General features: G+C 38.0%; 3 protein-coding genes and 1 pseudogene across 4 annotated transcripts; 3 read left to right on the top strand and 1 right to left on the bottom strand.

Moving 5' to 3' along the window:
• The first annotated feature begins 13,309 nt into the window (after positions 1–13,309).
• LOC132637112 (labd-13Z-ene-9,15,16-triol synthase, chloroplastic-like) lies at positions 13,310–21,817 on the top strand (annotated as a pseudogene).
• Positions 21,818–22,697: 880 nt separating this feature from the next.
• Positions 22,698–28,287, bottom strand: LOC132635052 (amine oxidase [copper-containing] gamma 2-like). The gene is made up of 5 exons (XM_060351269.1): positions 27,577–28,287; positions 26,222–26,901; positions 25,150–25,263; positions 23,548–24,098; positions 22,698–23,112 (listed from the first exon to the last, which is right to left on the bottom strand). The coding sequence occupies exons 1-5, from the start codon at positions 28,181–28,183 to the stop codon at positions 22,902–22,904; spliced, it is 2,163 nt and encodes a 720-aa protein (XP_060207252.1). The 5' UTR covers positions 28,184–28,287; the 3' UTR covers positions 22,698–22,901.
• A 26,142-nt stretch (positions 28,288–54,429) lies between these two features.
• LOC132635051 (uncharacterized) lies at positions 54,430–56,971 on the top strand. The gene is made up of 10 exons (XM_060351268.1): positions 54,430–54,537; positions 54,627–54,965; positions 55,077–55,226; positions 55,317–55,382; positions 55,589–55,744; positions 55,871–55,924; positions 56,179–56,205; positions 56,303–56,338; positions 56,452–56,643; positions 56,731–56,971. The coding sequence occupies exons 2-10, from the start codon at positions 54,644–54,646 to the stop codon at positions 56,832–56,834; spliced, it is 1,107 nt and encodes a 368-aa protein (XP_060207251.1). The 5' UTR covers positions 54,430–54,537; positions 54,627–54,643; the 3' UTR covers positions 56,835–56,971.
• On the top strand, positions 56,839–61,975 carry LOC132635050 (uncharacterized). Of its 2 annotated transcripts, XM_060351267.1 has the most exons (5): positions 56,839–56,977; positions 57,074–57,983; positions 58,111–59,328; positions 59,698–60,186; positions 60,844–61,975. In XM_060351267.1, the coding sequence occupies exons 2-5, from the start codon at positions 57,128–57,130 to the stop codon at positions 61,362–61,364; spliced, it is 3,084 nt and encodes a 1,027-aa protein (XP_060207250.1). In that variant the 5' UTR covers positions 56,839–56,977; positions 57,074–57,127; the 3' UTR covers positions 61,365–61,975. The 2 variants fall into 2 exon arrangements, with proteins under 2 accessions (XP_060207250.1, XP_060207249.1); XM_060351266.1 differs by having other exon boundaries at positions 59,698–61,971.
• The last annotated feature ends 10,114 nt before the right edge of the window (positions 61,976–72,089 follow it).

Raw genomic sequence — 72,089 nt, 5'->3', positions numbered from 1 at the left:
TGTATGAATAATTTTTACCACCCACTCCAACCCTCCACTACCCACCCCCACCACCCACCATCCACCATCAACCCTACCCCCTCACCACCACTACCCCCTTACCCCCACCTACCCACCCACCCAACCCTCCACTACCGACCCCAATCCTACGCTACCCCCCACTCACTACCACCACCAACACCACCTCAACCCTATCTCCCACAACCACCACCTAGCACCCCACCCAACAAACCCACTCACCACCACTACAACTATCACACCCTGAACCATGGCCTGGGCGCAACACGACACTCGGCCTTGCTTGCATGTGTCCGAGCGAACCTCATGGCTTGCTTGTCAACACGGGCATCAAAATAACATAATCTATATGATGCAATTTAAATGAATCATGAAAACGTAATTGCGAACTAAAGTCTTGAAGTAATCTCATAGCATGAAAAATCATGAAAAACGTAATATTCTGCAATCATAAAATCACAACTGACTCCGTGAACTAACATCTGACTATGAAACCTCTAAAACATGTCTGAAGACTACTAACTACCAGGACATGGCCTTGGACTACCATAAACTGAATACTAGTGCAGACTTCCATGTTGAACCCCGAGAGAAGTGGGGCTCACCAATAAGCTGATAACTGAGGTGATCCTATTGTGCAAGTGTATGCTCCTGAAAACCGGTATCTGCGCCGTGAAGTGCAGGTCACCGGGCAAAAAGAGACGTTAGTACATGGTGAATAGTACTAGTATGTAAAACCTGCTGAAATGAAGGACATGGCACAATATAGGTATAGGACATGAACTGAAACTGAATATAACCTGAACATGAGCATGAAACGTGAGTAAAGTCTGAAAACCATAAATCAATGGAAATATATGTATATATATAACTGTTTGTAACGTGGGGAGTTGATGAGTCGTGAAATTACGCGATATTCGATGCTAATTCCTTAAGTTTTTGTGACTCTTTAAGCACTTTTGTTGTTACTTTTTGTGTTTTTATGTTGTTTTGTAGGAAAAGATGTTCGGAGAGCATAAAAGAGCAAAATGGATCAAAATGGACCAAAATGGAACAAAATAGAGCAAAACAAGCCAAGATAGCTGAAGTGAACCAGAGCACCACCTGCGAATCGCAGGTACTGCATGCGAGTCGCAGGTGGTGCAGCATCTGTTGACAGAGAATGGCCAAATAAAATAAGACAATGATGCAACACATGCGACACCACATGCGACTCGCATGTGGAACCCGCGAGTCGCATCCTGTGTCGCAGATGATGCACCTCGATTGATTTATGAGATATTGGTGCTCTATCCAGTTTTATGTCATTTAGAAGTGATCGGAAGAAACCAAGTGAAAAGAAAGTCAAAAGGAGGCCAAACTGGACATTTTTGCAAAACTGTCAAAACTGGACAGTTTTGCAAAAACGGGATAGATTTGCAAAACTGAAACTTTGGGGTTTATTTTGTCATTGTTTTGACTTGGAAAAATCTGGGCATAAAAGAGAGGCTTAGGGCAACAAAACATTTTCATCTTTTGCCATTTTGCAAGCTTGGAGGCTAGGGTTCATCTACACCACACTTTGGGGTTGAAGATTTGAAGATTTGGTTGAGCATTTCTTAAACCTTTAATTCATTTCTTCAATCTCTTGCTTTGTATTGTATATCTAAGTGTGTAGTGTTTATTTTCTTCACTTGAATCTTGTTTATGGAAATATTCTAGGATTAAAGTGTTGGATGAAACTCTTGTTATGCTTATGTATTGAATGATTTTTATTCCTAATGAAATGGGTTATTGTTTCTTTAATTAATCTCGTTCTTGAATGTTTCCAAAGGGATTAGCTAACCCTAGGACTCACCCATTTACTTTGATTGAGCTCGGAAGAGGAAATCTAGGTTGAGAAAGATTAATTAACAAGAATTTGGGTCATTAAACCCATCTAATAACTTGAGCTCGGAAGAGGATAGTTACTTGAGATTCAATTGGTTGTGCTTGATATCACACTCTAAGGCTTGAAAAAGCTTAGAGTGAAATTCATTGATTTGGTTGGAAGACTTTCAATGAGATTTTAGAAACCATTATCTATTAACATAAACCCGCTCTTAGTTGTAATATCATAAAATATATTGGATCGTTACTTGACTGTAATCTCCTATTATCCATATTTGTGGCCATTGATCATTTTACTTGCTTTCTAGGTTAGTTTACATTTCCGCATTAGTTATAATATTCTCCAAAAACCAAAATATTATCCATCGTTTGGCTTTAGCTTAGTTGGTGAAGTTCCTTACTTTCTTAATCGCCTAGCATATTGTTCCCTGTGGGATCGACCCCGACTCATAGTTGGGTAAAATATATTGCATACGACCGTGTACACTTTCTCTTTGAGGAGTGGATTTAGACGTTATCAAAAATGGCGCCGTTGCCGGGGAACAATTTGGCGTATTTAGGTTAGTTTGGGATCTTAAGCTTGCTTGCTTTGGTCCAAACTTGTGAATATTTTTGTTGTTGTTTCATTGTTTTATTTGATTCTTATATATAAAATAAAAATAAAAATAAAATATGACATCATTCCATGAAAATGGGTCGGATGGAAGTTGTTCATACTTTGATGACCCTTGTCCCTATTGTGGAGGACCCCACTCTTGGCAAAATTGTTTAAAGTCTCCCGGGGGAGGATTGTGCGCATAATCTCGAACCCATGAGTGGAGCATATGTGATAGATGTGGTGGTCAAAATGGCCATTGGGCTAATTGTGCTTATGTGTCCTTCCCTTCCCCGAACCCCTACTATGACGATTCTACTTTTTGTTGTGACAATGATAGGGAAATGGAAGTAGAAGAAGTTGAGAATGGACAAAATGGAGAGTTTAAGCTCATGATGGAATGCCTACTTGAAGGAGGAAACGAAAAGCAAAAAGCCTTGGAGGAGTACTTGGAAACTAGTCTCCAAAATGGCTTGATGAATGAATACAAAAATCTTCCGTGGGCATTTGAACAAAATCAAGAAGAATTCTCAAATGCTCAATATGAGGAGAGAATGCCCATGTTGGAGGCCAATCATGAAATGGAGGAATCAAGAATTGAAAATCCTCCAAACGAATCCATTTTCATTAGAGATGCCAAAGAAGAAAAGAAATTAGAGTCAACAGTTGTCTTGAGAAAAATGGTGGAAGTTGACTCTAGTTTGGGGGAAAATGAGAATGTCAAAATCCGAAAAAATTCGCAAATTGGGAGGTTGAAGTCTCACTCCAAGCATTTTTCAACATTGGATTTGTATGGTGATATGGGAATTGAGCCACATACATCCATGTTGGATGGTGAAGAAGTAAGACAAGTGCCTTACATCTTGCAATTCGAAAGAGTAAGAAGGCAAAATGACATTCCTCATTTGAAAGCCAAGAAGTGCAAAATGAAGAAATTAACGTTTGGCTTGCTCATCTACTTACCACCTCCCACCGCTCGTGGTCACAAACTTGAGTCCAAGTTGGGTGCCCAATTCATAAGCTCCAAATGGCGAGAAAAGCGGTAAAGGTAACCGTCGTGCCGCGACGTTAAATCAAGCGCTTGGTGGGAGCTAACCCATCGTTTTAAAAGTTTTAAATCGTTTTTGAAATTTTTTTTTTAGAATAGTTTAGTTTATGCTTTTTGACTAATCTGCAAAGTTTCAGAGTTTTTGGAGTTTTTTTGAGCATGTCGGATATCCGGAAAGCCCCCAAAACCAGTAAAAGTTGCGAAAAAAATGTTTTCTGGTGTCATAACCTGCGATTCGCAGGTCATACTTGTGAATCGCAAGTCGGGTCGCACATGGTGACAGAGAGCAAAAAAAAAAAAAAGTGACATCACCTGCGACTCGCAGGTGGGGTCGCACATTGTGCCAGTAAAAAAAACACTATTTTTATGTTTTGTTTTGATTATGTGCAGCGAGGACACTGCAATGTTTACAGTTGGGGGTGGCACGTGGTAGCACATTATATTTTGAAACTTGCTCAAAATTTTGTTCTTTTGACATGTTGTGGATTAGTTACTCTTATTATTTTATTTTCTTTGAGGAAAAATGTGAAAACTCTTGGCTTGTTTGGTACTAATAGAGTTAGTCTCTTGCATGTGAAATTGAACGAATACCCCTCCAAATTGTTTTGTGAATGTTAAAAAGCAAGGTGCATAGGAAAGAATGATCTTTGTGACAACTTTTTGGCTCATTTGGTGACTCTTTACCTACTAGTTGTGTTTACTTTGGATTATGAGATATTACACTAGTTGATCCATCTAGGCTGGTTCATATGCCATGTGTGGTGAGTGTTCGTTGAATAAATCTTGTGTCCTACCCCATTTTAACCGGGTTAAATTTAGAAGTACGACATATTGGAGATTCCTGTTTTATTATTTTAAGGAGTCGCCACCTAATTATTTTTGGTGAATTAGGACACCTAATAGTTTATTAAAGTTATTTTAAAGTTAACTCTGTTTTAAAAGTCTGCGAAACTTAAGATTCTAGGTAAGGGTTCAATTAGTCTAAAGGGAAGGTATTAGGCACCCTTTAAGACCCATTAACAAATGGTTAACCGACCGGACTTATGATTAGTTAAGCTAAGTGTAAATAAGGTGTTATAGGAAAAAGAAAGTAGCTTTGTAAGTATGACTAAAGTTATGAATAGATATATAAGAATGATATTTAAAATAGAACTTGTAGAAAATAATAAATTGTATAAAAAGAGTACCTTTAATGCTGTTTTTTGAAAATATGACTTATGAATGTGGTTAAGGTTTTTAAACGAAAATAATAGTGTTGTTTAAAATAATACTTGTAGAGGAGTTTCCACAAATGTGAACTTTAGATAAAAATTGTATTGTATGAATATTGCGATGTAGAAAAATCTAAACTTATTTTATAAATAGGATGCAAAAGGAAGTGAGTTTCTTTTTATTAACTTATTTAACTAATTCGGCTAAAGGTATGCATAGTTAAATACGTCTTAAAAATAATGTTTGCAAAGAATACTCGGATTAATATTTACATATTAGTGACGTTTTGCGAATTTAAGATAGTAAAAATGAAAGGCGATTGATTTAACTCAAAAAAATATATAGTCATATTATTTGAAAATCAATTACTCGAATAAATGTTATAGATGCTATAAATAGTTTTAGAAAAAATAGAAGTGAATGTAATTTGTGAAATTAACTACCCATAACTAAACTAAAACCCTTAATGTTACTAAAGTTTATCTTAATTAACAAGCATAAATGTTAGTCATACAATACATGTCAAATGCACACAAAAATAAAAATAGAGGAGTAGATATAATGAGAATGGGCTCAGCCCATTTGGACTGTTGCAATCTGTTTGCAACTGGGCTTCGGCCCAATAACAATTTATGTATGTTGCTGCTGAATTCTGATCCAGTCTATTGGGCTGACTCGATAGAGGTTATGTTGTGTTGGGGCTTTTGACCCAACGTCAAAATGCGGGGAAGATGACGAGTCCCGAATTAGGACTCCATTTTTTCTCCGATGTGTACATGCAAAGAAAGAGATAAAGATTAGTGAAGAGGAAAAATGTATGCAAACAAATGAACTGTAAAAAATAGACAAAGAAACACACGCACTGTTGCGTTTGCAAATCCTTTATAACAAACTCTTAATATAATTTCAGAAAAAGAGAAAAGGAGAAAAACATAGGGCAAACAAACCAATATCTAGACTAGGGAATTCTGGAAGATAAGAAGAAAGTTAAAGCCAAAGAATAGTGCACTCATACAAAGAAACCAGAAACTTATATATATAATGCTAATAAGATACATAAATGCACTGACCTTTACTAACTGAAAGGGTTCTTAAATGGTGTCTTTATATTAGAGTTAAAATATTTACATTCTATATTCATGTAGCATCCCAATTGTGTTATGTAAACAAAGGAAAGAAAAGCATATTAGAAAGGATTATGATTTTAACGAAACGTGAAAGTTAAATAAAGGTTCACACCAAACTAACACGACTCAAAAGTTTATACCAAACAAATGGTTCACTTCACAACAACTATCTCAAAAAGAACATTTAAAATCCCGAGAGCACTACTAGGTAAAGAAAGGTCCTACAGCACAATTTATAAACATTGAGAGTTTCTCAGGCATTTTAATCTAAAAGAGTAGCTATGTCTTTCTGAAAGGGAGAGAACTCTTAACCTTTATGGCTAATACTGATGTGGAATAGAGTCAGAAATGATTTTGGGGCAGATTCCTTACACCGAGAATAACACAGATTTACGAACTAATCTTTCAACTAAACTTCAACAAATTAGCTTATTGAAATGGTATGCTAAACACAAATCAGTTTTGCGGATATGAGTATAAAGGACAAGTTCAGAGATATGACTGATTCGCTCAGAGGAAATCTAACTTCAAAAACAGGAGAATACCATATACAAGTTCAACACTTATTCATTAGCCTAATCTTGTGAATGATCAAGTAAACCGGATTCAAATGGAACCAAAACAGGACAGGACCAGATTACTATCTTGCATATTCAGACAAATGAGTTAAAAGGAAAACTAATCCTTTTTATTTCAAGAGGGATTGGAACTAAGATTGGTGTGCGCAAATTGTAAACAGATCAGCAGGACGAAATTCTAAAGCGAAAAAGAATTAGCGCTTGAATCCGCTGATACAACTGGTCAGATAACCAGAAACAGCCTCAGCATGATATTTCTTTTTATAAGCCTTACAAACAGAACCCTCGGATACGATCAGCGTCAAGGTCTAAGATATATCTATTTTTTTAAAAACATACTAACGAATAGGAAATAGAATTAGGTACAATATGTGGCTACTAACGAACTGAGCACAGAACATAAACTTGAGACCAAATCAAATCAACAAACAACATCGACAAGGGGCATAATCATTTCATCATATCCAATCCAAATAAGTTAATTACATAACAGAATACATCATTCAAGATAAATAGGGCAAAAGAGGGACAGTGCTGACCTGCTTTAATTATATACATGATATGCCTAAGATATACACACCATGGCGTGTATATCAGATGTATATCGAACGTATACGTTCTTTTTACCTTGATAACCCACTGTATATCCTATGTATATTCGACTTTAAATAAGTTCTAAGTCATGTAAATTTCATCTAATCATCCAAACTACAACAGACATCTTTCAAATTTCATCTTAACGATCGTTATTCTATCCTAACAGCATCCAAACATCAAACAAATAACGTAACGACACAGAAACTACATAATCACCAAACATATAGCAGAATAGACTAAAATCTTAACCAAAACAGAAACTAAAGACCATGAGTAATGAATGTATCGAAGTTTACCTTTTTTGTGTGCAATGAACTAGGGTCTTCGGGGTCTCGAATCTATGCTCGAACACGAACTACACTCAAATTCTTTTGAGTTCTAAACTCAACAAATCCGCAGACGAATGTTTTAAAGCCAAAGCAAATCAAAGTGAATTTATTGGAAACCCTTTGTCGCGGCTAAAGTTCACCGGAAAAAAGGAAGAATCAAGTGTAGAATCAAGTGGATGTCCCCAAAAACAACGAATCCTTGTTTCTTCCCCCCCCCCCCCCCCCCCCCCCTCCCCCTTGAAACGTCTTCAGAAAGTCCATTTATAGGGTTTCGATTCGGGTTTAAGAAAGATAGAGAGGAGCGTATGAGAGAGAGGAGCGGGGAACAGGGGGAAGTGGAAGGAGCCGCAGGTGAGGGATGGAGAGAAGGAGAAGATGACAAAGAAGAGGGAAAAGAAAGAGAAAGAGGAGGGAGATGGAATGAAGGGGGCAGTAAAAAGATTGTGTCGTTTGAAATTGGGGAAGAAGGAGCAATTTAGGGAAGATCTGATATGAAGTCAAAAAGGAGGAAACATGTGGAGCCCCAAAAAGAAAAGAAGGAAGAAATTAAAATGGAAAGTTGCGTGTGGAACCCCAAAAAAAGGGGAAAGGAGAAAGAAACCAGATGGAAACTTTGAAAAGGATTTTTGAATTTTTTTATTTTATTTTTTATGGAATAGGGAAAAAAGGTAAATAGAATTATTAAGAATTTGTCCCTTGTAAAATAATATTTTGACAAAATAAAAATTATAGCGCGTCGTTTTAAAATACGAGCTTCAAAATGAGTCCAATATTGATATACTTCCGAGCAATTTTTTATGAGGTGAAAATTGTTGATCCTTTCTCCTCTATTTAATTATTCTTGGGCTTCTAATTTAATAACCAGTACAACATATACTATGCAAAGACAATTAATAATTAATATGTAGAAAAAATAAAGATTTTATAAAGTATTGTCTTGTAATTAATTTAACAATTCCAAACCCGAAAAAATGAAACGATGACGGACACTTAAAATTTGCGATAAAGTAATGCTCGTGATGTTGAAAATAAACGTAGCGAAAATAATAGTAGTGAAAATAAAGTATTTAGCTCGTTAGTAAATTTAGACGCCTGAGTGAATAAACTTAAATAAAGGAGGGACAAAATTGGGTGTCAACATCTTGTGTTTACTTTTATCATCTAGAACTTGCCCGGTTAGTCGTTCAATGCTAATTTTGATTATGTTGGTTGGAGAGATGACCTTGGGCTATCTTTGTGATTTTTGAAAAAAAAGTCTCTTTAGCCTTTCTAACCTACCATTGCATAAATAATATCACTAGTAACCCCATTTGAGCCTACGACCTTTTCTTTTGTTGCCACATTACAAGCCTTTACCCTTTTTGATGAAGAGTCTCTCTTTTGAACCTTTCCCTCTGTGAACATGAAATTGTGAATTTGAGGCCAAAAGCCTAAGTTGGGGGTGTTAGTGTTGGTTGAGAGTGGTGAAGGTTGGTGTTGTGAAAAAGTCAAAAGAAAGGAAGAAAATTTGAAAAATACAAAAAGGTTGCAAACTTTTTGTGCAAAAAAATAAAATAATAATAATAAAAAATTTGAATAATTGGGGAAACTAGTATGCAAAGGAAGGAGTGATGTTTTGAAATGAAGAGGAAAGTGGACAAAAAATATGTGTAGTGTTCAAGGAGAGCATAGTCACTTGTATCCCAAATACTTATCCTACCCTTCCCTAAGCCTACATTACAAGCTTAAAAAGTCCCTATGTGATCTCCAACTGAATGTTCTTGAGTTAGTGATGATTGAAAATAAGGGCTATGAGATTTAAATAATAATAAGCATGTAAGGATCCAAACTGTATAATGAAGGTGTTGCCTCCTTGCTGACAACCCTTATCCTACGGAGGCTACGTAGTTTTAGGCTTTACTGAGCCTTCTCGGTTAACTAAGCAAATCCCAAAAACATGAACATGATATAGTTGGCTAAAAAACCTGTGATTTTTGTGAATAACTTGTAACATGGTTTCATGAAATATCTTGTAACATGGTTTCATGAGATAACTTGTCATAGTCTTGCAAACATGTTCTTGATTCATGAGTAATAACAACAGTTCATAATTATATATATAATTGACTTGAAAACATGCTTGTAACTTGCTAGATAAAAATCATAAAGTTTCATATAAACATAATGAGAACACATAAGGAAGAATTCATGATTCATGGATTAAGCTAGGGTTCCTAATAACCGTAATGGAAGGTTAGGAATACAATAACGAATATAGATACAAAATTCATGTACATAAATACATAAATACGGGCTACCAATATGTTGGGTTTAATGCCCTAGGATTTGAACTTCATGAATATCAAGAAACGGAGCATGGGAAAGAACGTAGAGATTCTCACATGTGGATAGAAGTTCTACATACCTTGGTAAAGTTCCAAACTTGAAACAATTCCCTAGGGTTTAGACCTTGAGCCTTGAGTTTGGGTTTTTCTTAGAAACCCTAGATTAGGAACAATGATTTCTTGCTTAGATTATAAGAGTATATGTTACAATTGATTTGGAAGGGTTTGGATTGACTTACCTTGATGTTTTGGATTGTTGCTAGGGCTTGGAATTGTGAATAATGAAATAAAAGAACAGAAGGCTTGAATTGATACAAAAGTGAGGTGGAAAATTATATGGACACTTATACGGTCCGTATAATATGACCATATTTTATCATGGCGCAAAACAGAATGTCGAGTTGAAATTTCATGAAATATGGATGAATTATATAGTTCGTATAAAATTATATGGATCGTATAACTAGTTCGTATAACATGACCAGTGAGCGGACTGCTCTGCAATCCTTCAGTAAAATGGACATAACTTTTTGTACAGATGTACCCTTGACTCCCATAATATACCGTTGTAAAGATATTTCAAAGGGATACAACTTTCATTCAGGAAGTTTTCCCAAATTCCTAATTAATAAAGGGGTTATGGTCGTTGGAAGTAAGACCTTCTACAAACTCACTTGTAAACATGCCCCTTAGAGTGGCTTCCAACTTCGCTTTGCCCAAAGACGTTTCTTATGACTTGATTAGTTTTCAAAACACTTCCTATAACCCTCATATTGGTTCCATTATATTATCATCTTACGAGTCAAACCTTCGCCCGAAGCTACGAGGTGTTACAACAACCATCTCCATCATTACTAGCAAACATAAGTGTTTCATTTCTTTATCAAATAATATTTTTATTTTATTAAATTTATATTTATTTTATAATATTTAGTTACTATTATATTTGAATTGTATATTTATTATATTTAAATAAATACATTATGCACATTCAGATGTTGAAAACCAAACAGTCTTAATCATTCAGTGTTCAGATCTAAAGACAACATCTTAATCATTCAGATGTGCATTCAGATTCAGACGTCTTAATCTTAATGAAAACAAATGAGGCCTTAGTAAGGCTTTGATAACGTCCAAATCCACTCCTCAAAGAGAAAGTGTACACGGTCGTATGCAATATAATTACCCAACTATGAGTCGGGAGCGATCCCACAGGGAACAATATACTAGGTGATTTAAGCAAGTAAGGAATTATCACTTTCTACGCTAAGCCAAACACTTGATAATATTTTGGTTTTTGAGAAAATTATAACTAATGCGAAAATATAAACTAATCTATAAAGCAAGTAAAATGATCAATGGCTACAAGCATGGATAGAAGGAATTCCCAAGTAACGATCCAATATATTTTATGATTTTACAACTAAGAGCGGGTTTATGTTAATAGATAATGGTTTCTAAAATCTCATTGAAAGTCTTCCAACCAAATCAATGAATTTCACTCTAAGTTTTTCCAAGCCTTAGAGTGTGATATCAAGCACAACCAATTGAATCTCAAGTAACGTTCTTGTTCCTAGCTCAAGTTATTAGATGAGGGTTATGCCCCAAATTCTTGTTAATTAATCTTTCCCAACCTCAATTTTCCTCTTCCGAGCTCAAATCGAAGTAGATGGGTGATTCCTAGGGTTAGCTAATCCCTTAAGAAACATTGAAGAACAAGATTAACTAAAGAAACAAAAACCCACTTCATTAGAAATAAAAATCATTCAATACATAAGCATAACAAGAGGTTTCATCCAACTTTGCAAATGAATAATTTCATAAACAAGATTAAAGTTATGGAATAAAATTCTACACACTTAGATATACAATACAAAGCAAGGAATTGAAGAAATGAAGTAAAGGTTTAAGAAATGCTCAACCAAATCTTCAAATCTTCAACCCCAAAGTGTGGTGTAGGAACCTAAGTCTCCAAAACTTGTAAAAAACTGCCAAAGATGAGTTTTACAAACCCTAACATTCTATTTATAGCATTGCCAAAACGGGAACAAATTGTGGACAAAAATACCATGCGTGCACAACATGCTACTCGCATTTGGTGTAGCATGTTCAACCTGCGAGTCGCATGTTGTGCATAACTATAGCATGTTGTGCAAGCAGCTGTGGTGCAGCACATGCTGCAGCAAGTGCTGCTCGCAGGGACAACATGCTACTCGCATGTGGTGTCGCAGGTGCTGCACCAACTATCTTCAATTGCTTATATCTCTGTCAGCACATGCTGCAGCAAGTATTGCTCGGATGCACAACATGCTACTCGCATGTGCTGCTAGCATGTGCCGCATTTTAGCTATTTTTGCTCCGTTATGCTCTCCGGGCATCTTATCCTACAAAACGACTTAAATACATGAAAAGCAACACCAAAAGTGCTTGAAAAGTCACAAAAGCTTAAGGAATTAGCATCGAATATCCCGTAATTTCACGGCACATCAGGCTTAGCAAAAAGGATAAAAACAGAACTTCCTTCTAATTTTAGACCATATACTTATCCATTTATAAACTTGTCGTGACCGCGGCATAAACATGTTAATGAGCTCACAAGGATAGAAGTAGGTAAACAAGAATTAATTTTAACTCTCGCGAGATTAAAAAAAAGTAAAAGGTCTCAGAGATGCATATGATCCAATTTGACCGCTGTACATTACTAACATGAGAAAATTAAATAATTGAGAATCTCGAGGAACTTGCTGATCTTCTAAATTAGCTAAAGCAGTGATAAATCTGTACAAGAAGTCCATCTATTCCAAATCTCCAATGGGATTTTTTTTTTTTAAATGATGGAAACACCTCTGGATCAATCCAATGCCAAGATCATCAGATTAAATGCTGTAGTATATGATTAGGCTGAATGGGTCAAAATGAGCATTCTGAAAAACTTCCGAATGGAAACAAGAAATACTTAAAAGAAGGAAAATCTTAAAGCTATTTTGTTAGCTTCTGAATGTGAGATATTGAAATTCAAACCGGCTGTCATTTGTTTATCTTGAATTGGTACAAGGCCGTGTTTAAATGGAAATGTCGAAGTTTGCCGTACAGTATATGGTATGGGTTTAGTAGAGTCTAGTAATTTTGACTCAGACCCTATGTATAGTCAGAATTTTGTTAGATATGTACATAATAAACTGCGAACAACAATAGCATAAATTCGTTGTGCGTTTGCTGGCAACTGAGAAATTACTAGAATCCATAAATTTCAAATTCTAAATCCGTTTTTTGGTACTCTTTAAGATATAAATCTTACCTAAAATGTCATCTTTTTGTTTATGTCTTAGTCAAAAGGAAATAATGGAATTTCCTTCTACTTTAGACCTTATACATATCCTCGAAAACACTTATCGTAGCCGCAGCATAAACATGCTATGACCCTAAGCCAGATTGGACTTTTCTAGCCAAAAACATGTCTGTATCCCATCAAACAAGAACATTGATTCAACCACAACTGGATATATATAAAATGCTGAGGGATGAAATTAGAGATAAATATTTTAAGCTAAGTACTTAAATTCATTTTGAGGTCTTACCGTCTTAGAACCGCTAGCTCAAATCCCCCTAAACATGAATGAACCACTGCTAAACGAACTTGGTCTTGCAGCTCTGGCCATTTTAATCTTGTCCCTGACAATACTATGGTACAAATTGACATCAAATATATCACACAACTAAAAATCCCGGTTGCCACCAGGGCCTCGTGGCCTACCAATTGTGGGGTATTTACCATATCTCCGCGCCAATTTGCACCAGCAGCTTACAGAATTGTCACAAAAGTATGGTCCAGTATACAAGTTGTGGCTAGGGAGTAGACTCTGCATTGTGTTGAATTCACCATCTTTAGCCAAACAAGTGGTTTGTGATCAAGACTCCGTTTTTGCAAACCGTGACCCTCCAATTGCAGGATTGGCAGCCACTTATGGTGGACTAGACATTGTATTTTCTCCCTATGGCTCCTACTGGCGCGACATACGTAAATTGTTTGTGAGAGAGATGATGAGCAATAAGAACCTTGAGGCTTGTTATAGTCACAGGTAAAGGTGTCAAATGAGCGAGGAGGGCAAATTAGACGACTCAAACTAGTTAAATTTAACAAATAGACGTGTCATGCATTAACCCGCGAAAAGATTATTTGGGCTGAAATGAGTTGAGTCAATATGGGCTAAATAATGGGTCATAATCGGAGCGGAGCTAAACTTTAGAGTTTATGGGTTCTGGACTTGCCACCAAACCTGTAGTCGTCATATTTATAAGGTTCACAGTTAAATATTGGATTTCCTCCAAATACAAAGTCTAAACAAAAGTTTCTGGGTTCGTTTGAACCCATAACTGATACTCTCCCTCTGATCCAATTATAGTCCAACCAGTCCAACTTTTACCAAATTTTAATTTCTTTGTTTGTGTTCTTCTAATTTGTTGATTACCTAATTTATTTTTTTCATGACTATATACTCCCTCAATCTTAATTTCTCTGGTGGTGATAGAATTTCGAGAGCCAACTCAGTTTTTCTTTGACCGCAGTTTTTTTATATGCTTTTAAAATATTTTGAATTATTAATTGTGACTTATAGTACTTTTTACATACTTATCAAATGTGTAAATTTTATTTTGTGAAAAAAAAAAACTTAAAAACTCTATGACCGAATTTTGATACGTAAATTGAGACGAGGAAGTATAACAAATCAAACAAAAAAGGTATTTTTTAAACTATCTTGATAAAAAATTTCATGGGTCCGAATTGGATTCAAAATGAACTGAGTTAATAAATAGATGGGTGATTACATAATCCAAACTTGAGCAGGTCATATTTTCATGGCTGATTTTGCGACCTCTAATTGCAGGAAACATGCGATCAGAAAAGCAATCAGAAGCGTGCATACGAAGATTAGCAGCCCCAGTGGCATTGGTGAATTGCATTTGTGACTGAAATAAATGTAATCATGAGTATGATCTTTTGCAGCAATTTTGTGAATGAGATGGAGAAGCAAGGAAAAATTGGAGCAGAGTTTAGGGCTTTGGTGACAAAAATTCCTCAACTGATGGGAGAGTCAAATATATCTGATTGTTTTCCTATGCTTGCAAAGTTTGATTTACAAGGAATACAACATGAGATGGAGGTTCTCTTGAAGTCATTTGAAAGTATATTGGAGCCTGTTGTATATGAACGTATGAAGATGATTTCCCAGGGTAAAATACAAGGGAATGGAAAAAAGGATTTCATGCAGATTTTGTTAGAGCTAATGGAGCAAAAGGACACTGGGATATCAGTGGACTTGGTGAAAATAAAGGCCATATTGGTGGTAAGTTATAAGAGTCCCTATATTTAGTTTATTTTATTTTTAGTGTATCATTGCTTGTCTCTTTATTCCTTGAACTAATTAGCGGAGGATTTAATATGTTTACTGAATGCAGAATCGTTGTGATAAAAACAACAAACAACAACAACAACAACCGGTGCCAAATAAATTGGAGTCGGCTACATGAATCTTCAATAATCATTGATCATGTTTCTTCCATTTAAGTTTAACTTATGTTATCATCATACCAAAAAAATAAAAGTAAATAGTAAGTTACATAATAATAACAACAACAACAACAATAATATAAATCTACAATAATGTCAAAATACTCCTAGAAAAGCAATATATTCAAAACCAACTATTCCCTCTGTCCCAATATAAGTGTCTAAGTTTAAGAAGCCACGGCATTTAAAAAGTAAAGGGAGACTTTTGAATCCTGTGATCTTAAATTAAATATGTTTGTAGTCCTTTAAATCTTATGGTTGTAAATTTGCTGTATAGAATGTTGGAATTGAAAAACTTACTAAATATAAAAAGAGACTCTTTTAGGGACGGACCAAAAAGAAAAATAAGACAATTAAATTAGGACGGAAGGAGTACTAAATAGACTAAAACCTATTCTCAATTAGTAGATATCACCCGCCTATATGGTTATTTTTTTTCTATTGTACCCTATCTTTAGATAAGTTTGCATTAATTTCAAGAAATTATAGGTCTCTCGAAATAGCTTCCTTCAATGTGATTTTAGGTCTATCTCATCTTCTTTTATCTTCACTGATCATAGTTCACACCTACACACCGGTGCATCTGTAGGTCGATTCTGGACATGATCATACTATCTCACATGACCTTCTCTCAGTATATCCTCAAAGTGTGTTACTTGCACCTTCTGGCGTATGTAGTAATTTTTAATCTTATCTAATCTTGTATGATAGCACATCCATCTTAGAATCCGTGTACAACACTCATCTTAGGGATATGTTGGAATTAGTGGCCCGACATTCACTACCATATAATATTGTCGTTGTTATAACTATTTTGTAGAACTTACCATTCACTTTGGTATGCTTTCTCCTATTACATAACACCCTGGTCGCACTTCTCTATTTTAACCATCCAATTTTAATTTTATGAGTAACTTTTGGTCTATCATTTCATTCTTTTTAAACAACGAGCCTAGATATATCTAAAATTATATGTATTTTAGCACAACAATCACGTCTAGTCTCACCTAGATTTCGCTCTTATCATGAATTTAACTTACAATGCAGATGTACATGCAGTCTTATTTTTACTTATATCATATCCTTGACTACATTTCCCTTTTCTTTTTGGTCTTTATAGGACATTGTGATTAGTGGGACTGACACTACAATCACAACAGTCGAGTGGGTAATGGTAGAACTTCTGAATAATCCAGATGAAAGAGATTAATTTCGTGATTATTCTCATTGATGGAATTGGTAAATATACCATAGTTACAATGTCCTATTAGGATACAAAATATACTAACCTAAATTTGAAGATTTATAAAATATTCTACGACTACATATTTACATTATCTATCACACCCCCGCAGTCGAAACGGGAGGATTATGAACGCTGAGACTATCCCGAAAATTCTCAAATAAGACCTGTGGCAGTCCTTTAGTGAAAATATCAGCGAGCTGATATCGGGACGGAACATGAAGGACACGGACATGGCCGCGCGCCACCTTTTCACGAACAAAATGTATATCCATCTCAATGTGCTTGGTGCGCTGATGTTGGACCGGATTTCCAGACAGGTAAATGGCACTGACATTATCACAATAAACTAAAGTAGCCTTAGGGATCGGACAATGTAGTTCCAAGAGAAGATTACGTATCCAGCATGATTCAGAAACAACGTTAGCGACCCCCCTATATTCTGCTTCCGCACTCGAGCGGGAAAGAGTAGGTTGGCGCTTAGATGACCAGGATATCAAATTATCTCCCAAAAACACGCAATAACCCGACGTCGAACGTCTGGTGTCTGGACATCCCCCCCAATCAGCATCAGTGTATGAAACCAGATCAGTAACTGACGATGAGTAGAGATGCAAACCATGATCAAGTGTACCCTGAATATACCGAATAATCCGCTTAAGAGCAAGCATATGCGTATCTCGTGGAGCATGCATATGAAGACAAATCTGTTGTACAGCATAAGAAATATCCGGTCTGGTGAAGGTAAGATACTGAAGAGCACCTGCAAGGCTCCGGAAATGAGTGGGATCTTCACACAGATCGCCAGAAGAGGCACTGACCTTCGATTTAGTGTCAACCGGAGTGGAAGAAGGCTTACACGAGGACATTCCTGCACGTTCAATAATGTCCGCCGCATAACTTCGTTGTGATAGAAACATACCACCCTTGTGACGGGTCACCGCAATTCCAAGAAAATAGTTCAAAGGACCTAAGTCCTTCATAGCAAATTCTGAGCCAAGAAGGTCCATAATAGAACAACGGAGAGCATCTGATGAAGCAGTAAGAATAATATCATCCACATATAGTAAAATGTAAGCCAAGTGGTGGCCTTTGCGATAGATGAACAAGGAGTGGTCAGACCTGCTATTAGCAAAACCAATGGAAGAAACAAAGTCAGCAAATCTTTTATACCAAGCTCTCGGTGCCTGTTTAAGCCCATATAAAGACTTGTGCAACAAACACACATAATCGGGACGAGATGGGTCTCTAAAACCCATAGCCTGATGCATATAATTCTTGAGCTCGCCATGAAGAAATGCATTTTTGACATCCAACTGATGAATGGACCAATGCTTAGATAGAGCTAGGCTTAAGACAGTGCGGATCATTGCTGGCTTTACGACCGGATTGAAAGTCTCACCACAATCAATGTCAACCTGTTGTGTTTTGCCATCACCTACAAGACGGGCTTTATGCCTCTCAAAATCACCATTAGACTTTTCTTTATGAGTAAAAATCCACATAGACCGAATAACATTCACATTAGGTGGACGGGGTACCAAATCCCACGTCTTATTTTTAATAAGAGCATCATATTCATCATCCATGGCCAATTTCCAATTCGGGTCACGTAGCGCATCCAACGGTTTACGAGGTATGGGGGACTTGGTAACCGTCGCATGTAGATTAAATGGGTGCTTGGGTTTGAAAATCCCGCGTTGACTAGGAGTGACCATGTGAGTGTGGTTATTGGGCTGGACAGGTGTAGGAATGGACGAAGTTGGCGGGCAGGTGGCAAGCTAGTGGGGGAGAGGGGCAGACTGGTCCGGCGTAGAGGACGTGGGAGGCTGCTGCCCAGGTTGGGAGGTGTCGCCGTGGTGCTGTGTCGCGGGCAGCGATGGAGGGCTGGCGGCTATATGATGGATCAAGTAAGGAGAGAGGCCATCATCAAGTAAGGAGCGATGGAGGACTGGCGGCTATATGCCGGAGTATGGATTTTGGAAAACGGAAATTGAGTCTCATCAAATAAAACGTGACGACAGATAATGATTTTATTTGAAGATAAATCAAAACATTTGTAGCCACGATGGTTTGGTGGATATCCCAAAAAGACACATGGAGTTGACCGAGGGTGCAACTTGTGAATAGTAGTAGACGGAAAAAGGGGATAACATAAACACCCAAAGACTCGGAGATGAGAATAAGATGGTTTCCGTTGGTAAAGGACCTCTAAAGGTGATTTGTGACCCAATAGCTTACTTGGTAAAATATTAAGGAGATACGTCGCCATTTGCAATGCATGATGCCAAAAAGACGGAGGAATGGAAGCATGAGCAAGAAGAGTCCGGATGACATTATTTAGTGAACGAATTTTTCTTTCTGCTTTCCCATTTTGAGAGGATGTATGAGGACACGAAAGACGGAAAGACATCCCATTGGACGCACAAAACTTTCCGAATTGGCTATTAGTATATTCCCTCCCATTATCACATTGAACATTCTTGATAGGACGTTCAAATTGAGTAAGAATATGGGTCCTCAAATCCATGAATTTTGAGTAAACATCAGATTTTCTAGCCAAAGGGAAAGTCCACAAATAGTTGGTAAAATCATCCAAAAATAGAACATAATAACGATGGCCCATAGAACTCAAAATCGGAGAAGTCCACAAATCAGTATGAATAATGTCAAACGGAAACAAAGTTTCGGACATAGAACTAACAAATGGCAACTTAACATGTTTACCAAGAACGCAAGAATGACAAATACTAGATGAACTAGAACTATTACATTCAATGCTTTTATTACGCCTAAGAAAATCCAAAATAAAAGCTCCCGGGTGGCCCAAACGATCATGCCAACGGGCAGAAGACAAGGCAGCAAAAGTCGACAGTGAATTGGTGGAATATTTGAAGGTGGACAATGGATAGAGAGCACCCCTACTATTACACCTCATGTGAGCCATCCCCGTCCGGAAATCCTTCACAGAAAACCCATAAGGATCAAATTCAACACTCACATAGTTATCAGTAGTAAATTTACGAACCGATATCAAATTCTTTATGAGTTTTGGCGCATGAAGGACATTGTTTAACAATAAAGGAGGGTTCGGGGGAGGCAATTTAGCATGACCACAACCTCGAATTGGAATTGAATTACCATTACCAACAACAATGCCAATATTACGATTGCTCAAATTAAAATAAGACGAGAGAGTACCTTTTGTGGATGTTATATGGGACGTGGCGCCGGTATCCATATACCAATTCGGATCGGGTTGGTTCAACGTCATCGTGTGCATGGCCGATTCAATATCCGTCGGAGTCCATTGCGTCGGGGGGCCTGCGGCTGCATATGCCTGCTGCTGTGGTCGCGAACCCAAAATGCCAGGCTGGGCCAGCCGAAGAAGATGGCGGCTGCCATTGCTGCTGTGGCCGAGCCCACTGCATGGTAGGATAAGGGCAAGGGGAAGCCCACTGCGGCATCTAACCCCACTGCCACTGTGAGGAGGGTTGTTGCCACTGCTGCTGGTCACCCGAGGGGCGTCCTCCACGGCGTCGGCTGCCACTGCCGCCGCCCGAACCACGACCACCGCCGTTATTATTCCCGCCGCTAGAGCCGCGATTTTTGTTGTTATTTTTGCCCCGATGATGGTGAGCCCGACCAGAATTATCCAGATGAGAAGAGTCATCAAAATCACATTTGGAATTAGCCACCATAGCCGCGGGCGAGTCATCGTGCATCTCAGCCAACGCCTTTTCCTCAAGGCACAAACTTGACCGAGCTTCGGAGAATGGTGGAAGAGGCTTACTTTGGCGGATGTAGGTACCCAAATTTTTGTATGCCTCGGGGAGTCCAGCCACCAGTTGGAGAACGAGGCGGTTGTCGGTCACCGGAGCCCCCACACTCTTAAGTTGATCGGCCAAGGTCTTGAGACGTTGGCAATACGCCGAAGCGTTTGGAAAATCCCGCATCTTGACATGAGAGAAATCATGTTCCAAAGCAACAACACGGGAGTTTTTGTTGTCTTGAAAAAGATTACGGAGGCGATCCCAGGCCTCCTTTGCCGATAGGTCTTCTTCGATGATCGTATGCAATAAGTCCGTGGAGATGGTTGCATATACCCATTGAAGTACCGTGGCATCCAAAGTGGACCACAACTCCTTTTCGTCGTCGGTGGTAGGAGCCTTCTCCTTTTCGGTTGGCAGAATGTGGGAAAGGACACGGTGAGACCGGGCATGAAGTTTGAATAATTCGGCCCAAGCCAAATAATGATCTGTTTCCATCTCAAGAATGAGTGGGATGTGATTCTTGATGTTGGAGACAGCCAAGGCAGGATGGAACTTGGTGTCTGCCATTGATGGAAGGCAAGAAAATGGACGGAAATCGAAGAAGAAGAAGAAGAAGAAGAAGAAGAAGAAGAAGAAGAAGAAGAAGAAGAAGAAGAAGAAGAAGAAGAAGAAGAAGAAGAAGAAGACGTCAGAAAAATGGGATAGGACGTCGGAGAATTAGGGCAGCGGAAGAGAAGGAAAAGAAACCCTAGTATCTGATACCATGAAAGAGATTAATTCCGTGATTATTCTCATTGATGGAATTGGTAAATATACCATAGTTACAATGTCCTATTAGGATACAAAATATACTAACCTAAATTAGAAGATTTACAAAATATTCTATGACTACATATTTACATTATCTATCACCAGAGATAATGGCAAAGGTTCAACAAGAATTGAAACATGTCATAGGCCTGAATCACATTGTTGAAGAATCCCTTTTACCAAAACTACACTATCTTGATGCAGTCATAAAGGAGACATTACGTTTACACCCTGCATTGCCTCTGCTTCTTCCTAAACGCCCAAGCCAATCTACAATAGTTGGCGGAATACCTGAGGGCACTAAAGTAATCTTGATTGTTTATGCAATTCATAGAGATCCTCAAGAGTGGGAGAGTCCATTGGAATTTCAGCCTAAAAGGTTCTTGAAGGAGTTTGCAAATTTGAACTATAGTGGCAATAATTACAAGTACCTTCCATTTGGATCAGGCAGGAGAATTTGTGTTGGCCTTCCTTTAGCAGAGAAAATGCTTATGTTTATATTGGCTTCATTGCTGCATTCCTTTGATTGGAAACTCCCCCAGGGCAAAAATGTTGACCTTTCAGAGGGATTTGGACTCATCATCAAGAAAAGCAATAGGTTATTTGCCATCCCTACTCCCAAGTTATCAGATTTGGAACTTTATCAGTAGAACAATAAAAGTTGTCGTCGTAGGATCAAATCAGGATTCAGGAGGTCATGGGATCTGGTCCTTCCGCCGAGCCCATGTACATATGTTGAAGTTAGTGAACCGGATTGCACTAAGCTTGTTTTAATTATAAGGCTAAGTATATAGGACCTGTGGTTGTTGTATTAATAAGATCAAATAAAGTACAATATAAGTAATGTAGTTCTACTGATGGTACAGTATATAGAATAATGTTATCAAAGTATGATCGCTAACTTCATATTTATTTCAGCCATTCCGGAATCAGTCATGTCTATTTTGTTGCTTAACTTGTTCTATGATATAAGTTAAATCTGAATTCGTGAGGTCTGTTGAGCCAAAAGCAAATAATTCAAATTATAATTTTTTGTTAGCTTTAATTTTAGTGACATTTTGACCACTATAGTCGAGCTTGGTCTTCCTTACTTTTTATTACCTAAAATTCTATGCAGATAACTTATATGTTGCCATGATTTTTATAATGCATCTTTTTCATCAGCATTCAAGTTAAAGAAGGAGATATCTGAACTTGAAGGAATCTACTCATCTTAAAATTGCAAGTGTGAATAATGGTAGAACCTCGTGAACAAGGCATATTAAAGAATCTTATGTGATCTTTTTTTCCCCTTATGAAATTTCTACTCAGCTTGAAAAGAAAAGAGATTCAAATCGATAAGTTACCATGTTCGATAATTTCGAAAGAGGTTTCTATGACCACCCTCTCACTCATGGCACGTATGCTATATGTGTGCCGACATCCTAATCTAGACATCCACTCCTGACTATTTACCTTGTTTATGATCTTCTTACAGCCATCATGCGTGCTATTCTATAACTAGTTGTGCTTTTCTTCTCTAAAAGAATGGAACTAGTACTATAATTCCGTGTCATCAAAGTCAACCCCGCTATGGATCAACTAATCATACTCAACACATCTTAATTCACGTCACCCAAGGTTAACATTCCATATATAAAATTATGAATTCTTTGGCAATCTTGGGCTTCACTTAGAATAATTACAACAATAAAATCACAACTAGTAGATATTCACAGATTAGAATTCACTTTTTATTCATTAAGATTTAAGACTAAGATAATAGAAATCCAAGTCTAGAGGCTTTCTATTTTGACAAGAGATGATCCATCAAGCAGAAGCAGCAGCTTTGCAAATTGGCAGGTCCTTTGGAGAATTAGGTGGAATCCTCAAAATAGGATTGCTTTCAAAGAAATTCACTGGCTTTATCTCAAAGCTTGATGATACTGTTGGCATGATTGGGAAATCCTCTTGGCATGGAATATGATGGAACCCTAATGTATACCACACCACTATGTCTTTGTTCTCAATTGGCCTGTCTCTGCAAAATACAAAGAAAGGGGATCTTAACATTTTTAACCAGTCCGCTAAAAAAGAAAAATCACCCACCTAGCCGTATCCATTTGTAATTGTTGCTGGTATATAGACAGTGTATATCAAGTATATAACGGGCGTATAACAAAGTATAATCAATGTATAATATTTACACACTGATTATACAGTGATTATATCAAGTATTAGGGTTATTGTTCGCTTTGGGCTCTGTTGGACTGCTGTGTAGTGCAAAAATATAATACCATCTGGTTATGTTACCTACAACAAATGTAATTATTCATAGCAAGTAGAAGATGACCAATAACATGTAAAAAACGAGTAAAGAACCTATTGTAACATGTTAAAATACTCTGATGGTATTAAAATCTTTACACTGACAGTGCATCAAGTTAAATATCTGAGAGGGGATAATATGATTTACCTGTCAGACCAAACAGCAAGAGTATCATCACCTTGACTTTGGTAAACGAACAAGCCAGCAGCCCATTGCTCAGACTCATTATAAGGTGTGACCCAAATTTGGTTATTAGTAAATGCACCTCTCTTCTGTGGAGGATCATCATGGTCAAGTAAACTAGCTGCAGTTCCACCAGGAACCACTTTGTACCCAACAGGGTTCCCAACTCTTGACTTCTTATTAGGATTAATTACATGGAATTCTGAAGGATCATATAGCTTGAGCTTAATCTGTGCATCCTTTTCAGTTTTAGCCACATTTCGAACAGCTTTTAAGTAGCTTCTTCGCGGTGATTCTCCAGGAGAAGTCATCGCCTTCTGGAGATTCACCTTCACGAAAGAATTGTTCGACGGACCATCGATGTCCATGTCGAGATGGAATGTTATGTAATGATCATGGATGACTCCAATTATGTTTTCAGATAAGAGGGTGCCGTAGAGATACTCGTTTTGGTTCACCTGGTTCATGTTCACATATGGAGAGCCTTTCACCATCAATATTCCACTTAGTCCAACCTATATGACAAGTATACAATATGAAAGGAATCTTAATGAGGAAAGAATAAGAATCTTGATGACTTTAAGATTCAATTTGGAATTGACACTGAGATGTGACTAATCACCAAAACCACAAAAAAAAAAAAATACTGCAATATGATAAGTCATTATTTTCGAGTTAGAACAAATTTGATGTGATATGGCATCAACAAGATTCCACCGGTTGATTTCCTGCATTAACTCTTTGCCGGGTCTAGATAACTTTATTTTTGAACATTAAAAAAATAAATTTATTTTTTGTTTAGATTGCAGGAATATAAATAACATATATAGTAGATATTTATATTTTGGTATCGTATATATTATCCCTGCATTAACTCTTTGCCGGATGTACCTTAATTTTTTTTTTGAAAAAAAATATTAATTGGAAGATATATAAATGTAACGTATATAGAAAAATTAATATATTAAATTTTAACAAATGCTTATAGGAGTATAATAATTTGAAAGAAAAAAAAAATTCTTAGTGGATAGATGTCAGACCAAGTAATTACCTCCCTCTTCTGTCCTTGTCATTTTAGCCAAAAAGAAGTTGGTTCAAAATATTTATCACTTTAAAAATCAAGAAGATGCTAATTTTTTTTTTAATTCCACCTTTACTACAACAAGAAGGCATATAACCATTAATTACTCATTTTAAAAATAAAAATAAAAAGATATCAATAATTTAGTTAAATACCTTTGATAATCTAGTCTAGTTTATTCTTATTGCTGTTAAAGTTCTTGGAAGGTAAATAGAAATATTTTAGTTGTTCTAAAAAAAAAATTGTTTTATTGACACGCAGAGAAAGTACGTGTCATCTTTGGTAGGGAGCGCTTTTTTCGAATGAGTTTTACGCGGCGTGAATCCAAATATAATTGGGTTTCAATGCAAGTATTCAGTGACGAATTAAGGATTTTCATTAAGTGAATTCGAAAAATAAAAATATAATGCTTGAGAGTTGAACTTGAAATCTAGATAAATTTTGAACTCCTAAAGCCAAAAGAAAAACAGAGAGTATGTGCTAACCTTAGCTCGGATAAGTCCATCAGTCTGGAACTCCCAATCAACAATGTAATCATAGTTGGCCACTGACGCTGCCATTCTCACCACTAACGTCACCTTCGGTCTCACTTCCCTAATCTGTCCAAATATTCATGCAAAACCAAGCACAAAATGTCAAAGATAACACAATTGGAAACACATGTGAAAGGACACTTGTTCAGTGTGTTGACACATAAAGTATAGATAGACAGATATAAGTAGTTCTAATCAATAGTGTCTGTCCCACCCACTTCTAAGTTATGTCCAATTCTCAAGTAAATGGTTGAACAGGCAACGACGAATTTAACATTTAACATTTAACATATGGGTTAAGGGTAAAAAATACAACTTAAGTATCATTTTTTTTAGCGCTATCAGGTGTGAGAGTTTCCTATCTGAACTATCATTAAAAATGAACAATTGATAGTTGAGGTGTATTTTGAAAACTAATTGGTTATAGTTTAGGTAAAAAAAGCGAACAACTGATAGTTGAGGTGTGTTTTACAAACTAATTGGTGATAGTTTAGGTAGGAAACTCTCACACCTAATAGTTCAGGTAGAAAACTCAAAAAATAATGATACTTGAGGTGTGTTTTTTACCATTATCTCTTAAAATATAGCTAGTAGTGAAAAATTCTAATATGATATAAAATCCCCTATTTTTTGACGTGAAATTTACAGAGTAGCAGAGCGTTAACATACCAAGTGAAGTGTCATAACTCAATGCCAGAAATTTGACCTTCCAATCATTTATATTTTTTTGAACAATTTTATATCGCTACCCGGTATCTAGTGCCCGTTTTGGAGTTGTATTTAATCAGAAAATCCCACTTTGGGAAGTAAAAGTGCTCTGTATCAAAAATACCAAACCTATATATTTAATTTAATTTGTCATGCATGGTTCAATCACTTTAATACGACAGAAAATAGTTTTATGACTTTTCTCTTATAAAAAATGAATAACGTTCAAGTAACCATGTGTGAAATTACCCTTAAAAAAAAATAAGCAACCTGACCATAAATAAATTTAGTAAAAAGAAAAACAGAATTCATTTACCGGCAAACCAGTAATGGGAGATTCAGCATGTCGCCATCCAATATCACCAGCATAACTCTCAAACACACAAATCATATTAGATCTCACATATGGTGTTCCATCAGCTGCCACAAACACACCATCCATATAATATGCATTACGTGGACAATCATTTAACGGGTCAAGTGGCATAGCTTGTAGCCCAAACCCGTATTCACCCGCATCCATATACGTTTTAAAATACCATGCATCAGATGGATCCATATAAGGTACAAATAACTCTGACGTAAAACCTTTATACATAACATTTCTCATTTTCCCCGTATCTGGGTCCTGGATCATGACCCGGGAAATAACCACTCCGGCTCTCGGGTCGGGTTTGAGGTGAAATTCCCAATTTGCCCATTTTACTATATGGTTGTTTTCTATAGTGAAACTTGGACCATTTGGTTGTTCTATAGATATTGGTTTGAGTAAGTTTATTTTTTGTGTGTGTTTTTGATTACTTGAGAAGCGATAGTCTGTGTTGGCGGCCTTTGCTATTGGTATGTTTTTTCCTTCATCTAAAATTTCTATAACTTGCTGGGTGTCTAAATCAAGAAGTACTGTTAGTCCTTCAATGGGTCTCATGTAGAAATTAATAGTGTCCTTCATTGTATAACACTGTACTTTGATTACTCTTCTTTTCTCCTCAACTTTACCTGAATTTAAATAAAGCAAAAACAATGAATAAATTATTTTATACCTATCAAGGACATACTATTAAATATTGCACTACAAAAGTATCTATATTTACAAAATAAAAATGATCAAACTAATTTTTTTTTCTAAAAGAAGGTATCTTCAATTTATTATTCTATTTTTATTTTAATTATTTCATAAAGCGTACCCAATTTCACCAAATGAAAACTTTCCCCATACTTCTTTGTAAAGTATTTAGTTTTACTTTTTCTTAGCCGGTATTATTGCCTAAACTATGTGAAAGGTTCAAATTTACCTCTTGTTTAAAAAAAAAAAAAAAAACTTTATTTGTGAGACACGTGACATCATCAGGTGATAAGCTTCCACCACTTAAAAATAAGGTAAATTGTCCCATTTCACATAGTCAAGGGTAAATTTGACCTCAACTATTGACAGAGGGCAACCTGACGCCAACTATTGACAGAGGACAATTTGACCCTCTATCCTTAAATAAATAAGGTAAACTTTATCTTAATATCACGTTCAAACAAAAATGGAGCACCTAAATTGTAACGAAGACGTTATTTGATAACAGTAATAATTCCGTCATCAAACTTACTAAAACAAATAAAAAAACTTCTTTGTTTTTAAAAATTTCAATGGCATATTTCATTAGAGCGAAAATGGACACTCACCATACCAACCAGTGGCGATAGGCAAACATGCAAGATCAGCCAAATCAACGCCACGTTGGACAATCGTACGGTTAAAATCAGCGTTCGCAAGCGGGGCAGAAGTTGCCGTAACCATATCCTCAATAGTCATAATCGGGTAACCCGAATAATCACCCGTTTCACGTCGGGTCACCTGACCCGTCTCAATATCAACAGTAAGCACGTGCACAACACCGAGTGCACGTGCAACCACCGAAGCCTTACGTGGCGGAAGCTGGTGACCTTTCCGCCACGTCACCACCACCTCCTTCGCCGGTTCTTCAAGCACCATAGAGTGAATAACATAACCTTTTTTATTAAATTGGTCTATCGAATTAACGACTTTTTTCACTTTTTTAATTTCGTCGATTGTTAATGGGTCTAAAGGGTGATTTGGGAAATTGGTGTAGTGTTTTTTGCCTTGGAAAAAAGGCTTTTTATTTGAAGTGCACCATGGGGAATGAGTGGTGCAGTCTAATAGTTCAGCTGTGTAAGAAAGAGGAGATGGTAAGTTTAAAAAGGTGAAAATTAAGAGCAAAACTATGCTCATGAGAAAGAAAAGATATCTAAGGAAGTTTCTTCCTTCCATGGCTATTGATGTTTATTTTTTGTTTATTTCAGTTTCTCTGGTACTGTGGTAGCTATGGTGTTCAAATATATAAACTGAGCTAGGTAGCTAGAGAGGATACTTACGTAGTGTACAAACAGACAAATAGAAAAATTAGAAACAAAAAATAACATAAAAGTGTCATGGTTATTGAATGCGACGTGCAAATTTACGTACTTGATCTTTGAAGCCTGTGGTATAGCTTTTTTTTTTTCTTTCTTTGTGGGTTTCTTTTTGTCTTTGAAATTGTTTACTTCAAATTTGGATAATCAATTGAATTTTATTAGTGAAGTATAGGATATGTAGTTGAACCTTAATATATTTGATAGAGAAAAGAAATATATGAATATGCTACATAGGAGTAACTAATAATCAGTGGTTTGCTATAGATTTTGTATCTAGTAATATATGAATATTGTTTAATCGAGCAAATCTAAAGGATGAACACGATAATCCAGACTAAAATCAGATGTTGGAGAGAGATTTTATATATTTTTGCTATTACAAAATGTTCTTGATATGAGGAAGTCAACCCTTTAAAAGTGGGGGCAATGACCCCTATTTATAGTATTGCCCCATGGGCTTCATACATCAAGTGTTTCTAAAAAATAAAGAAAAACTCTGAAATGGATTAGGTTGGATTAGGTTGATCGTACGGTCTGACACCCGTACGATTGGCAGTTAACCATGGTAGGACGTTATTGACGCGTGGCAATCGCGTAATGGATCTCCCGGACCAACGGCCACGATCAAACGGACTAACGGCCACGATCAAACGAACGAACGACCATAATCAACTCGGCTATGGAAAAATCGGACCAAACGATGTTCTTCCCCTTTCTCGGTTCAAGCACTCCCCTGATCCAGAAAGTAAGTCTTCATACCCGTGTTGATTTCTTTCTTCCCTCGGCCACCGGTCTATCCGGCCTAACATATATCCGACTTTTACCGTATACAGATAGTCCCCACACTTTCCGGACCGATGTTTTATCGGAGTAATGGGAAGTGGATGAATCAAGAAACCGGTGACTCCATTTGTCCGTTGTTATCTTTTCATTTTTGCGGGAACAGTTGCGTCACGTCCCTCTGCCATCGGCTACGTGTCTTATTCCGGATGGTCCGCTCTAACAACCGCCGCAACGCACGTCGCTTCAAGTCATTCCTCATTAATTGTGGGACACGTGGCGCCCCCCGGTTGGCCGGGAACCGTAACCGCCTGGATCCCCACGTCTATAAAACGTCTTCCAACACTTCATTTTTTCATTTTACGATCCCCTCAATCTCTATCTCCAATCCTTTACTTCTTATACCTTCAATTCTCCACTTCATTTCTTACCACTTCAGTTCGTTATTTCTTCTTCATTTCACTTTTCATTCCATATTTCTCGTTGATTCATTATTGACATTACGCGAACGGAAATAGCTTTGCCAACTCCCTTATCTAACCATTTTTTGTTGAGTGTGTTGTTGCTTCTTCCTCTTGTTCTTGACCATTTTTGAATTCTGACTGTTCTCTTCACCTTTTAACTTCCTTTTCGAAATCACCCAATCTTTCTTTTACATACCTTCAAATGTCTGCCAACACCGAAACCACTTCCCATGATATTCCCTCGGTTTCGTCTCAAGGAACCGAGCCAACTTCACCACCTAAGGCAAAAATCACCTCCGAGCCCACTGCCTCGGACATTATACCGGCCAAACCTAATTTCAACAAAGATTTTGAGGTTGAAAAACCTTCTCCGGTATCCGACAGAGGGTTTGATGTGCGACAATATCCCTCATCAATTACTAAGGGAAAACTCGACTTAGTCCGGGCTGATTGCGGGTGGGACACCCGTTCAGTTCAAGTTTTTTCCCCCGGGCCAAGCGAATCAGTCACTGACCATCGGGAAGGTTTCTTATACGTTTATATTTACCCTTTCACTCTCAAGCTCGACCCCCCGGTCGATCCGGTCATCTTATACATGTGCCGGACCTATAACGTAACCTTGGCACAGATTGGTCCGATTCTTTGGAAGGCCGTGGTCTTCCTCCGGCTGTTGGCCAATAATACCGGGAAGGAGTTCACGCTGGCCCACTTGATACGCTTATACTCCCCGAGGTTGTTCCGGGGTGGCGTAATAAAACTCGCAAAGCGTAGCCGGAATTCATTTTTCTCAAAAATGGACGACGATAGAGACAGAGGCTGGTTGGAGCTATATGTCCGGGTGCGGACCTCGGACATTATCCCGGACAACTACATGCCTTTTCCGGAAAGATGGAATAATAATCGTAAGTCTGAAGTCTTTTAATAATTGCTTGTGTGTTTTAGTTCATCCACTTTCTCACTACTATTCTTATTTATGTTAGCTGTGGGCTGGATTCCTCCGGTCGTCCGGGATCTCAACGAATGGGTTACTGCTCTCCTCAGCCAATATGTCCACGACGATCAGACGTGGGGACACCTGTCACGTGGTCGATGGGTCGCCCAGAACCACGGTAATACTCGGCTTATATCTGTATTCATTGCATCTTCTACCCTTCTGTAACATCTTCGATTTTCATGTTTACCTAAGGGCTCGGTGGATCCAAGGCCAGAGTCAGCAGCAGAACCAGCAACGTCGGCACCCGAGTTCGATTCAACGGGTGCCTCTCATATCCTTGTTGCCGCCGCCAAGAGAAAAAGGCCCTCGAACAAAGGGCAGAAATCGAAGAAAAGGGCGAAGAGCGTCGTTAGGACTTTAAGGGACGAAACAGAGCCCGAGCTCTTCGTTCGGAGGATCAGCGAGGCCCCTTCCGTGGCTCCCATTCCGGAGGAGGATATCACCGTGTCACCACTTCCTTCAGCCGGGGAAGGACCTTCGGCTCTGGCATTACACACAGGTGGGGAAGAAATTCATTACCCGACACCTTTAAGATCGATTGAATTCGTTGATATTATAGGTGATGCTTTTTCCGAAGAAACCCCTTTGCAAAGGACAAGAAGATTCGGGGAGGCACCTGCTGCCGGAGCCGGTCAAAGGACTGAGCCGGTCCCCGAGACCGAAGCCCCCACGGATGTTGATCTGCTGCCCCACTATGAGACTGCCGCAACTTCGGAGATACCTGCCTTTGCCGAAGCTGCTGAAGTCACTCCGAGTTCTCCAACTCCGGCCTCAAGACGGGATAAGTTTGATGACATGTTCTCGGACACTCCTCCCGCTACCGGCGAAGCTGCTGAGTTCGGACATCTCCCGATCCCTCGGGCCACGAGGGTGGCTAGTCGGACCACCGAGTCTGGGGCCAGGGATAGCTTGGTGCGCACCTTTCTGACCCCAAGTGTGGAACCGAGGAGGACAAGATCGGCTACGATCACCGTTCCCGAGGATTGCAGCTTTCTTTCTCGCCCGGTGGGTGTGGCAAGCTATCTGAGGCCCCTTGTCTCGGACTCGGATAAGAGAAAGATGAACGGGGTCCCTTGGCAGTGCCTCATTAACGAGGGTATGCACGAGGGCAACCGGGTAAGTTTATCAGCTATCCTTGTATAATTTCACTGAGAATTTTAGCCTCGTTTGTTCAAGTTTTTGACTTCATTTGCAGAGTGTGGTGCTTGTCAATGAAGCCTTTGTCCGTGCTCAGCAAGAGGTGGACGATCTTAAGGGCCAACTGGATGCCCAAGGCCGAGAGACGGAGAAATTTCAGCACCTTCTGCGGGTGAAGGAGGACGAGCTGAACCGAGCAGTTACTCTTTCCAACCTCCAACCCGAGCTCAATGCAACAAAGGCTGAAAAACGTCGATTAAAGGGTGAGCTGGCCGAGATGGTCGAATATAACCAGAGTCTCGAAGCGGACAAGATCGGCCTTAGCTGAGATAACACTCGTCTTTCTTCAAAGCTTGGTGAGCTCGAAACCACCATCTCTCAACTCCGGTAGGAGCTGGACTCTGTCAAGTCCGAGGCTACGAGCATGGCCGAGAGGCATCGGCTGCTCGAATCTGAAAGTACCCGGCATAAAGAGCGTATGAGGGTGTTTGAGGAGAAATGTCCTCGGAGAGGCTCGGGATGTTCTGGCGGCAAAGTTATCCCAGACCGAGGCCGATTTGGAAGAAGCTCTAAAGAGCGTGGAGGCCGCCGAGGCTCATGCTACTATTGCTGCTGAGTATGAAAAGTGGAAGCCTCGGAGGATCACTCTTGAGCAAGCTTTGCAGATCTTCCGGCCCTAATACTCAAGGCTAAAAGAGTTGAGGAAGAGGCTAAAGGTGCCCTCGGGGCTGACTCCGACAACTCCGAGCGGACAGTGTCCGAACCCTCTGGATCCAGCCATACCGGATAGATTAAGGGCTTTACTTAGCCTTTTATTTTTTACCTTTGTAGGAGTCTCCGATGTAAAATCCTTTGTATAAATAGAACATGTATTTTCCTTGATTCTTTACTTTGTTTGAATATTCGTTATGACTTCTGCCCGAATTATCGGTCCATTTTAAGGAGTCGTTATTTATGACTGTGCCTGAATATCGGCTTTTCTCTTCTTCCGGTACATTTTGTCCGGGAATTTTATAGAGTTTTTGCCCGTGGGACTTATCTTATGCTTTGCGAATTCGGACGTCTCCAAATCACGATGGGTATTTTTATGGCTGGTATTTTTCGGCTATTTTTTTTTATATAGGGCCGGTATTTCTCGGACACCTTAACCTCAGCCTTAGCTAAATTTTGATGTAAAAGTCCCCGTTTGTGGGATTAACGACTTTGGCTCGGTTCACTATGACCTTGTTGCCTTTGTCGAATTTCGACCGTAATGCCCGGAATCGGGTATATGAATGAAGTAATACCGAAATACGGCGAAAATCATTGGGGTAAAGTATTTTAACAGGTAGACATCCGAGATATCGTTATCCAAACTTTCGATAATTTTTGCATTGCAAGTATTTATATACATGAGAATGAATTTTCTCCTTCTGTTTTTGCCGTAGCAAATACTAAATGGACACGATTCATTCTGATCGTTTGGTCCTTACATCGAAACCTTCTGCAGAAGGTCCGGTCTTGGCTTTTCCATAGCAAATATTGAGTGGACGCGATTCATTCTGATCGTTTGGTCCTTATATCAAAACCTACTACAGAAGGTCTGGTCTTGGCTTGTCGAGCTTCTCCGTTTTTCGTTGACCGGGGTAAACTTCGATGTGGGCGTAATAGTCCCCTAGTGCTTATCCGAGCTGCAAGGTCGGGTGAGTGCTATTAAGTCCCCATTCGTAGGGTGTGACCCCGAGTTTCCGGGCGTTTGTCCTTTATCTTCGTCGAGTAACACGTTGTACTTGTTGCCTCATTAAAAACCTTGTCGGAAAACCCATTTTGGGACAAAACCGTACTAAGGAAAAGAGTGCAACACGTGTTTTCAGACCTAGATTCTAACTTTATCCGGTACTTGACCTCCTGCAAAAGAAAAAGGTTAAAACAAAAACACGGGGAGTCCATACCTTAGCAGTAGTATCTTTTCAGATGAGCTACATTCCAGTTATTGCGCAACCGTTGCCCGTCCATGGATTCCAACTGGTACGATCCTTTGCCCGTTATCTCGGTTATCTTGTACGGTCCTTCCCAGTTCGGACCCAGTTTTCCTTCGTTGGGATTCTTGGTGCTCAAGGTAACTTTCCGAAGCACCAAGTCCCCAACTTGGAAATGCCAAAAATTGTCTCTCCGATTGTAGTACCTTTCCATTCTCTGTTTCTGGGCTACAATACGGACCAACGCGTTTTTGCGGAGTTCATCCGTGAGGTCGAGTTTTATGGCAATGGCCTCCTCGTTTGACTCCTCGGTGGTATAGCTGAACCGGAGAGTTGGTTCACCAACTTCTACGGGAATAAGGGCTTTGGCCCCGTAGACCAACGAGAAAGGAGTTTCCCCCGTGCTAGATTTCGATGTGGTTCTGTAAGCCCACAATACCTCCGGTAATATTTCCCTCCAGTGATGCTTTGATGCTTCGAGTCTTTTCCTCATATTTTGGATTATTGTTTTGTTCGTGGATTCCGCCTGTCCGTTCGCACACGGGTGATATAGAGTTGATATAATTTTCTTGATCTTCAACCCTTCAAGAAATCACTGACTTTGCCGCCCACGAACTGAGGTCCATTATCACAAGTTATTTCGGCCGGGATGCCGAAACGACAGATGATGTGATCCCATATGAAGTCAATGACCTTCTTCTCTCTGATTTTTTCAAAGGCCTGCGCTTCAACCCATTTGGAGAAATAATCAGTCATAAACAAAATAAAACGGGCTTTACCTGTGCCCATGGTAATGGACCGACAATGTCCATTCCCCACTTCATGAAAGGCCAAGGTGACACCACCGAATGCAGCAACTCCCCGGGCTGATGAATCATCGGAGCATGTCTCTGACACCCGTCACACCTACGGACAAAAATTTTCGAATCCTCCTCCATCCAGTTCCAGTAGTAACCGGCTCTTATAATTTTTCGGACCAAGGCTTCTGAACCGGAGTGGTTGCCGCAAGTCCCCTCGTGGACTTCTCTTAAAACATACTCCGTTTCTCCGGGACCCAAACACTTGGCCAGGGGTCCGAAGAAAGATCGTCGATATAATTGGCCATATACCAAGCAGAAACGCGCAGCTTTTGTCCTTAGCGACCGGGATTCTTTTGGGTCACTCGGGAGCTTTCCATCTCTTAAGTAATCGGCATACTTCTTGCGCCAATCCCAAGTTAAACCCGTTGTGTTTATTTCGGCATACCCATTCTCTATCGTCGTATTCATCAAGCGCACCGTAGTACCGAGGTCAATTTCTCCCCCTTCAAGCGAAGATCCCAAATTGGCCAATGCATCGGCTTTGCTGTTCTGCTCCCTCGGTACATGCTTCATGGTCCATTCTTTAAACCGGTGTAGTATCACTTGGATCTTCTCCAAATACCTTAGCATCCGTTCATCTTTGACCTCGAAGACGCCATTCACCTGGTTAATGACCAAAAGCGAGTCGCACTTTGCTTCAATTATTTCAGCCCCCATACTCCGGGCTAATTCCAAACCTGCAATCATAGCCTCATACTCGGCTTCATTGTTAGTCAATTTAACAGTTCTAATGGATTGTCGAACGGCACCCCCGGCTGGGGTTCTAAGGACGATTCCTAGCCCGGAACCTTTGAGGTTCAAGGCTCCATACGTGTGTAGTGACCAAATACCCGAGGCTTCCCCAGAGGTTAGTGAAAGTTCCTTCTCAACCTCGGGGACCATAGCCGGGGTGAAATCCACCACAAAATCGGCCGAGATCTGGGATTTGATGGCCGTTCTAGGTTTGTATTCAATATCGTATCTGCTAATTTCTACTGCTCATTTAGTTAGTCTACCCGATAATTCCGGTTTATGCATGAGGTTTTTTAAGGGGTAAGCAGTCACTACACATATCAGATGGCACTGAAAGTAAGGCTTGAGTTTTCTAGAAGCACTTACCAATGCCAGTGCCAATTTTTTCAAGTGGGGATAACGGGTCTCCGCATCCCCCAAAGTTCTACTTACATAATAAATAGGGAATTGTGTATCTGATTCTTCTCGGACCAAAACTCCACTTACCGCAACCTCGGAGATAGCAAGGTAGAGAAAAAGTTGCTCGTCCGCTTTTAGTGTGTGCAACAGCGGTGGGCTGGACAAGTATCGCTTTAATTCTTGTAAAGCTCTTTGACACTCTGGTGTCCAAACGAAATCGTTCTTCTTCCTCAGTAAGGAGAAGAAACGATGACTCTTATCTGAGGACCTCGATATGAAGCGACTCAACGCCGCTATCCTTCCGGTGAGCCTCTGCACTCCTTTGACGTTATTCACTACCTCGATGTCCTCGATGGCCTTGATCTTGTCCGGGTTGATTTCAATCCCCCGGTTTGACACCATGAAACCTAAAAATTTGCCGGACCGGACACCGAAAGCGCATTTTTCCGGGTTGAGCTTCATGTTATACTTGCGGAGTACATCGAAGGTTTCGTGCAAATGTTTTAAATGGTCCTCTATTTCAAGGGACTTGACCACAATGTCGTCAATATAAACTTCTATTGTTTTCCCTATTTGTTCTTCGAACATCCCATTAACTAGGCGTTGGTAAGTTGCACCGGCATTTTTTAGTCCAAAAGGCATGGCATTATAACAGTAAGTCCCATATCGGGTAATAAAGGATGTTTTCTCTTGATCCTCCGGGTGCATCCGAATTTGGTTATACCCGGAGTAGGCATCGAGAAAACTTAACATCTCATGCTCGGTCGTCGCATCGATCATTCTATCGATGTGAGGCAACGGAAATGAATCCTTCGGGCATGCTTTGTTTAAATCCTTGTAATCAACACACATTCGAAATTTATTACCTTTCTTTGGCACCACTACTACGTTAGCTAGCCAGTCCTGGTACTTTACCTCCCGGATAGAGCCTATGTTCAAAAGCTTTGTTACCTCGTCTTTTACGAAGACGTGTTTTGCTTCTGCCATGGGCCTTCTCTTCTGCTTTACCGGGGGAAACCTCCCGTCCAAACTAAGCTTGTGAGCTGTTACTTCCGGTGGTATACCTATCATATCTATGTGGGACCATGCAAAGAAATCGGCATTAGCTCGAAGAAATTCAATTAACTTGTTCTTGAGCTCCAAGGTTAACCCCGTGCCCAGGTATACCTTTTTGTCCGGTAAATATTCGAACAAGATGATCTGCTCCAGCTCCTCTATTGTTGACTTGGTTGCATCCGAGTCATCTGGCATGACGAATGATCTGGGTACACCAAAATCATCCTCTTCATACCCCGGATCTAACCCCGACTGCTTTGATTACTATTTGGTGTCCTTTTTCCCGGTTGAATCCTCTTCCTTTTGACCCGATTTTCTGGGCTGAGGTGTCGCTTCCTCGATCGCGAACATCTCCTTTGCAGCGGGTTGTTCACCTCGGTTGGTTTTTATCCCCTCCGGAGTCGGGAATTTTAGCAGTTGATGCAATGTCGACGGCACAACCCTCATGCTATGTATCCAGGGTCTACCCAGTAATGCATTATACTTCATATCTCCTTCGATTAAATAGAACACTGTTTGCTAGATAGTGTCATCGATGTTTACTGGCAATAATATCTCCCCCTTTGTGGTTTCGCTCGCCATGTTGAACCCGCTGAGTACCCGGGCTACCGGTACAACCTGATCGAGCAGCCTTAGCTGTTCGACCACCCTCCACCGGATGATGTTGGCCGAGCTACCTGGGTCAATCAAAATACGTTTAATTTGAGTTTTAAAGATAAGAATAGAGATTACCAATGCATCATTGTGCGGTTGAATGATGCCTTCTGCGTCCTCGTTGCTGAAAGAGATGAAACTCTCGGGTATGTAATCCCGGCCGCACTTTTCACGCACACCAGAGACCTTAGTTCGTTTCATCACCGTCCCTCATGGGGTATCGGTGCCCCCAATTATCATGTTGATTATGTGCTGGGGCTCTACTGGCTCGGCCCTTTTATGGGTCTCCCTTTCCTTGTAGTGACCTTTGGCCCTTTCACTCAGCAATTCTCGGAGATGGCCATTCTTCAATACCGGGCTACCTCCTCTCTTAACTGACGACAATCCTCAGTTCTGTGTCCATGGGTTCCATGATATTCACACATCATGTTCGGGTCCTGCTGGCCCGAATCTGACCTTAGAGGTCTCGGCCATCTTACATCCGAATACGGCCAATGGCCGATACGAGGTCTGTGGTGTTGACGTTGAAGTTGTACTCCGATATCCTCGGTGAATCTTTGTTGCCGGCAGAGCTTCTGACATCACTCCTGAATGAGAGACCTCGACTGTTCGACGGGCGCTCGACCCGTTTATCACCCCGACCGGAGAAATAGCTCGGGCCAACCCTAGATTTCTCCGACCTGAAGCTTGGTTTCTCCGAATGAGAATATGGCCGATACCTTTCCCTCGATGACCTCACCTCCGGTTCGTAATTTTTCCTTGGTCTCTCAAAACTTTTGTTCATGTTTACTGGCCCCGGGGGAAGCTCGAGTTGGTCATGCTCCACCCGAATCTTCGACTCGTATCGGTTATGGACATCTGCCCATGTCACAGCCTCGTATTCTAGCAAGCTTTCCTTTAATTAGAACGAAGCCGTCGAGCTCCGAACATTGAGCCCTTTTGTGAAAGCTTGTGCAGCCTGTAACACCCCGTACCTTTAACCTAAGCTTTGACCATGATCCCAGACTTAGAAAATCCGATAAAGAATGTGGGAATTGGAATTTCCCTGTTCAGTTGTAAGATGGGGGTTTACGCCCGTGAACAGTGACCGTATTTCAGTATATGGGCCGTAATTCAAGTCGTGAACTGGTACCAAGGATTTCTGAGCATTCTGGAATTTGACATTTGGAGGCTACATTGTTAAAAACGGACCGTATTTCAAAATATGGCCCGTTTTTCAAAACGTATTTGGAATTTGGGAACACTTCCTTGATGAAAGTTGTAGACCTTTGAAATATCTTTCCAACGGTATATTATGGGGGTCAAACGGACATCTGTACAAAGAGTTATGACCATTTTACTGAAAAGACGCAGTGCAGTCCGTATTTCAAAATACGGCCGGTATTTCAAAATATGGCCAGTATTTTGCTGGACGTAAAATGCAATTTTCCATAACAGTATATATTTGTCCATATCAGTTCAAATCATTATTTTTCATTCCTTCAAACCCTAGAACGACCTCCTACCCTCTTCCATCATCAAAAACACCAAGGTAAGCCTACTCTAATTATTCCAAGTCAATTCTAATACATATCCTTGTAATCTAAACAAGAAATCATCATTCCTAGGGTTGACTGTATGTAGAGTTACTATCTACCTATGGGAACATCATTGTTCTTCCCCACGCCTCCTAATCCATAAAGTATGAAACTTTACAAAACTAGGGTTTCTATTCTATACTATGCTCATGATAACCCTAGGTCCATGTCCATGATTATATTATGTATGAATTGCTATGATTCTATCATTGTTTTCTTAATAACTCCATATGATTATTGAGAATCAGTCTGTAATCCATGAAAACCCATATCTCGTATTCCATGGGTTCTTGCATGCGTGTTTTTAAATAAAAATGATTATTTCATGAATATCCTACATGTCTACAAGTTTTCATGCAACTATATTATATAATTACTCTCATGCTATGATGCAAGATACATACATACTAAATATAAGTTATCTCATGAAACCATGTTTACAAGTTATTTCATGAAACCATGTTTACAAGTTATTTCGTGAAATCATGATTACAAGACAAGTACAAGTTTATTCACGAAAATCATGGGCTTCTTAGCCAACTATATTATGTTCATGTTTTTGGGAGTTGCACGAATTACCGAGAAGGCTCAGATAGCCTGAAACTACGTAGCCACCATAGGACAAGGATCGCTCCGCCCAGTTAGGACGATACCTTAATTTTACACTGAATGGATCCATCAGGCACGTTACCACCTTATACCCTGGCAAGGTATGAGGGATCTGCTGGTCCGGCGAGGTACCAGACTCCACGTACCCACGTGGTGATATCACATGTCGATTTATGAAATGCTCTCCCTACTTATCATGTTTTATTTATGTTATATATATATGTACTCACGCTCATGCTCATGTTCATGTCCAGGTTTTCAGTTTCAGTTCTTATATGTTATTTCATATCCCATGTTATTTCATTCAGTTGCTTTACATACCAGTACATTCAATGTGCTAACGTCCCCTTTTATTGCCCGGGGGCCTGCATTTCACGATGCAGGTACGTATTTACAGGACGCAGCATCTGCTCAGTAGGATTTGCTCGTATCAGCTCATCGGTGAGCCCCATCTCATTCGGGGTTTAGTCAGTTATATTTATTTTACTAGTCATGCATTTAAAGGTATGCTGGAGGGCCTTGACCCAGCAAGTACGTTTTCCAGTCAAGATTCACGATTAGAGATTTCATAGACTAGCCAGTTTAGTTATGTTAGACATGCAAGGTGTTTAGCCATCTTTGGCTCAACTCATGTTATTTCCGCATTTATGATTTAAACAAGTATTTCATTAAATTATTATGACATCTCATGTTTTATAAAAGCTCATCACGTTCATGCTATATTTCCACTCATGTATGCCTCATGATGATTCAGTAAGCCATGTGGTTCGCTCGGTCATATGCAGTATGGCACCGAGTGCCGTGTTACGCCCAGGCCATGGTTCGGGGCATGACAAAGCTTGGTATCAGAGCCCTAGGTTCAAGTGTATTAGGGAGTCTATGAAATCGTGTCTAGTGGGGTCACTTTTATATGTGTGTGCGCGCCACACATATAAACAGTTGACCACCACGACATTTAAGATTGTCTCACTTTTTTCAACTCTAGATCGTGCAATAGAGTTATGTTATCAGAAATCAATTGAACTCATGCATTGTTTCCCATTCTACCGAATACGCCTTGTCTCAACGGATGGGGGAGATGTAAATCTAAGCATTATCGATATGTTGCTTTCAGATGGAGTCATCAGGAATTATTCTAACTCGTGCCATGAAGCTTAGAGCAGTAAGTGACATTTTTTTCTATCGAATTCTGGACGTATCGAATGCGTAAGCAATGAGAAGGAAATTTAAGACCAATACTCGCCAAATGGGCCCGGTGTGTTTAACAGACGGTAATACCATTTTTTGACAAGTTTCGGTATGGTAGTACATGTAGGCTATTTACCTTACATAGTAAGTTTATTTGGGTTGTTTGACCATGGAGCTATAGTATAAGGATGATAGTTCAGATTTAAGACCCTACAGAGTAACATGTTATGATATTAGCTGCAGCAATCATAAATTGTCCACGGTAGTTTTAAACAGGAAATAGCCTAAGAGCCAACCACCTGTAATACTAGAAAGTCTCGACTTTTTCAAAGGTATATATATATATATATATTTGCCATATGAACTATGTATATGACTAAGAAGGGATTGAGTGCGATAAGAAAAACCACGAGCAGACGATATTGAATTTTTAGGGATAGTTTTAAATTATTTAAGCTTATCCGGAGCAGACCTAGAGAGTATAATGTTAGTGAGTTACTACAAGAAGCAGATATTACTATGAGATAAAAGATATGACAATTCCCTCTTAGGTTATGTGATTAAGTATTTATCTCTGATGTGTATAGTATGATATAATGTTGAAAGGGTATAGGGAGTTAGGGTTAGTTATTCCAATTCCTTATTTGAGACAGACGAAATTTCTGTAAGTGTGATCCATGTCTATAGTTCAGAAAGATATTATACAACCCCAGAATAGAGTCAGGTAAGGAGGAAAAGTTAGAAATAACCTTATGCTTCACTTTAGTACTCAGAGAAGAATTAGAGAATATGATGCTAGCAAGTGGTTAACAGAAGCATAGTAAGTAAGTTTGAATAGATACAGTGAATTAGAAATTTTCAGCAGAGTTAGTAGAAGTATGATTTGAGTTACTTAGTCAAGTTAGCACTACTAAGTGGGTAACTGTCTGAATACACCGAAGGCGTGTTAGAACCCAAAGGGTTTAAGTTAAATTTGAGGTATAGAAATTGGTGAAAAAAGAAAACCATCTAAGCAGTAAGAGAGCAAGCTACAGAAGAAGAGCCTTTAAGAGTTATCAGAAAAGAGTTTTCCTCAAGACTGACAAAGCTAGTATGCCAGTTATGTACATTAGAAAATCGTTCATTTAAGTAATCCAGTTTTCCAGTAAGTAAGACTTGCTTGAAGTAAGCTGAAGAAATGAGTCGTCAGTATATTAGAGGAAATTAGCAGAACCACTAGATAACCACTTATCGCTAACTCAAGAGAACAGGCTTTAAACGTCAGCTTTTGAACTAAGGGGGAGATCGTGCGATAAGGTGCCGATATAAACTATGTGTTTTGTAAGTTGATAGGTGTTAAGGAGATTATGTCAGAGGGTCACAGTTTCATGTAGCCAAGATAAGGTGTGTAGAATGTGATCTTTGTCATGCTGTTGAGATCAAGTACTAGGTAATTATGTTATAAGATAAAGTTCTAGAGCGAATAATGGGTTTTAAGGGTATAACGGTTCCAATTCCAGAGTAATTCATGTACTATGTGGTACTAATACCCAGACGTGATCTACTTGTGCCTTTCGTACCCATATCATGCCCATGTTAGAGATTGATACTCCGCGTTTAAGATACAAGAATTAAGACTTTATACGATAGTAATTTATGCAAGGGAATGTCCTTTCATGTCTGGCACTTCTGGTGTGCTCATGTCTAAAGTTAAAAATCGCATTCAGGTCTCACGTATCTATCATGCTTTTATACTCATGTCCATGTTCTATCATCTAAGTGTTTTTCAAATCTGATGATGATCTTGACCCCTATGATTATGTTATCCATGTTACCATATACTAGTGCCCACGACCGACTTCTTTGAGCATCCACATATAGAAATAGCATAGCAGTGGGGTTGGTAGGTAATGATAAGAGTAAGTCAAGATGGATGTCCTACCCACGATTCTACGTAACTCATGCTTATGTTCCTCTGGCTACTGTTTTAAAGCAGCTCGTAGCTTGGCACAAAGGATGCCATTTTCTTTTCCGAAGTACCTATGCCCTGTTTAAGTTCAAGGTGACTTTCTACTTATGTCTTAGATGCTCGAGGAATGAATTATTCATGCCTATAATCCATTCTTTCATGTGCCTTATTTATAACAAGGGCGTTTACTCATGGTGATAAGAGTAAGATATGTTGAACCATGTCCTATTCTTTCGGTATATCTAAATCCTAAAGGTAATATTTTAACCATGCCTTACGTCTCTGAGTACCCAAGAGTTAGCCTACAGTTGTACTCCACGCAAGTCACGCTTGTTGTACTCCACGCAAGTCACACTTATGCCTTAGTCTTACTTCAATGCCCATGAACTCAACTCCATACGCCATGGTATGTAGATACTCATGTGAACTCCATGTTTTTCATGTACCCATGTCCCATGTAATTCTATTCACGTAATCACGTTTCATGCCAAATAAATCACGTTCCCATGTACGCATGTTCCACGTTACGTCCTCCATGTACAATGCACCATGCCATGTGTGTTCTCTAAAGCAAAGTATCTCATGTGAATAGTACCAATAATTCTTTTTCTCTCAGTCCTCTATAATACGCTCACGAGAATGAGCAAAGTGAGCTAAGGTATTCATAATCATGATTAACAGCTAACAAGATAATCAGAAGTAAGGTGCATTCTTATATTCAAATAGATAACTTTTCATATAACCTATGGTACTTATCTCAAGAGTATTCTACTCAGATTCGATGTATTCATGTCATGCCTATGCTAGAGATTTATGAATACCTATGTTAGGATCATATTCTTGTTATATGATTCAAGTCTGTCGCATTCGCATCGAGTTGCGCTTACATTCAAAGCCTAAGTCATACTCCTATCTCATATTACCATGGTGACATACGAACGTCTATGATTAAGTCTCTAAGTATCCAAATCCTACACGCGCTTAGTATTCAACCCACATGTTATAACAATCCTGTTTTCGACATTCAGATCCCATGTTACGATATCCATTTTTACACGTATTCGTATCTCATGACAGTTTAGCACTCATATATTCATGTCATCCAGTCTTCACTTATATGCCCCAGGTCATGTGTCTCACGCCCAGGTAATCATTTCATGTTTGTGCCTATTTCCAGTACTCATGTCATTCGTGCCTACGAACTTTCTTCCAAACCCTATAAATAGTAATCATGTAATCATTCAACCGATATTCGTGTGTTCAAGCCAGCTCAGTATTTATGTTAGCTATATCAAGATGCAGTAATCACGTTAAGTCACATCATGCTTATTAAGATACCCTGTGAGTTGTGTGTTGGTACTTTAGTTAGCTAGCAGGCGTTTGAGAAATGTCGTGAGGGTTCGAATTATGAAGGAAGTCCTATCATATATTTTGTAGATTCCAGAGTTAGTAGCGATTTTTAACCATAGTCATAAATCGAGGAAAAATGTTTCATGATTCTCATTCATGTAGATGCTACTCAGTTTTATGTTCCCTATGTACATGTTTCCATGTAATCACGTATTCAGTTCTCAGGATCCATGATCATGTTCCCATGTAACCATGTCAAGCTCTTATGTTTTACGTCATGTTTCTTTCATGTTCATGTATTCAAGCCATGTCCAGCCATATTCCTAACCATGACCATCATTCGAGGACGAATGATCCCAAGGGGGAGATATTGTAACACCCCGTACCTTTAACCTAAGCTTTGACCATGATCCCAGACTTAGAAAATCAGATAAAGAATGTGGGAATTGGAATTTCCCTGTTCAGTTGTAAGATGGGGGTTTACGCCCATGAACAGTGATCTTATTTCAGTATATGGGCCGTAATTCAAATCGTAAACTGGTACCAAGGATTTCTGAGCATTCTGGAATTTGACATTTGGAGGCTACATTATTAAAAACGGACTGTATTTCAAAATACGGCCCGTTTTTCAAAACGTATTTGGAATTTGGGAAAACTTCCTTGATGAAAGTTGTAGAACTTTGAAATACCTTTCCAACGGTATATTATGGGGGTCAAAAAGACATCTGTACAAAGAGTTATGGTCATTTTACTGAAGAGACGCAGTGCAGTCCGTATTTCAAAATACGGCCGGTATTTCAAAATACGGCCAGTATTTTGCTGGATAAAATGCAATTTTCCAGAACAGTATATATTTGTCCATATCCGTTCAAATCATTATTTTTCATTCCTTCAAACCCTAGAACGACCTCCTACCCTCTTCCATCATCAAGAACACCAAGGTAAGCCTACTCTAATTATTCCAAGTCAATTCTAATACATATCCTTGTAATCTAAACAAGAAATCATCATTCCTAAACTAGGGTTTTCAATAAAATCCATCTCAAGATTCAAGAATTCAAGATTTTAGAAATCTTCTTCAAAGCTCAAGTCTTTAATTCAAGTTTTGGAGCGACTAAGGTATGTAGAGTTACTATCTACGTACGGGAACATCATTGTTCTTCCCCACGCCTCCTAATCCATAAAGTATGAAACTTTACAAAACTAGGGTTTCTATTCTATACTATGCTCATGATAACCCTAGGTCCATGTCCATGATTATATTATGTATGAATTGTTATGATTCTATCATTGTGTTCTTAATAACTCCATATGATTATTGAGAATCAGTCTGTAATCCATGAAAACCCATATCTCGTATTCCATGGGTTCTTGCATGCGTGTTTTTAAATAAAAATGATTATTTCATGAATATCCTACATGTCTACAAGTTTTCATGCAACTATATTATATAATTACTTTCATGCTATGATACAAGATACATACATACTAAATACAAGTTATCTCATGAAACCATGTTTACAAGTTATTTCATGAAACCATGTTTACAAGTTATTTCGTGAAATCATGATTACAAGACAAATACAAGTTTATTCACGAAAATCATGGGCTTCTTATCCAACTATATTATGTTCATATTTTTGGGAGTTGCATGAATTACCGAGAAGGCTCAGATAGCCTGAAACTATGTAGCCACCATAGGACAAGGATCGCTCCGCCCAGTTAGGACGATACCTTAATTTTACACTAAATGGATCCATCAGTCACGTTACCACCTTATACCCTGGCAAGATATGAGGGCTCTGCTTATCCGGCGAGGTACCAGACTCCACGTACCCACGTGGTGATATCACATGTCGGTTTATGAAATGCTCTCCCTACTTATCATGTTTTACTTATGTTATATTTATGTACTCACGCTCATGCTCATGTTCATGTCTAGGTTTTCAGTTTCAGTTCTTATATGTTATTTCATGTCCCATGTTATTTCATTCAATTGCTTTACATACCAGTATATTCAATGTGCTGACGTCCCCTTTTATTGCCCGGGGGCCTGCATTTCACGATGCAAGTACGTATTTACAGGACGTCGCATCTGCTCAGTAGGATTTGCTCGTATCAGCTCATCGGTGAGCCCCATCTCATTCGGGGTTTAGTCAGTTATATTTATTTTACTAGTCATGCATTTAAAGGTATGCTGGGGGGCCTTGACCCAGCAAGTACGTTTTCCAGTCAAGATTCACGATTAGAGGTTTCATAGACTAGCCAGTTTAGTTATGTTAGATATGCAAGGTGTTTAGCCATTTTTGGCTCAACTCATGTTATTTCCGCATTTATGATTTAAACAAGTATTTCATTAAATTATTATGACATCTCATGTTTTATAAAAGCTCATCACGTTCATGCTATATTTCCGCTCATGTATGCCTCATGATGATTCAGCAAGCCATGTGGTTCGCTCGGTCATATGCAGTATGGCACTGAGTGCCGTGTTACGCCCAGGCCATGGTTCGGGGCGTGACACAGCCCATTCCTCCGGAACCGGGGGGAGCTCCATTCGTTCCCTTTGGAACCGGTTGAGAAATTCACGTAGTACTCATCGTCTCTTTGGGCTATATGAAAAATATCCGCCTTCCGAGCCTGCACCTTTTTGGCTCCGGCGTGTGCTTTTATGAACACATCGGCGAGCATTTCGAAAGAAGTGATCGAATGCTTTGGGCAGATGGTCGTACCAAGTTAGTGCTCCTTTTGACAGAGTTTCCCCAAACTTTTTCAGCAACACAGATTCGATTTCATCTTCTTCCATATCATTGCCTTTTATAGCGCAGGCGTATGAGGTCACGTGTTCGTGAGGGTCCGTTGTGCCGTCATATTTTTGGATATCCGGCATTTTGAACCTCTTCGGGATCAATTTCGGAGCCACACTCGGAGGAAAAGGCCTTTGGATGTACCTCTTTGAATCCGGCCCTTTCAAAATAGGCGGAGCCCCCGGGATTTGATCCACCTGAGAATTGTATGTCTGCACCCTTTTTTCGATCGAGTCTACCCGCTTCGCTAACATTTCGAGCATTTTCAGAACCTCGATGGATGAACCAGCTCCGGACCCATTGCTTTCAACCATCCGTGCCTCATCTCTTTTGGGTTCAGCAACGCCCTTCGCCTTCTCTGGGGTCTTTTTATCTCTTCCGTTTTGCAATTGGGCTATTGCGATTCCCTGTTCGGCAATCGCCGCTCTCTGTTCCTACAACATTTCAAAAATTAAACGTAAGTCAATATTATCATTCGAGGTATCCGGTTCTTTCCGGCCCTGTGTCCGGGGCAAAGTAATTGAATTGTGAGTATTTAAAGGGTCAGTGGCCGGCTGGGCGGCGTTCTCCTAGTCCACGGTGTTTTGTCGGCTGAGGCCCTCCCTCGAATTAACTGGGTTAGGGTCAGTGGTGTTTGGAAATCCTCGTGGCCCGCTGCCTTCATTTTCGGCCACGATCTCGTTGTTGTTGACGTGACCAGATTGCCCACTGTTAGCCATTTGGTCCGTTTTTTCAGAGACGAACAGAAGACGTTTTTGGTTTTGATGGGTAAGATAGAGATCAAGATCAAAGACCACTATTATCCTAGCCCCATGGTGGGCGCCAAACTGTTTACCCCAAATTTGGATAATCAATTGAATTTATTAGTGAGGTATAGGATATGTGGTTGAGCCTTAATCTATTTGATAGAGAAAAGAAATATATGAATATGCTACGTAGGAGCAACTGATAATCAGTGGTTTGCTATAGATTTTGTATCTAGTAATATATGAATATTGTTTGATCGAGCAGATCTAAAGGATGAACACGATAATCCGGACCAAAATCAGATGTTGGAGAGAGAGATTTTATATATTTTTGCTATAACAAAATGTTCTTGATATGAGGAAGCCAACCCTTTAAAAGTGTGGCAATGACCCCTATTTATAGTATTGCCCCATGGGCTTCATACAACAAGTGTTTCTAAAAAATAAAGAAAAACTCTGAAATGGATTAGGTTGATCGTACGGTCTGACACCCATACGATTGGCAGTTAACCATGGTAGGACGTTATCGACGCGTGGCAATCGCGTAACGAATCTCGCGGACCAACGGCCACGATCAAACGGACTAACGGCCACAATCAAACGGAAGAACGGCCATAATCAACTCGGCTATGGGAAAATCGGACCAAACGATGTTCTTCCCCTTCCTCGGTTCGAGCACTCCCCCGATTCAGAAAGTAAGTCTTCATACCCGTGTTGATTTCTTTCTTCCCTCGGCCACCGGTCTATCCGGCCTAACATATATCCGACTTTTACCGTATACAGAAATGTGTTAGTTGATATGATATATATTGGCATATTGCTATCGTATCATTTGTTGCTTCATCTTGATTTCCTGTAGGATAAAAGCTTACTGCATGTCTTCATCAAAGTATATTTTGTATCAAACTTTATCAAGATGGTAGTGTACATCAGTGTTTTCAGATGCGTTTTCGGGGCGAACATACCAAAAATGCTCCGGGATGCAAATGAAAGGCGTAGATCCATAGGGCGTACGCCCTAGAATTTGGGGCGTAAGTGCGTAAGTCCCAGGCGTAAAGGCGTACGCCCGGGACGTTAATTTAATTTTTATTGCTTTAAATGTATTTTTGCTATAGATTATGATTTTTATTATTGTTGTAATGATATTTATACTTTATGCTGTCATATTTTCATGTTGTAGTGATTTTTCTTAAAATATATATAATAAAAAAAGCAACTCATAGAAAATAACACTGCCATAAATATTTTTTTTAGATGATTATGTTTGAAATTGATATAATAGAGATTTCATAGCACTATGTTCCTCAAGCAACTTCATCCATATATCTTCATCGATTTTTTTGGCATTGCTCTTACGCTTTTTGCCCTTCTACTTCTTTGAATATATAAATAAATTCAGTGCAAATATTAGTTGAGAGCGGGAAGGACTAATAGATTTGGAGATTGATGATGAAGTGAATGAAGATTTCATTTTAAAGATTACCTAGGCTATTATCATTTTTTGTGTTCTGGCTTTTGTCAAATAATAATTATAATAATTCTTTTTATATTATTGGTGATTTATTTAAATTTATTTGCAGAATTTCAATGAAAACCTTACATTTGCTGATTTTGTAGTAATAAAATTATAAAATTGAAGATACATGAGACATACGCCCCGTAGATCCATGGGACTTACGCCCCGTGTCTCGGGGCTTACGCCTCTCCTCGTGCTGCGTAAAATGTCTAGCCTGGCGCTCCCGCCTTTAAAACATTGGTGTACATATGTCATTATGGGGTCAGTTGTTTTTCCTTTTTTTTTTTATCCGGTGTCTGGTATCCATATTAGAGCCTGAGTAATCCGAATTCGAACTGCTAGGGCCCATTCGAAAAAAACGCTCCCTATTAAGGATTTTTTATACCCATGGTTCGAGACTTAAACCTCTGATTAAGGGAGGAGCATGCTCATCTGCTATACCACATCCTTTGGTGGATCGTTGTTCTTCACGAATATTATTGAAAATGTAGTTTTTATTATAATGAATAATGTTATTCACGGTCCTATAATTATTTTATTGTATTTTATTTGGTTAGAACTATTAAAGTAGCACTTGAATTTATTGTATTTAAGTTAAACCTGGTCCAACAAATGTGGATAAATTTGATATATTAAAGAATTTGACCATTTTTATATTAACATGGATGCATAAAACTTCTATGATAATTGGGCAAATTAAATGGAAGGATATCAACTCACATATTTCTCCACTTACATTTTCCTACCTAGTTCCCTAATTTTGATATCGCTATCAACATGGGAATTGCAGTACCACCGGAGAAAGGAAGAAAAAGGATAAATATTAGTACTACTACTTATCAAATGAGTATTAGTAATTTTGATAAACAGAATTTGTGCTATAATATTACGTTTTAGAAAAAATGAAAAGTCGTTTATTCTTTTTCTTCTCATATTTATTCTTACGTACTCAATTAATATGTTGAGTCAGTGAGATATTTTTTAAGAAAAGATAAGAAGACACTTTAACTTAGATAAGTACTTTTACTAACTAGAGTCATGAAATTTCTTTCTTAATCGAAAGAGTGGTAAAATATTCTAAAAGTACTAATATATATGGACAGGAGACGTTAAAAGTCCCACATCAATTGTTAGATGTTATAATATTCTAGAAGTACTAATATATATGGACAGGAGACGTTACAAGTCCCACATCAATTGTTAGATGTTATTATATTAATTCTTCTTATATGATCTTAAATTTCACGCAAGTTTAATTAGAGCTCATTTTTTAACATGGCCGGAGAATAACAAATTACTAGCATGCCTTCTCGGACTTGGTTATGCGGACCTATGGTATGAAGCCAAATATTTTTACTTTTGGGAGTCCTTGGACTGAATTGTGGTGGTGGGCTCCGATAATGGAATCTGAGCTGTGTTTGATGTGTAGACTCCAATATAAAAGAGAACCAATTACGTAGATCCAAAAATGGTTGCGTCTCGACCTACATTTGTGGAAATTCATGCATTAACATATGGACTATGGAGTGGAAACTCTGACTAAGAAAAGATATTTATTAGTTGGTGAATGAGACGTTTATGAACTATAGTGATGCTATCTGCAATCACTCGTTTAATGTAATGCTAGGAAAGTGATCCTAAGTGGAGTAATTAAATTTACAAGATGTATTTGTTATCTGTTTAATAGGTACTCCCTCCACTTCAAGATTGGTTTGTCAGTGTAAACAACACTTTTATTTACTTACTAGTATTAGAATCCGCGCGATGCGCGGTGGTAGCAAATTATAGTTGTAGTCATATCTTAATTAAAATATCACGTCAACTTTTATTGCTTCAATATTTAAAATGACATATTTGCTGAGATTATATATTTTCACTTTGTAAATTTCATTTCTAATAGTTAAATGATTCTTTATGAAGTTTCTAAGTTGGGAAAAAACGCTTTGAAATCTAATTTTTATATTGATTTTATTTCACGAATATTATTTTCAATTATTTACCCATCCCAATATATAACTAATATCTTTTGATTTTTTATATTAATAGTTAAGTTCTTTCCAAATTGTTACTCCTATTGTGTCTTCTTTATACTAAAAAATGATTATTTTTATATTTACAATTAAACAAAAACTAACTACACTCAATTTTAAAAGTTTATATTTCCAATCAAATTCAAAATAAAAAAAACATTCTTGAGTCGGAGGTCTATCGGAAACTGACTCTCTACCTCCCAAGATAGGTATCAGGTCAGCGTACGCTCTACCCTCGCCAAACCCCGCTTGTGAGATTATACCGAATATGTTGTTGTTGTTGTAAAAACTCTCAATTCTTAAATAAATTACACTCTATATTATTGTACTACCGTTAATATTGTCTAAAACTTGCCATGTGATTTTGTGATAAACCACTTGGCTAAATATTATTACCCACTTCACACACATATAAGATTGAAACTTATTAGATCTCCTTATAATTAATTAATATCGTTCACACATATTTCTTGACACAGTAAAGCAGCAAAAAGATTTAAACTCTGTTGAATAAGAAAAAAAGTACTCTTAAGTAATTGATAAGCACAGACTTTTTGAATAAGATATACTTACTAATTAATTTTGTTAATAATATTTATACATCTGTGCACGTAAATTATGTGAAGCCCGATATCACATATATATTCACAAAAAATACATAGCTTTTCATTATTAAATTATTGTAATTTCTAATTTCAGTGTCTTAATTTCTTTCCTCTATATTGCATATGCAATTTTTTTTTTATTTCTATGATGTTCACTATTCAATACGTGTTACTTAACTTCTTCTCATAAACTGTGGTAGAGTCAAAATTCTCAATTGTTTCATTCCTTCTTCGTCTAATATATTCAAGTTTCATCGATTTTAAGAATGGTTATTGCTTATGCCTTAGCATGTTGTGTGTGTGCTTTCTTTTTTCTCAATTTCGAATAGTGTGCTCGAAGTACATGTTTGCAAATCATTTTCAAAGATAAGGATATAAAGAAGACTTGTTGCTTATGGACTTTTCTAAGCCTTACTTCATCTTTACTCCAAAAAAATAAAAAGAAACGAAAGAGAAAGAGAAAGAGAAGATTCATATTAGAATTAAAAGTAATAATTCTATCTAAAACAAAATTCACGTAGAGAAATAAGAAATTTCCACTCACGCACTAGTCAAGCTAGCATATTGCATCCTTGCTCCAAAAGGCTAAAACACGTTCAAAAATAGCAAAAAAGCTATACGCCATGGAAAAGCGAGATATTGTTAGCTTACTCCGTTCAATTTCTTGCTCTTAATTTTCCACATATCCCTCTTCCACAATGGTCTTATTTTCATTTCTACGACCATGTTAGCAAACTAAAGAACTTTTCTTCATTTTCTTCACGTTCACCATCTTCTGAGTCATAAAATAGAATTAACGCTTGTTACTGACATCAATCAACAATATATTAAAAAATTTGAAACAGAAATCGGCTCTATAAAATTTGGGCTTTAAACATAGATTACCTTAAAAGAAGAATCGGAGAAACAAAAATTTAAATAAGTTTCTTGACTTTCTCGGAAACTATATATTTTTCAATGCACTGAACATGTTCTATACCTTATATGTAGTCAAAATCATCAATGTTATGCCTATCACTGTTGGCACCCAATTTTACCTATTCCACTAAGGAGAGTACAATGAATAATTACCTCCCGCCCATGAAAACAAATGATATGATTTTCTCTTTCATCTCAATATAAAATTTCCTCTGCTGTTTGCAATAGAGAATATATAAATGCATTTAAAAATTTACAATGAACACCACATCAGATAATACAATCATACATATCTCAACATAAAACTACTCGTAATGAACAAAAGATCATCATAAAATAAAAAGATTTATTTTACCTCTAAAATCATATTTCTCTGTGATAACTGCATCCAATGTATCATAGCCTAAGCGATAAGCAGCCTCTGCAAAGAAAAAAAAACACAAAAGATGTTAGTGTTACTGGGAATGAAGCAAGCTGAGTGAAATTTTGTAACAACTAACATCTATGACATATTCATTATGGGTTTCTTTATAAATACTTGAATAGCAGTCAAATGTTAACACCTGTTAGGTTTTCAACATGATAGGCTAAAATTCAGCATCCAACAACTATTTAAATTCTAACCGGGAAAAATAAAATAACTAAATCTGTGTAAAAATATAGAAGGATAAGACCTAAGTATTTAAATTTGCATAGAGAAAATATACTTGAATTATGACATGATTATATTATAAAATGGATAATACCACACAATAAAAATCATATATGGTGGTTCCTTTTTTGTTGGTAAAGGAAATGTAAATCGTGGTATTGATATATCATGCACAGATATCATTTTCTTTTCAATTTAATATATTTCCTTTTAAGATGATAATTACTGTAGAAAAACCTCACAATATTTTTGAAAAAAAATGCTACGAAATCTTAGGGATTACAGTTTTTATCTAGCCTTCTAGGTGTAACAGGATAATTGAAAAGAAGTTCAATTCAATCCAGATTCGATTTTTTTTTTTTTATCTCAATTCAAAGTTTTACATATTTCAATTCAAATTCAAACTTTCTTATCTCAATTCAAATATTACTATCATCTTTCAATCTAAATTTAAATTTAAATCATATATTTTCTCAACTTAAATGTTTTTATTACAATGTTTGTTAACTTTGTCTTAAAATTGTCAAGTGCCTTAAATAGATGATTTGAGATAAAGAAAATGAAAAAAAAAAAGTGATAAGCATCCGTATTAGCGAGAGTAAACCGCATATGCTTACGGAATCGAAAACGGACTAAATACTCCTTGGGTATCAATGGTATGAACTTTGATCATTAAACCTTAAATGGTGTTTGAATTGGCTTTTTAAAAGTATCTTATAAGTTCGTTTGGTACGCGGATAGAATTTTCCCGGTATTATAATTGTACGATTATAATCCTGGTATAAATTTATCCAATCTAAATGTGGTATAAAATAATCCCAAGTTAATGGGATTATATGGGATATCTCATATTTAAGTGTGGGCTTCATTTTATATTTTGTTTGGTAGAAGGCATTCGACGAAACATGATACAAAATTAATCTCAAAGTTAGTACTGGATATCCCGCCTTAAAAACCACATTATGGGAATAAAAAAATATTTCAATGCACAATGATTTGCACTGAAAATTTGCTGGTCCAGGAACATATGACATGAGCATTTCCATTTATATTTTTTCGTAGTCACTGTGTAGAGTCGCATTATATTACTTTTCAGTTTTGTTTCTTTATCTATCTTATTTTCAACACAATGCCATTTTTTCTACAGAGAATGTTGACCCCACTTATGGCAGCGGTAGTGGTCTCGAAACAGAAAAAAAAGTTACTCCGCCTCTATGTGATATAACGAATGGTCAGTTTCCGTATAAAATATGGTTATTTTTTTACATAGATTCTACATATATGACATGCTTACTTTACTTGAAAATATTTCCTGAACAGTTAACCAGTCGAGAATCATGAGGAGTTTCTCGAGCAATGATGTCAATGAAACGAGAAAACAAGAGAATGTGATGAGCTCGAACATGTCAATTAATAGAACTGTATGCCAGGGAACATCACAACAGAATTCAGCTGAATCAGGTTTGAGTCGCGTTAGAATGCTTGGAATGCATACACCCGATGGAGATAAAAGAGAGGCATATGTTCTAGCGCCAATTCCATCATACCAAAATTTTACACCCCCAATTAGTATCCCTATAATGAGACGTGGACAGGTTTCTTCATCACAACCTCTTGCACATAATCCAAAGTACCTTCCGCTACGAGATTTGAGAAATGGTTAGTCTTTTTTAGTGTCATGTTTCTAGATTTGTATCAAATTATTATATAAATTCATCTAGAATATTTGAATTTTAAGTTTCTTTTAACACCTTAACTTGTTAATGGCAGATTTTGAAAGTTGTTTGTCCACAAGTACTAAGCAGAGTAAGGGTAAAGGCATATTATTGAATGAGATTACAGATTCAAATAGTTTCGATATGCGATATGGAAATTTGAGTTTCAGTAATGCTACTCCGCAAGATCATTCAAATTGTTCTGGTGAGTTTCTTAACTAAATCTAGAATTGTCATGAAAATGTATTCTTTATGGTCTACTTTGAGTTATTAATTAAGCCTTTTATATTAAAAGAATCGATCACAGGTATACAAAGTCAAGATATACTGCCTGATTTAAACTGTGATCCGGATGTTTATGGTAAAGTCCCTGTCTCTTTACATTTTCACCATCCAAACTTGACAACGTTATCATAAAGACGTTGTTTGGTATTATATAATTTTGTACCACAAGTTATTAAAAATTATCTTATTCGAATGTTAAACTGACCTTGATTTGTGTCTAAAAATTATCTATATTGTTCCGGAAGAACTAGATTTTAAGTTTATTTGATCTTAATTTGTTAGTGGCAGATTTTGAAAGTTGTTTGTCCACAAGTACAAAGCAGAAGAAGGGTAAAGGCATTTTGGTGAACCATACAACGGATCCAAGTGTTTACAATATGCAGCACGAAAATTTGAGAGAAAAATTTGATACGCCACAACATCATTCAAGTTGTCGTCGTGAGTTGCTAAAATCTTTCTAAATAAGAAATCAAGACCATATTAAATTCTCAGGAAAATATTTTTCTTTTTGGCTACTACTTCCATGTTATGAATTACTCATTTTATACTAAAAACAATCATCAGGTATCCAAAGTCAAGATCAACTGCCTGATTTAAATTTTGCTCCAGATGATGAACGTAAAGTTTGATAACTGCGGCTTGATGCTCAGTTCCAAAAAAAGTTTATTTCTCTTTGATTGAGCTGTAAAAGCTTTACAGTGAATGTCAGTAGGTACTATCGAGTTTGCTTTTTTAAGAATGTCGACAAATAATCATGTGATTTTCTCATTGCGAAATTGGTTCTTATGCAGTAAAATTCATTTATGGTAAACTCTGTATAAACACACATAAAATTTAATTTGTCCTCCTTTTTTTCCTGTCATGTATAACAGGTCAAGAAGATGAAGATGATTGTGAAGGTATGTGAATAGTAACTAAGATTGTGAATTATTTCCAGTAGGTATCATTTAAAACAATATCTTCAGTGAATTTTTCATTTTACTATTGATTTTTTAGAGGATGACGTCAACTGCGAGGACATTTGCAGTGAAGGTATGTACTATTTCCCTTTCTTTTTTTTTAAAGTATCCATAATGAATTAAGTAAGTAAGACACACAAAAGTAGCACCGGACTTCAACCCAACTACAATTTTTTTCATTAACAGATTACTGGGATATTGGAGATTCAACTTATGAATGTGAAAATTGTGGGGCATATTTTTGGAACGAAGAAAGTATCAACAAGCGTTATAAAAAACAAAGACCAGAGTTCTCTCTGTGTTGCGGTCGTGGAAAGATAAAGCTACCGAATCCAACTGAGCCTCCTCAAATTTTAAAGCAAATGCTATTCGGATCGGGTTAGAAAAAATATCTCTATCTATCTTATTGTAAGAATATCCGCGTTTCATATATATTTCATAATAACCAACTCTTTTTTTACGCAGGTAATAAAAGCAACCACTTTCGAGAGCATATTAGGAGTTATAATTCTATGTTCTCATTTACATCAATGGGGGGAAAGGTTGATGTTTCTGTAAATCAAACATGAGGACCAAGAACATTCAAATTGTCTGGACAGAACTATCATCAAATTGGAAGCTTATTGCCACCTGAGGGAACCATCCCAAAGTTTGCGCAATTATATATCTATGATACAGAAAATGAAGTGCAAAATAGAATGCATACTATGAGGTTAGTGTTCTACCATTCTTCAGTAATAATATTTTGATTAATATGTTACATGACAATACAATAACTGTTAATTTATTGCTGAAAAATTCTTCACAGTCATGGTCAAAATGGAAACAAACTTCATGCTGAGATTGTTGATGATCTAAGAAAATGCTTGATGACCACAATGTTTTGGCCAAGACATTTAGAATGGTGCGAGACAGATTTCAAGAAGATAGACGCTCCAGTGTTAGACTTAGATTAATTGGAAAAAGGAGCACCGATGGAAGAAGATACAACTTACCGACGGTTTCAGAGGTAGCTGCCTTAGTGGTGGGAGATTTTGAACTATCTAGATGTGATAGAGATATCATCATTGAAACCCAATCTGGACAGCTACAAAGGATTAATGAACTGAATGCTGCCTATTTAAGCCTTCAATATCCTTTACTTTTTCCATATGGTGAAGACGGCTATAGAAAGGACATTCCTTTAGGTACATCTGGAGGGAGGCAACGTGTAAGCATACGAGAATATTTTGCTTACAAAATTCAAGAAAGGAGGGATGAAGAACCAACGATTGTGTCTTCGAGAAGATTATTTCAACAATTCTTGGTCGATGCATATACAATGATGGAATCTTCTCGATTGAGGTATATTAGGATTAATCAAAAGCTGTTGAGATCTCATATGTATAAAGGGTTAGCAGATGCACTTCTGCGTGGAGAAATTAATCCATCTTCTCAAGGAAAAAGGGTCATTTTACCATCCACCTTCACAGGGGGTGCACGGTACATGCTTCAAAATTATCAAGATGCTATGGCGATATGCAAATGGGCAGGCTACCCTGATCTTTTCATCACGTTTACTTGCAATCCAAAGTGGCCAGAGATTCGTAGGTTTGTGGAGAGTAGGGGTTTAAATCCCGAGGATCGTCCAAACATTTTATCTAGAGTTTTCAAAATCAAATTGGACCAATTAATAAAGGATTTGCAAAAGAACCAGATTTTTGGAAGAGTAAAAGCAGGTATACAATTCCTCCGTCTAAATAAGAGCTTTTTTTTTTTTTTTGATTGTACATAAGGTAATGATTTTTTTTAAATATAGATTCCAACTACTATTTCTATATTAAATACATTCTTTTTTTGATGCAGTGATTTATACAATTGAATTCCAAAAACAAGGCCTACCTCATGCTCACATCTTGCTTTTTCTTCATGAGCATAATAAATATCCAACTGCTACTGATATTGATAGAATTATTTCGGCGAAAGTACCAGATGAATTGGTTGATCCTCACTATTACAAGGCTGTGAAATTATTCATGATGCATGGGCCATGTGGTTCTGCTACAAAATCATCTCCTTGCATGCAGAATGGTAGATGCACAAAGCACTTTCCAAAAAAGTTTGTTGTGTCGACCATAATCGATGAAGATGGTTATCCTGTTTACAGAAGAAGGGACACTGGTAGAACTATAAAGAAGGATGGTATTGACTTGGATAACAGGTGTGTGGTGCCGCATAATCGCTTCTTATTATTGAAGTATGGTGCTCATATAAATGTGGAATGGTGCAACCAGTCAAGATCCATTAAGTACTTATTTAAGTACGTTAATAAAGGAAATGATCGCGTCACGGCTGCTTTTTCTCAAAGTATGCATGATGAAGATTCATCAAATGTTGATGAAATCAATATGTACTATGATTGTCGATACATATCATCATGTGAAGCAGCTTGGAGAATATTCAAATATCCAATTCACCATAGGGAACCTCCTGTGGAAAGGCGGGCATTTCATCTTGAAGATGAGCAGAATGTCATATTTGCTGATGATGATCCAATTGATGTTGTTGCCAATAGACCAAGTGTAAAGGAATCAATGTTTTTAAGTTGGTTTAAGGCAAATGAAGTATTTGCTGAAGCAAGAGAATTAACATATGCAGAATTTCCTCTTAAGTTTGTGTGGGATAGAAAAACGAAAAAATGGGAAAAAAGAAAAACTTCTGCATTTTCCATAGGAAGGATTTTATTTGTTCCTCCTGGAAGTGGCGAGTTATATTATCTTAGATTACTGTTGAATGTCATTAGAGGTCCAACATGCTATGGGGATCTTAAAAGAATCAACAATCGTGATCACACCACTTTTAGAGATGCGTGTTATGCACTTGGCTTATTAGATGATGACAGAGAGTATGTTGATGCCATAAAGGAAGCAAGTGACTGGGGAATGCCATCGTATCTAAGACAATTATTTGCTATGCTGTTATTATCCAATTCGATGTCACGGCCAGAGTATGTTTGGCAATCAACATGGCAATTATTATCAGAGGATATCCTCCACGAAGAAAGAGTATTATTATCTAATCCGGGTATAAATCTAAACTTATATTCTCAAGTTATGATATGATGTTTTACATTATTATTAGCCTACATATGAAGATATCAAGGTTTATTTAGTCGTAGGATGACGAAAAAGAACATATAAAGGGGAAACTGATTGGGAAGCAATGCAAGTGTAGTGAAACCTATCCATAATATGTATTATTTACTTTCCTTTTTATATGTCATTACTTTCCTGAATATAGCATTCCTAAGTCCTCCATTGTTATTATCCAATCCATAACTAAAAATAATTAACATAACTAAATGGGACGTATAATAAACCTTTTTATCTTTATGTAAATAAGATACTTTTATATTAATACCATTCATATTCTGTGATATATTTGTTCTTTCAGAGGCAGAGGTATCAGATGATGAACTGAAAAATCGTTGTTTACAAAAGTTAGAAAAAATTTTGAAAGGTTGCGGAAGAAGTTTTCAAGATTTTTTAACAATGCCAAAACCTGTTTACAGTGAGGAAGAAGTGGACAGTTCCAATAGATTAATCAATGATGAATTGCGTTATGACAGGCGCTCTTTGATGGCGGAACACCAGCAATTGTTAATGAATTTGACAGTTGAGCAAAAGACAGTTTATGATAAAATAATGACAACAGTGAGTGAAGCCAAAGGTGGATTGTTCTTTTTATATGGTCATGGAGGAACAGGCAAGACTTTTATCTGGAGGACTCTATCTTCTGGAATACAATCTAGAGGAGATATTGTGTTAACTGTCGCATCAAGTGGCATTGCATCGCTTTTTTTACCAGGAGGTCGGACAGCTCATTCGAGATTTGCAATTCCTCTCAATCCAACTGAAGATGCAACATGCAATATAAAGCAAGGTAGTCCTCTAGCAAATCTGATTGTCAAGACAAAGTTAATTATTTGGGATGAGGCACCAATGATGCATAGGTACTGTTTTGAAGCTCTTGATCAAACTATTAGAGATATTCTTAGATTTAGAGACAGATCCAGTTTAGATAAACCTTTTGGAGGGAAAACAGTTGTTCTTGGTGGTGACTTCAGGCAAATTTTGCCGGTCATTACGAAAGGAAGTAGGCAAGATATTGTTAATGCTACTTTAAATTCTTCAGATTTATGGAGGCATTGTGAAGTCTTAAAGCTAACAAGGAATATGAGATTGCAAGGAAATCAGTTAGGCGAGCATTTGGAAGAGTTAAGAAACTTTTCTGATTGGATTTTGGCAATCGGTGATGGAAATATTGGAAGCTCCGTTGATGGGATTGAAACAGTTCAAATCCCCGAAGATCTTCTCATAAATGATTGTGATGATCCAATATCGGCAATTGTAGAGAGTACATATCCTGATTTCTTTAGTCATTCCAGTGACATAGATTACCTCCAGCAAAGAGCAATTCTTGCTCCGACTCTTAACATGGTGGAGTTGATTAATGAATATATGGTTTCACTTAATCATAATCCTGAGAAGAGATATCTGAGTTCTGATTCTGTTTCTATGTCGGATCATTCTTTTACAGCGTTGGAGCACGTACATACACCGGAATTCCTGAACAGCATTAAATGTTCTGGAATTCCAAATCACTCAATTACATTGAAGGTGGGTGTACCAGTGATGTTGTTGAGAAATATAGACCAATCATCGGGGTTGTGTAATGGCACAAGGCTGATCATCACAAGACTTGGAAATCAGGTTATTGAAGCCAAGGTTTTATCAGGGAAAATGGCCGGAGAAAAAGTGTTTATCCCAAGAATGACGTTGACTCCATCTGATGCGAGAATACCTTTTAAGTTCCAGCGAAGACAATTTCCTATCGTTGTGTCTTTTGCCATGACCATTAATAAAAGTCAAGGCCAGTCGCTATCTCATGTGGGGTTATTTTTTAAGAAACCAGTGTTTACACATGGACAACTGTATGTTGCTCTTTCACGGGTGACAAATAGGGAAGGGTTAAAGATTTTGGTTTACGACGATGATGGGAAAATAACAAATGAAGCCAAAAATGTAGTGTACAAAGAGGTTTTTCATAATTTGATTTGAGAGGTTGTTAAATAAACTTTTCGCTTAATTGTTATCTTTTACTGTTGTCTTTTGATCTTTTGGTCTTACCATGCCAGACAAATTGCTAAATGAATTGATCATGTGAATTGCTTCTTCTTAATCAAAATGAGGATTTTATCCCAATACATTTTGTTCTCAATCTTATTCACAAAGCATATAAATTTCGTGGCTGAATACCAATCAATGGTTCGCTGAAGGCAGATATATTATGAGCAGCATGGTAGTGATGCTCTAATTTGTAGTGACAGTGAGGAGGATATTGTTGAACCAGAGGAAGAGTCTTTAAGCTTCCAACAGTTACATTTTACTAAGTTTAAGTTACTTCTTATCACTGTATATTGAGCTGCTGTCAACTTGAATCTCTTCAAAATCCTTCTCTTCATATATGCTCTCTTTTTAGTTTTTAGCTACAAGAGCTTTTTACCTACTGAGATATTGTGACACTCAAGTATGCTTCGTGAGAAAGACCTTCTGTTTGAAATAAAAAGCATACTTTTCTTACTCTGGAATTAGTAATATTTTTCAAGCTACCTTCGTTTTCAGAACAAATAGAAGTAAAGTCTCGGAAAGCTTCATCACCACTGCAATACTTTGTCGAGATATGGAAGTTTGCTTAACTGACTCATAAGGAACGAACTACCTGTATCTAATATGCTTTTTAGCCACAAAAGTTGCTATTGTTGCTTTATTTATCAATTGGCATATCTTTTGATACTTCCATGCAGTGGGTATTTGTTTATATTTGTCATCTGAAATGATAACATATGTACCTGTTCATTCAACATACTTCTTTCAAGTCTACTTCTTTCATCTTTATTTAATCTTTTAAGTGTTGTGTCCTTATTTTAACATCTTAGGCACAATATTTATAATGATTCATTTCTTTTGAAGCGATCCGCGCATCGCGCGGATACGTATACTAGTGAAAAAAAAGTGATAAGCATCCGTATTTTGAAATTGAATAGAGTTGGAAACTATTCTAATTCAGATTTAACATCAGATTACGTGGAGAAGAATTCTATAGATTGTTGGGTTCTATAATATATCAACTACTAAAATTTAGGTTTATCTATAAAAAAATACTTTAAATATTAAGTTGTTAATTTAAATTATAAGTAGTTATTAGTTATTACAATTCTTATCAACTTTGTCTTAAAATTGCCAAGTGGCTTGTTATTAGCTTGTCACTTGGCTTAACCATATTGTTTGTACCTCTCCTATTTTATATACTAGTATTCATACCCGCGCGATGCGCGAAAAATTTGAAGAATATATTTATGACAAATTTTAATTTGACTTGTTTAAGTACATTGAATCATATAGTATTACTTTAACAAAATTCAATTGTCATCTTATCTTCTAATGCAATGTATTTAATAACAAAACCTTTATGAAGTTAGAAAAGACGGATGATAAGTGCTGGGATATCTTGTTAGTTCCTTAAATAGGTATAGAGTTTCTTTTACTGTCACGACCCAATTTAGGACCATGACCGGCGCTATAGGGTAGGATTCCCAAAGCAAGCCTTAACGAGAATTTACAGAAAATCGGACAGAGTTTCCCCTATTTTTATGACTATCCAAAATTTCCTGTCTCAAAATCAACAATAGAAACATCCGATCTCAACCAAACTAAATGCAATCAACCCGTTTTCAACGTAATGATACTAAAACATCTCTGAAATACGGGAAAAACGTCTAATACTAGTCACCAGTTTAGAATAAATATAGAATACTCATGGAATAAATCAAATGACTATGGAGCAACTCTAAGAGTTCAAAAGAAAAGACCATCATAAATAATAGAATCATGGCCCACACGGACAAGTGCGGGGCTCACTAGGAACTTTCAACTCGTGCTCTCTAGTTACCGTAATCCTCACCAACGTCACCTGTAGTCTCTGTAAAAAAAATAGCGAGGAGTGAGATGTTTTCTCAGTGAGTAATAACACTTAACCACAACCGTTTCTATTGGGGACAAGTCAGAAAACATGCTTATATAATATTCATGAAATATCACGAAATAAATGTCGTTTTTGCAAAACGGTAGCAATAACCAATCTTGTCTATTTTCATGTAAGCAGAAATCATTTAACAATTCAATAATAAACTTTGTAAACACTGTCATATCAAATCTTATATCTGGGAGGTTTCCAAGAAAGGATCATGTAATCTATATCATGTGGACCCCTTCGTAAAAGGAGTCAAATATAACTGTAGGTCCCTGCTCGAGGGAAAATGTTACATGTATGCTAGTTCTACCTTACCACTAGCGAGGGCTATAACTGTAATCTGCAAATACAAGGTGCACCAGGTCTAACGAACCCGCCGTTAGCTACGGGATCCTTCAAAGTCTCCTCCCATTAATACTTTTCTTTGTAAACTACAAATGCTCATATAAAGCATTTTCAAAATAATACACGGCATATCAATTCTTATCAAATCATGTAATTTCATTTTAGAAACGGTAATCATATCTCAAGTATCGGTAGAACATATCTAGTAATGGTGAAAACAATTAGAATAACCGGTAAACATCTCAAGTAAACTGTTCGGTACCATATCAAGTAAAGGACTTGTCCCACATGCAATTTCAAAGCATCGGTAACACATATTATTTTCAAAATCATGTATAAACCATGCAGGTTATGAAAATACAAATTGTGGTATGATTACTACTCACAGTACTCGTGTCGAAATACCAGACTCGTCACCATGCAAATCCGTACCACTTCCTTCGATCAATCTATAATCACATCATATCAATCTTGTGTTAATTCCCTTATTTTGGCTAACTAGTAACTAAATTAGAATACCCCGCCCTCAGGATTCCTGTTAAAATTTCAATCAATCTAATTATTTATATTTGCTCACGCTTTGAGTAATTCAATTAGGCCACGATCTACCAATTTTGGATTAACAACTAGAACAACCTTACTGTCCAACTTACTTTTCCTATGGTATATACTGAAATTCAAAATTTTCAGTCCAATTATATCTGTATTCACTCAATTCTTGAAAATTAATGAATTTCCCTGTTTCTTCTACCTCTATTTCTTCAACTCTCAATCCCACTTCTTTAAAATATGAATTAAATCTATAAACTAAGGTTAGAAATTTACCTTTCTCTTCTCCTCCTATCTTTATTATTTATCTATGCTTGAATCCCCTTTGTGCTCCTTCACTTGAAAGTGGCAGAACCCTCACGTTTTGTTTGTTGGTTTTTTTTTTTCCTAAAGTGGCTGGCAAAACTATTTTCAGCCTATGCCTCTACTTATTCACGTTTTAATGGGCTGAGGCCCACTCTTTTTTTTTTCATTAAGGGCTGCGGCCCAACATGCCCTTTATTCTTTTTTTTAAAGTTTAATTAATTAAATACCTACACTTAAATATGAGATATTACATCCTCTCCACCTTAAGAAATTCGGTCCCCGAATTTAAAATAAGAGTATACCTATAGACTGAAACAAGTGGGGATACATGGCTCGCATATCGTTCTCGGACTCCCAAGTAGCTTCTTCAACGGTATGATTTCTCCATAAGACTTTCACGGACACAATTTCTTTTAACCGTAACTTCCTTACTTGTCTGTCAACAATAGCCACTGGCTCCTCCTCATATGTCAAGTTCTCATCAAGCGTTATAGTCGGTGCTTCCAGCACACGAGAAGGGTCTGATATGCATTTTCTTAGCATAGAAACATGAAACACTGGATGGATAAAAGACATCTCACGAGGAAGTGCCAAACGATAAGCTACCTCTCCTACGCGGTCAAGTATCTCATATGGTCCTATAAATCTCGGACTCAATTTACCTCTTTTTCCGAATCGCATCACACCTTTCATAGGAGAGACTCGCAAGAAAACTTTGTCTCCAACTGTGAACACTAAATCTCTTCTTCTCTTATCCGCATAAGACTTTTGTCTGCTTTGAGCCTTGAGCAACCTCTGTCTAATTAACTGGACCTTGTCGATAGCTTCTTGTACCAAGTCTGGTCCCAATACATTAGCCTCTCCCACTTCAAACCATCCGATAGGAGAACGACATCGCCTTCCATATAAGGCTTCATATGGAGCCATCTCAATGCTTGACTGAAAGCTGTTATTGTAGGCAAATTCAGCTAAGGGTATGTAAGAATCCCAACTACCTCCAAAATCAAGAACGCAGGCTCTCAACATATCTCCAAGATCTGTATAATACGTTCAGACTGCCCATCTGTCTGTGGATGAAATGCTGTACTAAGATCTACTCGTGTGCCTAATGCTTCTTGAAAAGATTTCTAGAAGCGGCAGGTAAATTGTGATCCTCTATCAGAGATGATGGATACTGGAACTCCGTGAAGTCGTACAATTTCATTCATAAATATATGTGCATATTTCACTCTACCATATGTGGTCATTACTGGCAAGAAGTGTGTTGATTTTATTAGTCAGTCTACAATTACCCATACAGAGTCAAAACCTCTAAGGGTTCGCGGTAGCCCGATCACAAAATCCATAGTAACTCTTTCCCATTTCCACTCTGGAATCTCAATCTGTTGTAGTAATCCCGCGGTCGCTGATGCTCGGCTTTAACCTGCTGACAAGCCAAACAACTAGAAACAAAGTTAGCAACATCTTTCTTTATACCTTCCAACCAATACAATTGTTTCAGGTCATGGTACATCTTAGTGGATCCAGGGTGTATAGTATATCTGGAGTTGTGAGCTTCCCCAAGAATAGTTCCTCTTAACCCATCTACATCTGGTACACATAACCGTTTACCCAGTCAAAGAACGCCATCACGATCAACAGTCATTTTCTTACTTTTACCAGCGAGGACTTGATCTCGTTATTTGCACACTTGCACATCCTCATATTGTGTGGCCTTTATGCGCTCTACTAATGAAGATTTGGCTTGAACATAAGCCAACAATGCCTCTGATTTTCCCACACCAAACCTACCACCTGTACCTTCAAGTTTCAGCATATCCTTCGCCAACGATCTCTTGTCTGGAGCTATATGTGCCAAACTACCCATAGATTTTCTGCTCAGTGCATCAGCCACAACATTTGCTTTTCAAGGATTATACAAAATAGCACAATCATAATCCTTGAGTAGTTCCATCCACCGACGCTGTCGAAGATTTAGGTCTTTCTGCTAGAAAATGTACTTCAAGCTCTTATGGTCAGTATAAATCTCACAAGTTTCGTCGTATAAGTAATGCCTCCAAATCTTTAGAGCAAATACCACTGCGGCCATCTCCAAATCATGCGTAGGATAGTTATGCTCGTGCTTCACGAAGCATAAGCTATAACACGAACATTCTGCATGAGAACACATCCTAATCCTACCCGTGAAGCATCACTGAATACCGTGAATCCTCCAGAACCTGCTGGTAAGGCTAATACTGGTGCGGTTGTCAAACATGTCTTGAGCTTTTGAAAACTCTGCTCACATTCCTCTGTCCACTGAAACTTTACATTTTTCTGTGTTAACTTGGTTAATGGGGCTGCTATTCTGGAGAAATCCTGCACAAAACGCCTATAGTAATTTGCCAAACCTAGAAAGCTGTGAATCTCTGTAGGAGAAGTAAGTCTGGGCCATTTCTGCACAGCTTCTGTCTTTTTAGAATCCACCATAATTCCATCTTTGGATACAACATGCCCAAGAAATGCAACTGAATCTAGCCAAAATTCGCACTTTGAAAACTTAGCATAAAGCTCATGTTCTCGCAATGTCTGCAACACAGTCCTCAAATGATTCTCGTGTTCTTCTTGACTACGCGAATAAATTAGGATATCGTCAATAAATACTATCACAAATTTATCCAGGAACGGCTTGAACACCCTATTCATTAGGTCCATGAATGCAGTTGGAGCATTGGTCAACCCAAAAGGCATCACAAGGAATTCGTAATGCCCATATCGAGTTCTGAATGCCGTCTTTGCAATATCTTCTTCTTTGATTCTAAGCTGATGATAATCAGACCGAAGATCAATCTTTGAGAAGTGAACAGCTCCCTGCAACTGATCAAACAAGTCATCTATACGAGGCGAAGGATACTTATTACGTATAGTTACCTTGTTCAACTACCTATAGTCGATGCACATTCTTAGATACCCGTCTTTCTTCTTTACGAACAATACTGGCGCACCCCATGGTGATACACTCGGTCTAATAAAACTCTTATCTAGTAAGTCCTGCAACTCTTGTTTTAGCTCTCTCAGCTCCGCTGGGGCCATACAATATGGAGGTTTAGATATTGGTAATGTGCCAGGTGCCAAATCAATACCGAAGTCGATTTCTCGAACTGGAGGTAATCCTGGCAAATCATCAGGAAATACATCAAAAAATTCTTTCACTACTGGTACACTATCCAAGCTAAGTGCTTCCTCTCTTGTGTCACTTATCATAGCTAAGAGGCTTACACAACCTTTCTTCAACAATCGTTGAGCCTTCATAAAAGATATGACTTTACCAACCTCTAGAATTTGACCCCCTTTTAATACAAAGGGGCCCTCATTAGGTATCTTAAACTTAACTATTTTGGCGTTGCAATCAACAGTAGCATAACAAGGAGATAACCAATCCATGCCCATCAACACATCAAATTCAATCATATCAAGTACAATCAGGTCAGCTAGAGTATCCCTACCCTCAACTCGAATTTGACAAGCACGATACACATATTCAACTAATAGAGAAGCCCCCACAGGAGTAGCAACAAGAAAAGGATCATTTAACATGTCTGGCTGTCTAGAAAACCTCAAAGCAAAGTACGGGGACACATAGGAATGGGTAGATCCCGGATCAATCAGTGCAAGTGCATCAAATGAACAAACCGAAAGAATACATGTAACCACTGCATTCGAGGCTTGAACATCCTGTCTAGTAAGTGCAAAAACTCTCGCCTGTCCTCTACCACCATTACCCTGTCCATGATTCCCAGTAGTACGATCTCCAGCACCTCGACCTTTATTTCCTGTACCAACAGTACCTGAATTATTACGAGTAGCCTAAGTAGGTGCAGCTAACTAAATAGAAGCCTGGCCGGAATTCTTCGGAGGCTAAGGGCAGTCCCTCATGTGCTGTCCCAACTGGCCGTATCGATAACACCCTCCAGTCAAAACACGACACTGGCCCAAATGTGGTCTGCCGCAGGTCTGGCAGGATGGAGTAGTGGCATACATCTGTCCAGAACTACGATATCCAAAAGATGATGATGATGGCCCCTTGGTACCCTGTCTATGATGTGGTCTATATGCAGACTGTGAAACTGAATCCGTCTGAGAACCCTGTTGCTGTTGTCCCTAATTCCTTGCTCTGCGATTTTCACTAAAGTCGCCACTGAAAGATCCCCCTATCCTGGCCTTCTTACGTAAATCGTTGGCTGCACGTTCCTCGTGTCCCTTGTTTTCAATCTTTCTAGCAAGATCAACTGCCTCTGAGAAGGTCAACGTCTTTATCTGTGGGACTACTGCATTGTAGAGACAACCAACCAACCTATCAACAAACCTCCGCACTCGGTCTACTTCATCAGGCACCAAGTAAGGAGCATATCTAGCCAGCTTACAAAACTTGGTATTATACGTCGATACATCCATATCTGGAGTCTGAACCAGTCTCTTAAACTGGTTAGCATATTTCTGTCTCAAACTGTCAGGAAGGAAATTATCCATGAACAACTTAGTGAACTCGTCCCATGTCAGTGGTGCTGCTCTTGTAGGTCACCCTAGCAATAAAGTTTCATACCAGGTATAGGCCATGTCCTCTAGTTTGTATGTTGCAAGCTCCATGGCTCTCTCACTGGAACATCCGAGAGCGCGTAGTGCCTTAAGTGAGCCATCCAAGAACCCTTGAGGATCTGTTGAATTCTCAGAACCTGTGAATTTTGGTGATTTCAACTTCAGTAAATCTTGCAAGGATACCTCGTTGTTCCCAAAAGTCTGAGTCTGTGCAGGTGCCCGAGAATGTGGTTGCGTCTGAGCAGGTGCAGTATTTTGCTGCTGAATCCTGTCTTGTCTATCTATTCTATCTGCCAAACCCTTTATAACTCTCTGCATAGATATAAGTGCCTCAGCAGTGACACCCTCATGCGATGGTGGAGGTGGGCTAGCACTCATTTCAGGAGTGGGCTCTCTCGTAGTCCTCGTGGTGGTATTGCGAGTCCTCGCGGCCCCTACCTCGGCCCCATATGTGAGCTCCGCCTCTTCCCCTAGCGGTGGAGGCTGGCTGCCTACCCGAGGTGGCATTAGGCGCCTGTGGAACAACTGTCCTAGCTCCGCCAGAAGATGATCGAGTGTTAGCCATCTGATTACCAAAATAAATAATGTTAGATTCATCTAGTTGACCCTAAACGTCACACACGTAAGGAGGAATAAGAAAGAAAGACAAGACACATCCTATCACGCTCTCGCAGAATCACGATTATAGGAATGGCCGGCAACATAACCATAATTGAGATTCTACTACTAACGTGTGCTCCATCAGTCACACCGAAATAACCTAGCCTCTGATACCAACTTTGTCACGACCCAATTTAGGACCATGACCGACGCTATGGGGTAGGATTCCCAAAGCAAGCCTTAACGAGAACTTACAGAAAATCAGATAGAGTTTCCCCTATTTTTATGACTATCCAAAATTTTCCTGTCTCAAAATCAACAACAGAAACATCCAATCTCAACCAAACTAAATGCAATCAACCCGTTTTCAACGTAATGATACTAAAACATCTCTGAAATACGGGAAAAACGTCTAATACTAGTCACCAGTCTAGAATAAATATAGAATACTCATGGAATAAATCAAATGACTATGGAGCAACTCTAAGAGTTCAAAAGAAAAGACCATCATAAATAATAGAATCTTGGCCCACGCGGACAAGTGCGGGGCTCACCAGGAACTTTTAACTCGTGCTCTCTAGTTACTGTAATCCTCACGAACGTCCCTGTAAAAAAAAAAAGCGAGGAGTGAGACGCTTGCTCAGTGAGTAATAACACTTAACCACAACCGTTTTTATTGGGGACAAGTCAGAAAACATGCTTATATAATATTCATGAAATATCACGAAATAAATGCCCTTTTTGCAAAACGGTAGCAATAACCGATCTTGTCTATTTTCATGTAAGCAGAAATCATTTAACAATTCAATAATAAACTTTGTAAACACTGTCATATCAAATCTTATATCTGGGAGGTTTCCAAGAAAGGATCATGTAATCTATATCATGTGGACCCCTTCGTAAAAGGAGTCAAATATAACTGTAGGTCCCTGCTCGAGGGAAAATGTTACATGTATGCTAGTTCTACCTTACCACTAGCGAGGGCTATAACTGTAATCTGTAAATACAAGGTGCACCAGGTCTAACGAACCCGCCGTTAGCTACGGGATCCTTCAAAGTCTACTCCCATTAATACTTTTCTTTGTAAACTACAAATGCTCATATAAAGCATTTTCAAAATAATACACGGCATATCAATTCTTATCAAATCATGTAATTTCATTTTAGAAACGGTAATCATATCTCAAGTATCGGTAGAACATATCTAGTAATGGTGAAAACAATTAGAATAACCGGTAAACATCTCAAGTAAACTGTTCAGTACCATATCAAGTAAAGGACTTGTCCCACATGCAATTTCAAAGCATCGGTAACACATCTTATTTTCAAAATCATGTATAAACCATGCAGGTTATGAAAATACAAATTGTGGTAAGATTACTACTCACAGTACTCGTGTCGAAATACCAGACTCGTCACCATGCAAATCCGTACCACTTCCTTCGATCAATCTATAATCACATCATATCAATCTTGTGTTAATTCCCTTATTTTGGCTAACTAGTAACTAAATTAGAATACCCGCCCTCAGGATTCCTGTTAAAATTTTAATCAATCTAATTATTTATATTTGCTCACGCTTTGAGTAATTCAATTAGGCCACGATCTACCAATTTTGGATTAACAACTAGAACAACCTTACTGTCCGACTTACTTTTCCTATGGTATATACTGAAATTCAAAATTTTCAGTCCAATTATATCTGTATTCACTCAATTCTTGAAAATTAATGAATTTCCCTGTTTCTTCTACCTCTGTTTCTTCAACTCTCAATCCCACGTCTTTAAAATATGAATTAAATCTATAAACTAAGGTTATAAATTTACCTTTCTCTTCTCCTCATATCTTTATTATTTGTCTATGCTTGAATCCCCTTTGTGCTCCTTCACTTGAAAGTGGCAGAACCTTCACGTTTTGTTTGTTGGTTTTTTTTTCCTAAAGTGGCTGGCAGAACTATTTTCAGCCTATGCCTCTGCTTATTCACATTTTAATGGGATGAGGCCCACTCTCTTTTTTGTTTTTTCATTAAGGGTTGCGGCCCAACATGCCCTTTATTCTTTTTTTTTTTTTAAGTTTAATTAATTAAATACCTACACTTAAATATGGGATATTACATTTACCCCCTTAATAATATTTTTATTTAACTTTGATCAAAATTATATCATGATTTTCATGGGTGACAATCATTTTTCCCTCTAATTTTGCTTTAAAAGTTAAACAGCTCCCCTCGACTTTAAAACAGCAACATTCCCCCCTCCCTCCCCACCACCTCTCCCGCCTGCCCCCACCTTCTCAATTGAACTTTGAAGTACCCTTTTACCCTCTATTATTGACCTTTTTCTTGTTTTAGTTTTTTAATATTATGTTATAACTTTTTC

This window comes from Lycium barbarum, chromosome 4 (genome assembly GCF_019175385.1).
Source record: "Lycium barbarum isolate Lr01 chromosome 4, ASM1917538v2, whole genome shotgun sequence".
Taxonomy (NCBI): Eukaryota; Viridiplantae; Streptophyta; class Magnoliopsida; order Solanales; family Solanaceae; genus Lycium; species Lycium barbarum.
The sequence above is the reverse complement of the archived record's forward strand: the minus strand, read 5'-3'. Positions and strand labels throughout refer to the sequence as shown.

Bases quoted from the DNA above. Each gene is read 5' to 3' on its own strand.
- LOC132635050 (XM_060351266.1), top strand. From the start codon at position 57,128: ATGCTTGATGACCACAATGTTTTGGCCAAGACATTTAGAATGGTGCGA. The intron at 57,984-58,110 runs GTATACAATTCC...TTTTTGATGCAG, and splicing joins TTTTGGAAGAGTAAAAGCAG to TGATTTATACAATTGAATTC. The intron at 59,329-59,697 runs GTATAAATCTAA...TTGTTCTTTCAG, and splicing joins AGTATTATTATCTAATCCGG to AGGCAGAGGTATCAGATGAT.
- LOC132635052 (XM_060351269.1), bottom strand. From the start codon at position 28,183: ATGGAAGGAAGAAACTTCCTTAGATATCTTTTCTTTCTCATGAGCATA. The intron at 26,902-27,576 runs GTGAGTGTCCAT...ATTTAAATTCAG, and splicing joins TATCGCCACTGGTTGGTATG to GTAAAGTTGAGGAGAAAAGA. The intron at 24,099-25,149 runs GTTAGCACATAC...CTTGTCATATAG, and splicing joins ATGGACTTATCCGAGCTAAG to GTTGGACTAAGTGGAATATT.
- LOC132635051 (XM_060351268.1), top strand. From the start codon at position 54,644: ATGAGGAGTTTCTCGAGCAATGATGTCAATGAAACGAGAAAACAAGAG. The intron at 55,925-56,178 runs GTAAAGTTTGAT...CATGTATAACAG, and splicing joins TTTTGCTCCAGATGATGAAC to GTCAAGAAGATGAAGATGAT. The intron at 56,339-56,451 runs GTATGTACTATT...TTTCATTAACAG, and splicing joins CGAGGACATTTGCAGTGAAG to ATTACTGGGATATTGGAGAT.